Here is a 70041-nt window from a genome sequence, read left to right on the forward strand (position 1 = left end):
GAGTCTTTTTTTAATGTTGAGCTGTTTACAGCCTGAAAACAAAAGATTCACAAATGCTGAGCAGGAAAACATAATAACAGAGAGTGTGCAGCAGGCATCACTTCACAAAAACAGCTCTAAATATATGTGTTGGGTTCAGAATTGGCACATGCCTTCAGAAGACTTCAGACAGCTTTCAGCAAATTTTTGAGCCAGGTGATGATGCAGTTCTCTATTTTCGAAACACTGAAATGGTTACGAGACCACATCGTTAGAATCATTTCAGGTAATTGTGCACAAGCAGATGATCACCTGTGCTTGGGATGATGCAGTTCTGCTCCTGTTTGTGCTTGAATGACTTGCTTCTAATAGAAAATTTTGATGATGGTGGATTTTTTTTTTTAAGGCAGCGATTAACAATAAATTTTATTAATAACTGATGTGCCAACTGTTTTATCAATTAATCATTTGGTCTATGAAATATGTGAGAACTGTCTACTACATTTTTCTGGAAATAAAATAATTTAATATAATAATAATAATAATTTTACCAACAATCCAAAAGCCAAATATTTTCAGTTCATGTAATGCCAAAAAAGCCGAAAATTGCCACAGCTGAAAAGCGGGAACCAAAAATAAAAACAAAAATTCAACAATCAATCAATTATCAAAATAGTTGCTGATGAATATTCTGTTAACCAATCAGATTAATTCAGATTGCTGACTGAAAGCACAGCATAAAGTTCCGGGGAAAAAAACAATAAAAAAAACATAACTTTTCACATGTTGTAGAAGAAAAAAAACTTAAAATTGAGCAGAAGTGTCAGAGCTCTTACAGATGTCAGTAAAAAACAAAAACAAACAAAAAAATTTAACTTAATGTTCAGTTGATGTTTGGTACCCAGACTAGTAGAGTTGTAAAAAAAAAACAATCTGATAAAAAACTCTGCGTTGCTTTCGAGTTGATATGATTTCTACGCCATTTCAATCCCCCTCTCCTGAAGAGGTGAGCTGGACTGGGGGACTTCACTTTTTCCTGCTCCTTTCTTCTTGGGGTTCTTCTTCCTACAGAAGTACAATAAACATTAAGATAATTACACAGTAATAATTAACCGCGAGAAATGCCTTTTTAGTTGTGCTCTGTCATTCTTTATGTAAAAATAAAGACAAAAAAATCGTCTTACTTTGACTGAACGGTCAGGACAATCACAGTTATTATGACAGCGAAAATAATGACACCAAGCAGAACTCCACAGATGATTGCTGTTGATGAGGATTAATGTAAATAGATTAAATATGAGCACCAAAAGCACCATAAAACTTCAACTAAAAGCCTATAGTCCCTATTAAACGCCCAGTCCCTTTTACTAGCGAGTGTGGCGACACATTTTGACAAATAAAGGCCTGTTTCACTTGGAGGCCCATCTGGTTGCCATGCAGTTAATTTTTATAGAAGTTCTTTGGATACATAAATCCGAGTTGTTGGCTTCCAGCTAGAGATAACCTTAATTAGCTGCTTAAATCACGCATACAAATATGTATATATGTTTAAATTTTTGTCAATATGGACATGATACTCACCGTTAGCTTGGTAAGATTCTCTACAATTCAGTCATTCAGTTAATTTTTGAGCCAATCCGTGAGCACCAAAGAAGACAATATTATCAGCATAGTAAACAAAAAATATGCAAAAAGAGATGAGCAGATGTAGTAGACTATTAAAAAAAAGCTCAGGAAAAATGTCCAGTGAATTATATTCATAATCATCCTAATTATATATTCAAAATTATTCTACAGAATTATTGTAATTTTTTAAGAATGATTTCAGGTCATTTCTCTTTTTGTATTTTTTTGTTGTTGTTTAACCTTCTCTTTTTTTTCTTTTTACTTTTTTACTTTTTTTTTTTAATTTTCAAGCAATTTTCTTGTACTTTTCACAGACGTCTTGCAAACCTTTTTTTCCTTTGTTGATCATTACCTTCTTCCCATGTTTTTGAAAAAAATTATATTGCATTTCCATCTTTGCTGAGCAAGTTTTGTGTGAAAGGAGTTAAAAGCCTGTCCCATATAGACGCCTGTCCCAAATCTAACTCTTTTGAGTTCAGTGATTTAAGCAAATAATATCCCAGGCTATTAATTGAAGTTTTACAGTATATAAAAGCATTTTTATACCAAATCAGGTCATTAAGTTAATTGTGTGTCTACTGACCAATAGGAGTGTCTGGTTCATCCTCTTCATCTTCCTCACCATCATCTTAAAACCAACAAAAACAGATATAATTGTACCACACTTTAATAGTGTATTATTAACATGCATTGACATAGAGATGTTAGAACATGTATAATCGTCAGCAAATGTGAACATAAGAGATAGAGATTGGTCCTCACCATGGATGCCATCACAGGTGACGTTGCAGCTGGCCTGGTCAAAAAATCTGTTTCCGTTTCCGATGCATCCAGACCAGAGGAACTTTTTGCATTTGTCATGAACAGAGTCGTAGTAGTATCTCAAAAACTGACCACTGCAATCACCTATGGCCTTTTTAAAGTGGCAAGCTTTGGACACTGCAGAGAGAAAACATCATCGTCAATAAAATGGCAGTGGTTGCAGTTTATTAATATGACTGATATTAAAAAATAACACAAATATCATTGGTTAAGTCTTATCTATTAAGTTATTAATGCAGCAGAGTATTAGATGATTTTACTTATTTGTAAAATTCTCAGATGCAAACTGTATAACTCCTCCCTCAGAGTGTTCTGAGTCAATAGACTGGCACTTAATACACACATCTGAAAATTCTATAATTTATTTATTATACTTCAAAATTAATGTCTTAACTGCAATAGTTGGTGCAATATTTCAACAGCAATCCTTTTTGCAGTTATTCAAATATGCAATGTTTCTCCAACTTTTGAATGTAGGCTATATTTAACATGTGAAACATATTGTATATATTCTTACTGTTATTCTTACTTATGTGTGTCTCTGTTCATTGTAGCATTGTACATTTTTTTATATTTTGGATTTACATAATAGTTTTATACATTATATTTTGGCATAAGGCACAGTTTCACCGTTTACATACTTTCACACTAAACTTAAATACCCAGCACATTATACATACTTTAAAATAACTGTTACTTTATTTCTTTACATTAATAATAATATAATAATAATTATTATTATTATTATTTTTTCATTATTATATAAATTTTTATTATATTATATTTTTATACACTTGTGCTTGTACGTATTCCTACTTGCTTTAACTCTATAATATATGTTGCTATACTTGGCAACAGAGCACATGTGATAAACCACAATTTCTGATTCTGATTCTGATTTTTTGGTGAATTCATTCACTTTTATATCTGTCCTAAGTAGTTGTGATTTTTCACCACTTGGTGGCGTGTTGCTAACACTCACACTGACACGTGTCTCTCCTGCTGCTGCTGAAGAAATCAAGTAATGATATGGAAAAAAAAGTTCAACTTATTTAGGTCTATTAAATTGACATGCAAAATAGCATTGGCACTGATATGTGGATTTTGCGGCCATATAATGAGCATGCTCCTCCTCAGACATAATTATAACCTCTCTCTCTTTCTCTGTCTCAGTTGAGGAGGCTTGATGATGATGTAGTGTTTCCTTTCATGGTCCTTTAGGTCATAAAACTCTACCTCATTAGCCAGTTCATGTTCCAAAGTCCTCAGACAACTGCCAGGAAGTAGGACAGTTTTTTAAATCTGGGTTCATCTTCTTTTAGACATTTCTAAATGTTATTTTAGACATTTTGGATTATTTAAAACAGAGTTGGTGGTGAATCAAGATGATGTGTTAAATGCTTTCACTATGAGTGTTTAAAGCCATCTTACCATCCATGGGGTAGATATCCTCTGCATTGATGGAACAGTTTCTTATGCACTCTCTCTCATTTTCAAAGCGGTTGGCGTTCCCTCCTTGGCCTTTGTACAGGAAAGGATTGCACTGATCTTTGATGGGATCATAATACAATGCAAAGGTGAAGCTTGAGCCTTCGCCTTCATCATGCGGCAACCGGCAGAAATCTAAGTGGATGATAAAAAATAAACTGTTCGATAAGTTTGATTTGCAAAAAATATGCTCTATTTACATTACAGTACTGCGGTTTAAATTGGCTAGAATAGAATAGAATAGAATAGAGTAGAATAGAAATACTTTATTAATCCCTTGATGCAAAAAATTACATAACATTACTTAACATAGAATAAAATAAAATAAAAAATAAAATAAAATAAAATAAAATAAAAAATAATAATAATAATAAATATGAACAGGATGTACAGAGAACAATAAAAAAAACAAAAATTTTTTAAAAGGCAATAAAAAAGAAAAAATGTGCAAATAAGTGTGCAATAGTAAGCTGGTAAGATGACCATTGTTAGAGGTGTTTCAGTGGAAATCATCTGCACATAATGTTTAACTAACTTCATCACCAGATACCCACTCCCTCCTTTTATGACAGCAATAAAAAAGTGTCATTTACGGTGCATTTTCAGTCCTCCCGCCCTTCACAGATATCATGAAAAGGAAGTGGTTTTAAGCGGTTCTTTAACAATTAGCCTTTTTCACCCAAAATACACTTTATTTCGAAGAGAAGCTACCTAGGTAAACAACTGGCTCTCCCTGGATGCTCAAAATGGGCCTCGCTGATCATTTGCACAACAGCTCTAAGGTGAGCTGAAGTTGAGTTTCGGCTTGTCGTGTTTAGACTCAGACAGAAATGATCTCAGTGTTTAAAAGTTAGGAATTATAGAGGAAGGAATTGTCCAGACAGCTTAGCGCAATCATTAGCAGCGTGTAAATAACATTTCCAGGAGAGTAAACGTGCAGTAAATACCATCCGATCTTTTTTTTGGTCACAGCTAAAGACAATCATTGTTGGCTTCATTCACAAGTTGAAACATGAAGTCAGTTTAAAAAAAATGGTATATACAATTATATTCTGCTGAGAGATGCAGTATAGACTCATGTAATGCACTGAAACAGTTTTTTTCCCCTTCAGACCTATTGATTACTGAATAAGCTGCAGTATTTTGCAGGCATTAGTTATACAGTTTATGTAGTCTTCTGACGCCATATTTGCTCGCCATATTGCTCTGAAGGTGAAACTTTATCTCATTCAGTGAGTTTCAGTCAAATTGAAACATTATGAATAAGTGAAAAACTTTTCTGAACATGTACAAGATATATAAAACATATTTTTTAGTTTAAACAAAAAAAGCAGCAATACACAAAGCTTACACTTCATATTTTTCCACTAAAGATGAGTCTGTGTGCTAGTACACAGGCTCCAAAAAGTAAACATGTTCATATGGTTTAAAAAAAAAAAAAAAAAAAAAGAGTTTAATGTACCTGGAGGATTCGAATGGCTGATGTGGAACGCAGCAAAAGCAAACCCCACAAACAACAGGTGCTTCATCTTGCTGCTCGTCTTTGTGCTGTCTCTCCTGAAGTGACTGATGGTTGTAAACTACAGTGGGAGTGGGGCTGTCATCGCTGACCTTTGGACAGCTGCAATCGAAACAAAAGTTAATGGCAGGGAGAGACATCTTCCTCTTTTTTATGGTTTTTATTAGGCTGTACAGAAGGTAAAAGGGTTTTTATATATTAAAGTGTAACAAGGTATAAGCAGCTGCATGTGAAGATCAATATGCAATATCATGCCTCATTCAGGGAACATTCAGGCCCCAGTTTAACATAATACCTGCTACATATCAGCAACATGCACACATTAGCACAGATTAGCATATGTTGACTAACAGTAACACTGTAGATAGGTTATATTATGGAACACATCAAGACCTTGTGCTTCAAAACTGAGATTACTTGAAGCAGTATAAATGACTGCGAATGCAACCTCACTTCTTGCAAAGGAGTTCATTAGAGAGCATTTTAATCAGTTCCGATCCCCCGTCATATGAGTGAGTTACTCTACATCCTCTTATTTTGTCACTTTGACTGAAAGACTCACGCCTGCTTTCCATTCTGATGCCATAAAGCTTTCATCTTTAATGTGTGATCATGCTCATCTTGTTCCAAGGAAAAAGAGTAAATTGATGAACATGTCACATAATTATTAACCCTTAGGGCCCGCTTTAATATCACTCATATTGTGCTGTGCACAAAATGCAGCTTTAAAAAAATATTTTACATTAATATGATATTTGATATGATATTTGATTTTATACATTGATTTGATATTTATCAAATATTCCTTAATTTTAACCCTTTAAATACCAGGTTTTTGTCATGATGCCACGATGTTTTAAGATGGTAAAAAAAAATTACTCTCAACAGACTACATGCAAAGCACATTTCTATTTTATTTTATTTTATTTTATCTGCCAATGATTTGCAACGACATGGACTGTGACAGTGCACCTAGTGGAAATAGTATGTATTTTCTCCAATTGCCAAAAATGTTTTTGAAAAAATATCAGACTGACACAGAATGACACCCAGAAATAATACAATGCTATATTTTATGCTTTCATGGCTGTGGGATCAGAACTTAAAGTTTGAATGGGTTTAACAGTATGAATTGATGACGTGTATTTTAGACTTATTGTGGGAGCTGAGCTGGAAATTTCAGATTAAACAAAAATACACAATCTTACCAAAATGTACGCCATATGCATGAACACAGCCGAAATGATAAAAAAATAAAGAATGAAAAGCACATAAAAGGTGCCAAACAGACCTTGTAATGTTGCAGGAAAACAGACTCCCTCCTGATGCATTTTAAGACATAAAGACAGTTGTTTTCTATTTTAAATTGCATGTTAGACCACGACTGGGTTCCAAACTGAAGCTGTAATGTACACATCACACTTGTATATTAGAATAAGATTATTGTGAACTCAGAGAAAAGTTTGACCCCTAACCAATGAATGTGAATTCTACACAGTGAGCTCGAAGTGAAATAACAATATGCAAATCTGAGTGGAGGGTGGCTTTAAAACATGACTGTAAGTGCACCAGGAGATAGGGATAGACATCTTCCTCTTTTTTATTACCTTTATTATAGAGGTAAGGAGTTTTTATTATTATTATTATGTTGGCTTGATATCAGATATTATCAGCTTAACAGATCAGTATACTATAGTGAGGCGGAGCAGGGACCCCTACGTGCTGCAAAGTGATTTGGCATTAGCTATCTCAAAGGATTGCACAAGGAATCATGACTAACATTTAGCTTATTATAGATGGTGTGTACTGTAAATAAACTGTATTTTGGTTTGTTTGTGTGTTTTTAATAAATTGGCCAGTTGATATGATTCTGCACATTGAGCTCTGAGTGAAAAAATTGTATGCACACAAGACATATTTGTGTTTAAAAGTAACTCTAAACATGACTGTAAATGTATCATGAGTCTGTGAAGTTTAATTAGTTATATATGGGGAATAATAACATTTTTTGTGGTAGGCATTTATGTAGACCTACTTTGCCTCATTATATTAACTTTGACCTGTGACCTTATGTTGCCTTGACAGTGGGCATCATAACAATCAAACAACCCAGCTTTTTGACTTGCAGAAAGATGGGGCACAAGGGAAAAGTAATTTAACACGCTTTCACAGTATCTGAGTGGGTACATTTTGGTTGCAGTTTTCCCAACTTCATATTGTAATTGACAGTAATTTTAATAGAGTTACAGATCTGGCAATTCCAGCAAACAGGTTGTTTTATAGCAGTGGTTCCCAGCTGGTGGGTCCAGGTCCAAAAGTGGGTTTGGGTCCACTCTGTAACAATAATTGCTGTCTTTTACTGTATCTGGCTGTGATAAATATTGTGTAATTTTGGTCACTTTTATTTTGGCAGGCCCACAGGCATGTTTTCTTTTTTTAAGGAAAACAAACCCAAAGTGTCTTAAAGAGGGAAAAATAATTATTGCCAAAGTTTTTAAAGAAAAAAAAAATCACAAAAATATTTAAACATAAAAACAAATCATCAAACATTTTAAAAGGAAAAAAAATGCCTTTTTGTTTTCTTTGAAAAAAATAAAATAAATAATATAAAACAAATCTAATGACTTTTTTCCATAGTGGTGCAGGCTAAGACCCCCAATGTGCTCAAATCCTAGAAATGCCCCTGTTTTTAATCTATACCTGTATTCTTGCAACATGTTTTAATTCGTTCTTTTTTGAAGCCCATGTGTTATTTTCATTTTGTTGAATCAAACTGAATATGTGATAATTTCTCTTATGTTTGGACCTTTAACTAAGGCGAAATCTGGACCAGTTGGGACCCACTGTTTTACGGAACCTTCACACCTCACCTGTCAACATTTAATGAACCCATTTATCTTTTTTTTTACCTCCATTGTCAAGAGTTTCCAAACACGGGCGCACGTGCTCAGCATTTCCCGCATCTTTGGTCCGCCGGCGGCTCGAGCCCCTAAATGAGTGACTTGGCCTGGATGCGGTCGCTGTCGTCGAGCTGTCACTCTCCGGTGACTCTGGAGGCTGGTTTTTGTTGTTGCTGTGACGTCAGCGCGAGCTACAATGGAGCTGACAACATGAGTATAAAAGCCGGTTTGAAGGCTCGCGCTCCGGTGCTCCAAACCTCCTGCTCTGCACCGGGTTAACAACTGACGACCGCACGAGGGAGGGCTGAGGGGATCAAGATGCACTTTCTGAGTTACACACCCATCGTTTTACTCCAGCTGACTTTCCTCGGTGCGCTGCATGGTAAGATATTTCATGAGTGGAAAAAAAGGGGGGAAAAAGCATGCAGATACTTTGGATGCACTTTTCTTTCTTTTTTCTTTTCTTTTCTGTTTTTTCTACTAAATAGAAACAATAAAATATTTGGTCCAATTAGCATTTTGCAAAGTCTTACGCAGAAATGATGCTTCAGACAGGTGTCTCCATCACTTGCACTTTATAAGGTTGGAACTTGTCTTTGAGATTAATCTTTCTTATAGATTTACTATTAGTTTTAGGTTTGAAATGATTATTGTTCTGCATCCTTTATATTTGAATATATTTTATTGTTAAATTGAAATCAAATTATTATTATTTTGTCTGTTTTAGGTGCCAAATGGACATACAGTGGTAAGTTTGATCATCTTTTCTTCACATACAGACCAGAAAAGTGACTTCTTTTTTTCCCATATCATCAGTTTTTTTTTTTTTTAACCCAGTCTATGTGTGCTTGCATGTGTTGATCACTCACAGTAAATTCTACCCTTAAACCAGCATTCACCAGTTGAGTGTTATAATTAAATTTGATGCAGCCTTATCTGATAGGCGATGACTGAGGCAGAGAAGATGTTACTGTTTTTTTGGCCCCACAGCAGTGCTGTGAGCTAAAAAATGATAAGACGAAAATGAGAACAGTATCGAATGCTTTTTGATCAAGAGGGAAAAAGTGTTCGGTGACCCTTCATTGACCTCCAGAGACAACCAGCATCAGAGCTGTAGGGTTCATTACAGACTCTGCAATTACAACATTTCCTAAGTGGCTGACTGCCTTTGTCTCATGCCTTAAGGTTTATGTATGACTGTCTCTTACATAAACTGGACCCGCAGCATGACCTCTTGTCATTGTGTCACAGCTACTCGAAAGTCCGTTGCATTCAGGGACTACATGTGTGAACCAAGTAGCAGGCAGGTGAAGCAATTCAGTACATTTTTCCTCTTTTGACAAAGATTGAAAGACTGACTTTTGATGATTTTGTCCTCTTTTTTTGGTTAACTTTACAATGTGCAAATTCTTTCACAGGGATGAATAAGAGAAGAAGTTACTTCTCTGCACAGTAATTTATGGTCAAATGATTATAGTTAGAGAAAATTACTTGTTTGATTCGGACCTCCGAGAAGGCTGATCCACTTCTTTTAAATTAGAGCACTGACTTGGCATTAATAGGAGGAAATGGGCCTTTGTGGACTAACACAGCTGTTCACCTTCTGTCTGTGGGAATTTGGAAAATCAGGGGGAAAATATTTAATTTAAAAAAGGGGAAAAAAATTGGAAAAAAATCAAATGCATGTGTAAGTGCATGGGAATATCTTAACAATGTTGCAAAATTAATAATACATAATAATAATAATGATAATAAAGTTTATTTTTTAAAGCTTGTATCAAAACCAGTGTTTCACGTTACAAAGTGCTTTACACTTAAAATCAGAAAAAAACACACACAGGAAAATTTCTTAAAAAGCAAAAAAAAAAAAAAAAAAAAAAACACAAAACACTAAGAAAAAAGATAACTAAGAACAAAATAAATGATGATTCACCCTATGTCTGACTTGGGTGTTGTTATATAGGCATGAACTTGTTAACACTACAAAAAAAATGCAAAAAGTGCATTATACTTAATCAAATACAATAATCAAACTATAAAACCTGTGCTATTTTAAGGATCATAAGTGAACTGAGAGGCAAAGTTGAAAGGCTTGTGATGACTACTGATTGTAGATATAATGTACTTAAAGAATAAAAAAAACCTCTTGTCTCATTTGAAGTGCAGCTTGGTGGATTTCATCCTCGGTTACAGTCAAAGCCTCAAGAGGCCTTGTCATAGTCATAGTAGTCTCCAGGGCTGGTGGCACTTTCTGTTGACGGGGGCATGGCTGAGTCATACCATTTATCTCCACCTCAACACTTCACCCTCTGGCAGAGGACACAACAGTGAACCTTGACATGGGAGTAAAATAAATGGCTGCTTTTCTCACCCTGCTTTACCATTGTTTTTTTTTTCCCTTCTGACCATTGATGCCATTTACTCATATAAGTCTTTCTCATATAGAACAAAAGAAAAGTCCTGTCATTTCTCTTAAATTACCCACAGTCTTGTATGTTCTGCCAAGGACTGCCAAGGGGCCACCAAAGGCCACTGAAGGCCATTATTAAAGGGCAGACTGGGTCTAATTAAAACAGCAAATGAAGTGGACACTGAGTAATTATAGCCATAGGAGTAACTTTCTTCCTTATTACAGGGAGGCTTTGCCTGGGTTGAACTTTGCTTCAAACAAGTAATTCAGCGATTTCACAGCTTCACATGATGCCTTTTGGCATGTCTTCTGCAATCAATCCATTTGTGTGGAAGTGACAGTCAGGGTGGGGGCATGCTTCATGGTGCATCATTCATATTTAACCACGGTCAGCTGGCATATTGTGAATGGTGATTTTTTTTTATTAAGTCTGGATAGATAATGAGGCAAATATGCAGAAATGATGGGAGCGCTGCTACATTCAGGGCTTTTCTCACAATCATGGTGTTTCAGATTTGATGGGGTCCATTCATAGTAAATTATAAGCCTCACTTTATATCGAGCACCATGTTTTAAAAGCTCAACATGGATCCAATACAATGAATAATAATATCGGATATTAAGAGTTTCCCAGTTTTATTTTCCTCTCCATCTTTTCTCACTGATGTCTTTTTCTCTCTGGTGTTCTCGCCAAGGCCACAGTGCTTCTGCAGACATGCCACTAACATACACCCTCATGCAGCTGAGGTCACTTTGTATGCTGCACGACTTAATCTACAAATGTGGCCATTTCTGGTGTCCTGTGCTTTATAGAAACCTCTCATTTGGAGAGAGACAGCGTTCTCACTGGCTTTTCCCGCAAACAACAGACTGGTTCTCACTCCCGCTGCTTTAGAGAGGGCCAAGAGCGAAGCCACTGGCCTCTCCCTCTTTGATTACAGATAAAATTTTCAGTGGGCCTAGGACAAGCCCTGGCCCTCTTTAGAGCCATCCCCTCTTCAGCTTTACTCTCGGGCACGCTTTGTTCATCTGCCCTTTCAAATGGAGCAGTTTAACATTCATAAAGACTTGCAATGTATCCCTACTGGAGTCCTGAGGTTATACACTTTTTAGATTAAGGATTAGAATATGTACCCCCTTACAGCATATTGAAAAGTAAAAATTGCTTTTCTTGTAAAAAGTTTACTAAGTATACTTTTTTCACTGATGTATCTTGATTTGCACTTCCAATGCAAATTCTGCTGTTGGACTAGTAAAGGATTATCTTATCTTGCAGGACCAGAGGGAGAGCACCACTGGCCCAAGCATTATCCATATTGTGGAGGAACTTTCCAGTCTCCAATAGACATCAAGTCAGAGCTGCTACGGTTTGACCCGACTTTACGTCCAATTGAGATTCAAAACTACAACCTGTCGCCCAATGAGCAGCTTACACTTGGAAATAATGGACATTCCGGTGAGTATAAATCATCAGTGTTATCAAATGTATTAACTAGGGCTCTCAAACAAGTGATTTTTTAAATCAAGATTAATCACAAAATATCAGTAGTTAATCACAATGTTTTCATTTCCATTATTTTGCATTACAAAACAGTTATGATGTTCATATTGACAAGGCATGGCTATGGTAGTGGCTGTACAGACCTTAATCTCATTGCTGTTAACACGTTAACACTAACAGCCCTAGTACTGACTAAGCAAATATTTATGTTCAAGTGCACAATGTGTTGTCTTGGGAATCTAGAAATGCTTCAAATCAAAATGACACTCTGGCCAATGTATTCATTGGAAATGGTCCTACATAAACATGAAGGAGCCTGTTCTCACTGTGGAGACCTAATTTCTAGGTCAACCTACAGAAAATGACAGGAGGATCTTCTCTCTACATCTGCCACAGCAATTTTCCATAATCACTCTCTTATTATCTTTGCTGCGCTTTCAGCCATAGAAAGAGCTCCATGTTTTGTCTGGAGAAAATATGAGCCGAGATTAGTCATCTGCTCTGCCTCCGCTGGGTCTGATGCTTCTTAACAAAAGACACCGGCTTCGGTTTAATGTCCGTCATCTATACCTGACAAGGTCTTAAATTTATTTGTTAAACATAGCAATCAGAACTTAGACAACTGTGCTCATGTGTCACAGAAAAAAAATATTTTGATGACTCAGGCGGGTGATTATTCCAGCAAATTATAGTTTGTTGGATGATTTTTTTTTAGACTGCAGATAAGAAACAGTCTTAGTCAGAGGAAAGTGAGGTTGTGTATGCAGTATGCTGCAGAACTGGTGTTATTTGTTTCTCATATGTCACTTTAGGCATAGATATTGCTGTTTATGTGACAAACTATACCGTTAAACATGCATGTAATGTCTGCAGGTGACAATTGCATTGCTGTAATGTTAGTGCAGGTAAACTGTCATGTGCAAAGACCACCAGACAAATGCGTATGTGTGCATGCCTAATGGGCCTCAACGCCACAAGCTGAGTGGGATCATCCATGTGACGTGTGTCTGAAATAGGCTGACAGAGGTTTTTCACTTGTAAACATACGTCACACACTGACGAGCATGTGCAAAGCACCCTACGTCACACCGCCATATAGTCAACGTGGTTACGCAGCATTTGCAAAAAGAGAGTACAGAGTGGGCCCCAGGTCGCTGACTTCCTCACTTAAGATAAAGTTGATGTTTCTCCATCCGCTGATGTCAACTGAAGCACCCTGCTCTGTTCTGTGTGTTGTGGCGTTGTGTCTCTCGATCCACAGTGCAAATATCACTGCCGTCGAAGATGCACATCTCTAGCCTGCCTCATCGTTACACTGCAGCTCAGCTCCATTTCCACTGGGGCTCCTCCAGCAGACCTGCAGGCTCTGAGCACATGGTCAACAGTAAGCAGTATGCAGCAGAGGTAAACAAAGCAAACAGAACCTCTTTCTACCCACTTCTGCTGTAGAAGATGCTGATGGAAAGTAACTAAGTACATTTACTCTAATACAATCTCAAGCTGCTTGTGTAGACCAAATAATTTCTTTGAGTGTGGAGTGTTACTATTTTCATTTATGATATCCCAATAAAATGGCAATGTGTGGTTAGTTAATAGTGATGAAACAAGCCTTTCACTTATCTCTGGCATCAGGTGACAGCATCTCTGGCACCAGACAAATGACTTTAATACTTGATGGCACAAACGAGTGAGATTTGATTGGCGGATGAATCAGAGACAGTGATCCTTTCAAGGCTCAGAGACGCCGCTCGAGCTCAAAAGCTCTGCATCTGCATATTACTGTGCCAGTTTCTTGACGCCGTGGAAGACATTTTGTTGACATCCACTTAACAGTCAGACACGTTCAGAAAATGCTTATTTTGCACCCTCCACTTTATTGTGTGATTGACTGCAGAGTTTATTTGAATGTGCGTATGTAAAACGCATTGTGATTAAAGAGACATCAAAGTTTTGTGGGTTTTTAAAATCTGGACTACTGACACTCTAGAGGTCAGTTAAGGTCATAGCTTGTATTTTTAAAATAAATCATGCTTATAAAATTAGCAGATTTTATCACTTGGTTGCACCCACTAAACTGCAAAGACACCACTCCAGTCAGCCTCAGGATGCTCAGTATGACAGCATGTCTTATTTCTGCAGGATTTAAGGGGATTAGAGTACCAGACTATTATATGCTTTGGTTTTCAACCACCTCTGAAGAGGAGTGGCTGTCTGTGCTATTTAATGTGTAAGCACTTTTCACACACCACTTTGCACCATTTACTTTTGGTATAGGCTAGTATAACTAAAGCAGACAGTAAAATTTAAGAGCAACAGTCTCTTTTTATGATACAGTATAAACAAAAATAGGAGACTTTTTTATTTTATTTAATTCGGTGTCATTTGAGTTACAGTGGCTAGCAGCTGAAATGGTTACAACCTGTGTGCTTTCATGTGACTATGCCGCAGCTGCAGCACGGCCACATGTGAGGTGCTGTGGTTTGACCTGAAGGTCTGAGTGGACACTTTGAGAGCTTGCATCTTTTAAAGTCTCTCCAGACTGCAGAACCACAGCTCCTTGATGACATGTTGTTTTGGAGGGATGGAATGATGGGAAATTGAACATTTCCCAGAAATAGTGCAAATGTCCACCTTTATTTCCAAAACGGATCACAGTTCGTGAATGCAATTTCGTCATATTTTGCCAGAATGACCAATATGCCTTTGTGTTACATCTCCGTCATTTCTCACTTTTGTCTTAGACTTTCCATCAATATTATATTCCTTGAACACTACATGCTGTTTCCAATCCATTGGACACCTATTGTGCATGGAACAGGTGTTAGAATTAGTGATAACATTTGGCAGCAAATTTGTGTTTATGAAAAGGAAAATCTAAAAGAGGTCAGATGGTATGGATATGTTATCTGTTAGCTCATAAACTGCAAAGAAAATGTATGTGAAAATGTAGTAAAATATTTTTATCAAGTAAATAATAATAATCTAATAATAAAAAACGTCGTATCGTTTAAACAATTGTTCTGCCTCAAATCTTTATTGGCAAAATATATACATTTCATTAGATAACAAAAGTAGCAAGAGATTACACTTAGGCGAATACATTCACATTTTTTAAAACATTTTTTTATTCATGCATGCATTTCTTTGCTCCATTGTTGCATGTTTTTGTCATGAATATGACTTTTTTTCCCATTCTCCTGATGCTCCTTGTTGTTTTAACATACTGTATGTGTCAGTTTTGCATCAGGAAAATTTCTTCAATAATTATGAGCCATTTGTTATGTGTCAGGGGCAGTATTAACATTAATTACTTCATCCTTTAACATTTTTTAAAATTGATTTTACCAGAGACAGTGTACAGTTAAAAGTAATTTGCATCGTTTGTACTTGGGCAGATAGATATGAAAACCATCAACAAACCGGCAAATGCAACACATCAGACAACAAAACACACAAAAGTCCATCAGTGTAAAATAATAAATACTTTACATACCATTTTTCAAAAAACATCCAAAAAATACATACAGTAAATTAACTACATAAGCTCACATTTGCTCTCGTCTTATTGCTGCTTACTTTTCATCATGGATGTAATAAAGACACAGTTTAGACACAGTTTAGGTTTTAGGTCAATCATCTTTAGGTTTTCACCACTTCCAACTACATGCTGATTTTGTTTCTTCCACAGGGTCTTGACTTATTTCTCTCTTCTTTCACAGATGCACGTCGTGCACTATAATTCAGACAGGTATCCCAATATGTCCATGGCTGTGGATAAATCTGACGGCCTCGCTGTGCTGGGCGTCCTGATTGAGGTAAGATGTTGTGGGAGGGGGGACGGCAAAGTGTGAATTTCTGTGTAGCAGAACCAGCTAACTGTGTTTTTCATACAGGTTGGAGAGTTCAATCCGGCCTTTGAGCAGTTTCTGAAGTTCATCAATGGTATCAAATACAGAGGTGAGTCTAAAATCTCTAAGTAATAAGTAGTGAACAGTTTCAGCTACTATTGTGACACAGTCTTCTTGGTTTTGGGGTCAGAATCTTCAAAGTCTTCAGCTCATTCATGTGGCCACTCTGGATTTCACTCTGACGTAAACAGCTGTTAAACGGTAACAAATGACTTCTGTTTTGGCAGATCAGAGAGTGCAGGTGCCTGGTTTCAACGTCAGAGCGCTGCTGCCTGCACGCTTGGATGAGTATTACCGCTACGACGGGTCGCTGACCACTCCTCCGTGCTATCCCAGTGTGCTGTGGACGTTGTTTAGAAATCACGTCACAATATCTCGAAAACAGGTGCTACACCAGTGTTTAATTCATCAGTTAACCCTTTAAAACCTGGAGCCACAACACTTTTCACCTGCTGCTTTTCAGATGCCTTTCACAAGTATTTAAATCTTTCAACCCTGAGCACAAATGAGCATCTTGGTAGTCAATGTTATACAAATTGTAAGATTTAGAAAATTATTTTCAAAAAGCTAGGGTAAGATATCTAAGGAAAAAAAAGAAAATATTTACAATTGTCACTTTTAAAATTATTTTACAAAATAATTAAGTAAGAACTTTTTTCAGCTAATTTTTGTTTATTTTTTTCTTTGTTTTCTTTTCTTTAAAAAAAATAATTTTAATGTAATTTTCTTGTATTTTTTACTCCTTTTTTTTTGCAAATTTGCAAAAAGGTTTCATGCAGCTTAAGGCAAGTAATATTACAGGCTTTTAAAGACTTTTTAATGCCTCTCAGATTGAAGTTTAAGACCAAATTTCTAATAATCAAAACTGAAGGACATTTTTTTGCCCAGATGTTTATTGCAACATAAATTATGATGTTTTCTGGAAATGATCTGTGTCAGATGTTCAACAAAAATACCCTATTTAGAGTAAAACACATGGAAGACAATGACTGTATTATATTAGCATAAACATATCGACTTGGTTTACCAACAGAAGTAGGAAATATCTGGCATTTCTGGCTGGTTTTCTTGACGATTTTATGTTTCTCACCCTGCATGCGAGATTCCACTGTTTGGATTTACATCAAGAAGACTTTAAGAAGAAAAATTTATTAAATTATTTCACAAAAAATAGATGCTACCAATTATTTTGAGACTTAACAATGCAAAATCAGAAAAACTGATTCATAAATCCTTCATGTCTGATGATTTTTAAGACTTTTGAAAGATTGATTGAAGTCATTTTAATTCTGATTAAGGCCTTATTTTTACATTAATGAATTCAATGATTTTTAAGACTTTTTAAGGATCCACAGGAACCCTGTTTTGTTGCTCATTGATTTTTTCCCATGTTTTTGAAAAAAAAAATCAAGTCAACTTGCTCAGATTTCAAAGGGTTAAATAGAAATTTTAATGGATTTTTCAGTCATTTTATATGGAATACCTCCTCAAATTTAACCTTAATTGATGTTGAAAACTGTCAGTGTATGACATGCTTTTATTTGTTTATTTGTTATTAGTTTCTGGCACTGGCGACTGCCCTTTACTCCTCCCATGCCCAGGACTCAGCCCCCGTGCCTCTGAATGGCAACTTCAGAAAACCGCAGCTCCCAGACAGCCGAGTTGTGCTGGTATCTTTTAAGGAGCGTAAGTATGGGCTCCAAATGGGCTTTATCTTTTAAGCATGAATGCAAAAGATGGCGTAATTGACATAGCATAAAAAAAAATGGCAGAAGGATGACGTATGGATGAATGACGTGTGGTGCATTTTTTCTAGGCTGTCACACTTGTGTGCTATCACTTGCTTTTGGTTGAGCTTTTTGCGCTGATGTCTGTCTTAATTATCCTCAAAGCTGATTGATGGGCTTGTTGGAAAGTAGGGCATCTTTTAAGAGACAACAAATTAAGCGTCCTCTCTGACACACTGACATAGACTGCAGCCCTTAAATTAGTCTTTAAAGGCTTATTTTGATGTGGTTGGCTGGTTTACCACACTGTATGGTATTTAGCTCTATATGGTGTGGTATGACTGTGCATGTTTTCCTCATTTTCAAAGCTTTCCTCTCAGAGCTTTGCTTTTCTTATGGCACATACTCAGAATGCTCTGCTATTAGCTTTCGCGAGTGGCATTTAGCAGGTGATGGCTTTTAGTGTATCACTGCTGGCAGTGGTGCTGCATGCTGGCCGTGATAATTAAGTCGTCCCGAAGAGTATCCCACGGGCTGGGATGTTTAACAAGCTGTGATTGGCTGTGTGTCCGATGCAGGCAGAGGAATGCAAGGTACTCTTACAGTCACATCTCCATCAACGAGGAAGCAAATCGTTCAGCAACTGCTGGTTGGTGACCTAGCCGACCTGGCTGACGAAGGGCTCTATAAGCTCCTACCAAGCGGCTCAGAGAAGCTCTATGCTGGCAAGAAGAAAGACCTCAAGAACCAGCAGACTCTGGCCAAATCCAAACAACAAACGCTGAATGCATCCCCGTGGAAGAAGAGCCAGACCAACCGCTCTGTGGGAAAGTTAGGGCTGGCTGAAGACGCGTTGTGCTACGTCTCCCTGGAGCAGAGAGTTTTCCATCAGCTCAAACACTCTCACACTGAGAACCAGTTAGTCAAAGCTCTCAGAGATGAATCTTTCCCTGAGCTCAATCTCAGGAGCTACCTGGACTGTAAGTCAGACCTAGCCCTCCCCACTATCAGACACATCCTCCGCAGACGGCCAACGGACGAGGCTTTCGAGTTAGATCGCTCCTTGACAAGAGCCCTCAAAAATAAGGGAAAGACTTCAACAGCAATCAAGCAAAGTGTGCCAACGACAAAATATAGCGGTTTCTCCCCTGCTGTTGTTCCAAGGAAACCACACAGCCAGGGTTATCCACATCCTTGGCTTTTGCCGATGGAATGGGAAGACTAGAGAGATTCTTGACATAATTGCGACTCAAATTATGTCACTTTATGTAGCAGACATCATTGTGTGTCCCACAATGAATTTCTAAGCCATGCCCTGCATTCCTTTGACCAATCTTTATCACGGATGTATTTAACGTTAAATTATTTTTGCCAGTACGTGCACATAATTATCATGTCTAACAGATCAAGTCAAATGACTGTAGTTATTGTCTTTGCAAACACATGCCTGTGCAGAACCACGCATTGCCAGTGACTGTGCTCAGTGCTGCTTCTGAAACATTAATCAACATCAATATGAATATAAAACATTTACTTTAGTCTGTTTGCATAGCGTCGCCGTAAGATGCTTTAAAATAAACTGTCATAACGCACATGCTCTATGCTGTTACATCTACATATATGCATCACGCTACATATAGTACAAAAAATGTTGGCCAACGAATATTTATAGTGTTATGTTACTGTACGCCAAGTTCTGTTCTATAATATGGTAATTGCGGAGCTATAATTGCTGTCTTGCACAATATAGAGATGCAGCTAAACCAAAAGCACTTGCAAGAGCTTAAGCGATTTACGTCATATCTCTGTCCTCTGTTACAGTTTGTTCCTCTGTTCAAAATGCCGTTTACCACAAGATACAGCTACTGTACATAGGGAACTATTTTCAATAAAAGCATTTTACATGAAGCATATCTGCTAAATGTCTTCCCTGCTGCACTGGCACCCTTTACCATTACATTTTAATTTGTGTATGAAATTGAGTCTTTTTCAGGAACACATGTGGCTGGAGTGTCTGCCAACACACACTGGACAAAGCTTGAAACCTGGAAATAGATTCACTGTCTCATCTATGCATTATAATCTACACATGTTCAGTAATGTATGTACAGGTCGTCCTGTCCCCTACAAATTTTATATACATTTGTATACAACGTATTTAAAATATCGAATATGTTTTGAGGGAAACATAATGCTGAGTACATTGCGTTTTGTATTAATTTAATCTATTAATATTGGCAACTTGCAAAAATGTCGGTATTGTAAAGTATCAATAAAATGTTTATTGACGATGTATTTTATTTGTTTTCTGCCAAAATAGGCAATCTTGCAATACAGTATCCATTCATTCTGACCACAGCATTATTTTATTATTACCGTTTTTATTAACATTTAACTGAAATGATGATATTTCCCCAATCTTAACCTAAGTGCTTTTGTTGCCTAAACAAAAGACAGGAGTCTTGATGCAAAACCAAAGTTCTGGTGTCAAGTTCCTGCACTTTGTACGCCCGCCATCCTTCCCAACCACCCACTTCAGAAGCTTACACGGTACATAATTACAGTGTTTCGTTATCTGACAGTTGTCTCTGAACAAAATCCAAGCCGCGATTACGTGGCCACAACAGGGTTAGTTAAGACTCAAAAGAGTTTGAATTTCCTTTAACCAAGTTTTAAACAACGGATGTACATTCTGCCCTGTGTAGCCAAGAGAAAGTTAGGGAAATATACTTTGTAGTGTCACATACTGTTGCTGTCCAGATCGGAGAAAATACTCAATTTTAGCAATCTGAGGGATAAAGCAAATCAAAATGATGGGAAGACAATGACAAATTTTGCTTTAGTTAATAGGACAACTGATCAACAGGAAAGGCAGGAGAGAAAGGGGGAATAACATGCAGCAAAGGGCCACAGGTTGGAGTCGAACCTGGCTCACTGCAAAGACTACACTATATGGGGCGCAAACAGAGGGTTTGACCAGGGGATGCTGAGGTGGAGCAAAAAATACTGGTGCAGCAAACACTTCTGTTTATTTGTGAAGTAGTGTGGCACAACTGAGCTGAGGTGTAAAGAAGTCATTGGACCTAACAGTGCTAACAAAACAGAATCAAATTAGCAGTCCACCATTGTTCTTATTGTTTTCGACGCATATCCATTTCACAGAGCAATAATGACATGCACAAACTGAGGAGATGGCGTCATTGTTTCCCAAATGCTCCTTTTTACATCCACACGCATAAATAGTAAGCGAGTAATGAGTAAGGAGTTCTGCACCTCAAGTGCATCCTGTCTGAATCTGAATGAGTCCATACTGTCTGCTTGTGTCATGAAAAGACCTGTTTCTTATTTAAGACATTCAAGTCATTTATTTGTTTCATCTTTAACGCTGATTGTACCAAATCTCAGATATCTGTTCCATCTGTGAATATCATTTCACCTTCTTTTCTCTCTTGTTCTCTGTCACTCAGCTGACCTTTCTTGGATAAACACTGGTATGTTGCTTTTGGATATTTTGTATTTCTCTCCTTTTTGTATGTTGTCTTCACAATGTCATATATAGCATCAAGGGACCTTTTCTCTGTAGGACACTAACAAATAAGACAACAGAAGACTTAAAATGAGCTTCTCTCTGTGTGAAATAAATATAATAATAAATATCAAACTAAACCACTGATGAAAATAAATTCATAAAAAGTAGCCAATGATTTATTAATGTAGAATTTAACATAACAAATATTTCTTCTTCCACTAAAACACTTTGCTTTAACAAGTAATTGATTTTAATAATTCAAAGTTTCATTGATTGTTTTAATTTACAATAATTTATTTCCATGATTAAATTCAACCAAACATATATGCACACATGCTAGCAACTACACAAAATCAAAACATGGAGAAAAAAGGGTGTGGCTCTTTAAAAATCACATAATCCCTTTTGCTTGTGTTGCTCCATGCTCTGCAGGTTTACTGGTTCCTATACTGGTGGGCTCTGCACTGGGACTTGTTCTCATTGTCTCTTTATTGTGCTGTCTAGTAAGGCTGAACAGGTAAGCCGAGAGCAAAAACAACAAAACAAGACCATGGTTATGTTTGTAGACCACGCTTTGCACATAATACTGTAATAAAAGTGCTGTCTTTGAACTAGACAGTTGGTCACCATCATCATATACATTTCCATAATTAAAACTTGAGTGTTTTTTTTAAAGAACTGTTTGTCAGGGGGATCAAGCCTGGTGTACGTCACACTGTTTACGGACTTTTTTCTTCTTTTTTTTCCTGCCTGAATCCAAGTAAACAAATTCAGTGCTTCCCATGATTTATTTTAGGTGGAGACATATATATTTTTTATATATAAAATGGACAGTTAACCTTAACTGACTCTAACAGGGAGGATCCTGTAAAAAGGGCTTTATAATGGTGGTGTCCTCATTAGCTGAGATTTTTGGGAATGTATACTCACTTGTGCCGCTCTTAGTCATCCTTGACAGTGGGATGTTGCATAAATTATATGCTCATTTTGTATAATTGTGGTTTTCTGTAAAAGACTACTGCAGTAGTTCCCCAGAGAATATTTTCTTGGGTTTGCTTTATTGTGTGACTTGCAGAATTCATTTTTGTTTTTCTTTAATACATAATTGAAATGCATTTGAGAATTCAGTTTTATATTGGGGATAACACACTTATATTGGGGGAGACACTTTGGATTATTTATTTATTTATTCACATAAAATTGACAGTTGCAAAGGGTATTCCAAGAGGATAACCTAAATGACCATATAACACCCTGTTTTGTTTTTTTAGAAGACTTGACAGTGGCGGTATCCTCATTAGTTGAGATTTTTTGGGAGTGTACTTGTGTCTCTTAGTCATCCTCAACAGTATGATGTCGCATAAATCATGAGCCCATTCTATATAATTGTCTCTTTGCAAAATTTAGTTAAGAATGCAGTTTAGAATTCACTTTTATATTGGGGACAACTAACTTTGGATGATTGATTTATTTATTCATATAAAGTGGAAAATTGCAAATCCTATTCCAACAGTATAGTTAACCTAAATTGACCCTTAAACATTTAGATTTTTGGGAATGTACTCGTGCTGCTCTGAGTCATCCTCGACAGTGTGATGTCTCTAAAATTATAAGCTAATTTCGTATAATTGTGGTTTTCTATAAAAGACTACTGCAGTAGTTCCCTGGAGAATATTGTCTATGGTTTGCGTTACTGTGTGACTTGCAGACATTTTTTATTTTGTGGTTAGAATGCATTTGAGAATTCATTTTTGAATTGGAGAAAACAAACATTGGAAGAAAGCGTGATGGTTACAGTAACTGGAGCTGTTCATAGCAGCAAACATGATGAATGACAATGTCTGCTTTTTCCCAGACTGTTAAAAAACAACTGAACAAACACAATTATACACCCGCTGACCTTTTAGTGTTAAGTATGAGTGTGTAGGAAACTGAATCCTGTTACGTTTCCCCAGAAAACAAAACCTAAAGGACATGGGTCACGGTTCGGGAAACTAACAAAACACATGTACAGGAGGGTGAAGGCAAAATCAGGCCCTTTGGTTTCTAAAAGTTGGCGTGGGAATAAAACTCCCCATAGCTACCCACTGATTCTATCAAACAGGTCCCAAAACTCAAGTGGGAGTCACTGAGAAGGGGGGGTGCGGGGGAGCTAAATGAAAGGCCAAATGAAGTATCACACTTCCAACACACTCAACTCAGAGTTCCACTCAAAAACAAAAAACACAGACAGCCAACTGAAGTTGTTGACTCTCTGGAGATGCATAAGCAACCAAGTGAAAACCTCCCTGTAAAACCTCCCAGTCACGCTGATTACTGCAGCTGAAGAAAAATCACAGCTGCACCCGATAGCTCATGATTAGCAAGGCCCCCCATGACTAGATTCTGGATCCTCTGATGATCTCTAACCAGAACAATCCACAGAGGAACCATTGGTGTTAAGATAAAATAACCATAAACTTACTTCTGCATTTAAGAGGAAATAAATGTGAGGAGGCTGAAAATATAAAGATATATGTTCTGTAAAACCAGAATGACTTAACTGCTGATTTGAAAATATAAAAGAAAAAGCTTAGAAATCTGCTAAATTTAGGTTTTAAGAAAGACATGATTGACTTTGGGGAAATGTGAAAAATAATAATATAGTACTTCAAAGAGACTGGCGAATTGAAAATTTAACAAGGACTTTTTTAATTGTTTTAAGGTCTCTAGGATTAACTTTAACACCTGGATTGTCATCAGTTTTGTTGTGCTGTGTTTTAATGTCTTTCACAAGCATATAATCCTTTGTAACCTTACAAAATTGTTTTGTTTTTTTTTTTAAATATGAAGAAATGGGAAATAAGCAAAAATAATTAGTGAAAGCTGATAAGAAAAAAACCCGAAAATTAACCAGGGGTGAATATTAGATATTATCAACAACAACAAAAAATAGAAAAATTACCAGAAAACCATATTTATCATTCTTGCAATTATGTATTTAAAGTATTTTTATATATAGTATTTTCAGCACTTTCCTAAGATCATTTTCTTGTCAATTTTTTTTTAAATATTCACATTTGTTTGGATTTTAATGGGAAAATAGCCAAATGTCATTCATATTATGTACAATGCATGCTTAGATACATAAGTATGAAGACATCATATTTCTGCTTTCACAAATATATCTTGGGAGAAGGAAAATGTCTTGGAGACAGAATATATAAATAAGAAGCTCTCAAGAGGTAAAATGTGCTTTGAAGCTGTCAACTCATCAGCAGACATCACTTCTGCTCTTACATTTCTTTATGCTAATGTTGCAAAATCCCCCGTTGGAGGTGTAAGGCTGAGTGACAGTCTCATCACAAATGGGTCTGTGGCAGGCTGTCGGCATTTAACAGTGTCAAATGTTCCTGTCTTCAAATGTTCCCTCAACATCTCTTTATTCCAGCTTCTGAAATAATAAGTTTATGTTCAGCAGCAATTCTCTTCAGTTTCTTGTTAAGTTGCTCATTGCCTTAATCTTGTGTTTTAGAAAGAAATCAAGACAGAATGCTCAGGTTTCAAAGGGTTAAATAGCAAACATGACATCAATACAAACCCTGGGAAGAGCAATTAGAGATATATCCATTTAGCAGGGAATATTCCCACAGCATTACCTACAAGTTGCAATAATGTTTGAAAGAAAACATTTCAATCAGATGTTCAAAGAACTTTTCAAAGATGTTTATCCTTTCAAACAATGTTCCTACAAGGTTAAATGCTAACTAAGACGTAACATTATAACCGCAACATTCTGAGGATGTTTTGGTGATGTTGAGAGGTGACAGATCATAGAATCATGTTCTTTTTAATAAAACGTTACCACAATGTTATATGAGAACGAAAGAAAAATTTCAAAGTAACATTCAGAACATGTTATTGAGGACTGAGAATGTTATGTAATGTGATATGTTAACAATGAAAAAAAACATTTTTAACATTTTTTGATGTTCATAGAGAATCTAAACCTAACTTTCTGAAAATTCTGAATGCAGTATGATTCTTTTCCTCCTTAGATCTGGAGCTGAACAGGACAAAAACAAAGGCGTTGGATATAACATTGGAGAGAGAGACGAGTACGGCTCCAGAGTATAGCCAATCGTTCTGGACCTCACACTTCAACTCCACCATAACACTGTTGTCCTATTGCATCACTCTTTCTGTATTTGTGTCCCATATGGGTTGCGGAAGCATGAAAGGTTTAAGTAAGTTTGCATGCAGCTCTGGGGTTTTTGGGAAGCACTCTTTTTTTTAAAAAACCCACAGTCTGGACCCTTATTGCTGTGTTGTGGCAGGCAGAACACGGTAGGCCTCCATGCTGGGTGTTTTTATGCTGTATGTCCTCAGAGCAAGAGAAACAGCTGTCCTCTCTTATCCCCCTATTATTTCTCTGACATGATGTGGCGAGTTTCCTCAAGGAGAGCTCCAGGCAAAAGACAGTAAGGCCAGAACTAGTGAGACTCTCAGGTCAAGTTTGACTGTGGCACCCATTCCCTTGGACGTGGTGGAAAGCCCAGCCACACTCCAAACAATAGGGGGATAGGAGTTGACAGGCATCCCTGATGGTAGGGTGGCCTGAGAGGGATGGGCTACACCACATTTTTCCACTAACCCTGTACTTAGAGCTGCTCTATGGATTTTATAATAAAAGGGCGCTTAGCTCCATACAAACACAGAGACACACAGCCCTTTCCCTGCGAATAATGCTGAGAAAAAAAAGGCTTTTGTCTTTTCTGGCTGCACGTGGGATGACCTCTAACCCCTGCCCGCCTGTCCGATCACAAGACTAACTCCCCCAGCCCTCCTGAGAGTTTCTCAGCGAGCCTGCAGAATTAGAATGAACCAAAAGACTGCTGTGGAGTTATTGCATCATCACATCATCATCACAGGGTTTCCCTTTACCATCCTTTCTGCCTTTATTCATGCCTTTCTTCTGGTCATTTTAGCTTTCAGAGTTTGTCAGTGTAAAGTTTTTGCATGCGTATTGCAACCTAAACCTAACTGTAGACTGATTAAACAAGATGTTTGGTAAAATGGGGAAATTGCAGGTTAAAGAGAAGCACAAAGAGACTGTTACTTCACAATAAAATGTTACAGTAGTGCACATGATCCTCCATGTCGTTAGTCAGTCCTCTAGCAGGGGATTATTTTGCCAGATCATTGCTGCTTGTGGCCTCATTTCACTGTTGATATCCTGTTGCCATATTTCAAAGAAATGTGCCACTCCATGTGTTAAGCTGCTGTTTTGTGTATCTTATTGTGTTTTTTCAGTTGCCCTTTGTGTATAATAAGTGTAAGTTGCTATCTAGAAAATAAATGTTTTTTGAGTAAAATGTTATTTTCAGTGCATTTTATATTACTCAGTGGCACGTCCCAGTTCGAGCAGGGTTACTTTAAAGCGATTTGTTGACCTGTAGAGTCATATTTTGACCTTGAACGCCTGCACAAATCCTAGGCGGTGGGGGAGCATCCCAACTCCAAATGCTCTTTGAAAGGACTACCGTAAAAAAGGCTGGGAGAATTGTTGCAGACCCCTTCCATGTCCATGGAGACTAAGATCTGCTCCCATCATCCCCCACAGGGCTCCAATTAAATTCAGGTGGAGTTACCTGAACTGGGGCGACTTCTAGCTCACCTGGTAGAGTGTGTGCCCCATATGGGTGAGGCTTCTGCAGCAGCCTGGGTTTGGGTGCAGCCTTGTGGCCCTTTGCTGCATGTCATTCCCCCTTTTTGTCCCACCTTTCCTATCAATAAAGGAAAAAAATGCTCCCAAAAATAATATTCTTGAAATGAGGGGCAGTGCAATTGATTGCACTTTATGTATGTTTCTGTACTATGCATGTGTTTTTTATTTCAGCCTCCCAAATGTCACAAGGGACGAAACTGTCATATTGAATCTTCTTAAAAATATATATAAACGATCTGCTTCAAAAATGTTCACTTTAACCCTTTAAAACTTAGTGAGAAGTAAGTTTTCTGTGCTGCCTTCAAACGCCTCATACGACCTATCTAAACTAAACTGAGCAAATTGGTTTGCTCAGAAGATGCCTACTGGTGACACTTTGCACAGATCACCTGTCCTTCCTGGCCCCCAGAGGGTTGCTGCCGGTTACTGAATAGCACCGCCATCTAGTGGCTGCTCATTTTGACTACAACAACAAAACCTTTTACTTCCGGGTCTCATGTAGATTTAGCGATAAAATCTTCCGCTGTGTCCATGTTCGCTGACTTCCGTATAATGCACCCATGGTTCACTGCTGTGAGAACCTGCAGGTGATTCTTGTATGTCGGTTTCATGATGAATCGTCAGCCTGTGCTGAAGAACAGGCGCACTCTTCTAGAGAGAGCAGAGAAATTTATTTCTGACATTTATTTCACTGACTGCAACCTGAGAGGACGGTAAGACACCAGTCACAGCTCACAGCTCTGACTTACTGCAAAGAAGTACTCGAGTACAATACTCAAAACATGTTTGTGGCCGTCTGCGATATTTTCTACTCATAATTCTTTTATTTGCATCTATTCATATTCTAAATGCACATTGTGTTGCTGTCTCTGTAGATGAGTACCAGTTTCACCAGTCTGCAAGCTAGTGAATAGAAATAACCTTAATCACACTAATATCTATAAGAAAATTAACCCTTTAACCCTAACAAATAAGACAGTTAGCAACTTAAGAGAAAAATGACACTTTACTTGCAAAAATATATATAAAAGCTGTGGGAAAATTACCTGGAAAATATGAAATTAAACTAAAAAATGGTAAATAAAAAGAAAGAAAAGTGATGTCAATCGAGGTCTCAAAGGGTTACGTTTCTTTATGATAAGTAATAGCAGAGGTGGGAACAAGTCATTAGATGCACAAGAAGAGCATTTATTTACCAAAAAGAAGGACAAAGGAAAGGGTCCAAACACAAAAAGCTGGGTCTTGCTGCTGGGAGTCAGAGAGTGTGTGAGCAGAGCATGAAGCCTCTGATAGACTGCTCTCAATTAGCCACTGATCACTATTGAGTTGCACCTGAAACAGAGAGCGTGCACGCACACGCACACGCGCGCACACACACACACACACACACACACACACACACACACACACACACAGAAGTGAAGCATGACAGAAAATGTACAACACATGTTGACATGTAAAAAGTTGATTCTATCATTAGAAAATCCAATCAGAGCATTACTTTTCTATTTAAACAGTATTTCCCCTATTAATGGTCACACTTAAATCCACTGTCCCTTCCAAAGGATGGATTTTAAAAAAAAATCTTACATAAAGGCTAAAGATCTTTTATATGATTTTTAATATGAATAAGTAATATAATATCTCATAATTACTTTAAAAGTTAAAACACAAACTATGTGCTTTAACAATCTGATTTATAGACTGAAACGTGCCCTGCGCTTCCCCCTTTCCCCACGGTCGGCCATGCTGCATTTCCCTTTACATGATGTGTAACTCTGTGATTGGCTCACTGACATCCCAACAAATAATGCTCCGTTCCATTTAAAGTCAGAGGTTGTAGTTTCCCAGTTGAAATTTCTGATTTCCAAGCGTTCCAGGTGCACAACACCAAACGTAAAGAAAAAACATAGACAGTGTTTTAATTGAATTAATTAAATGCATGCAAATATATTTTACATTGCCTTTTAGTTGATTTCTTACCATTTACAGTGTGTGCCTCCGTGGCTTCCACCGATGCTGTGTTGCTGTGTGACATCAGACCGCTGAAGTTGGGGTGCATGGATTTGCCCCGAGTTCACAACTAGGAACTCAGAGTGGCGTTCCATTGTACTTTTTCTAGTAGGAGGACAGAATATCTCAACTTTCATGTTATCTGGAATACAGCATCAGTGTGTGCATTTGTGTGAGGTCAGATGACAGTAATCATCTAGACAAGCATTGGAATGGGTTAAGCAAATATTTACATGTATAAATGTGTATATGTATCTTATATAAGTAGTATAAGTAGTTTGTTTGAACAGGTGCAACTGAACCCATCCTCAAAAAAGGAGTGCTGACTGTGCACTTTTATACAGCACTATTAATCAGTACCACAACATCGTAGGACATAGATATAGACAGAAAAGGAAGTGCAGTTGCTCTGGGGCCCATGAGATGGGGGGCCCAACAATGTGTTGACTGGAAAGAGGATGCTGGTGAATTTTCTTTTTTATGTTATGTTTTTGAGAGAAATCAGTACAGTTTGCTCAGGTTTCAAAGGGTTAATACTGACCTCATAACACTTCATGCAGTTATTGATTATGGGCTATATACATAAGTTTGACTCTTTGAATGATTATTCTCTGCAGACTCTATGGAGACTCTTTCCCGCTGGAGTCCCTTTCGTCTTTCTTGTCGCCTAAACGGATCCAGTTCACAGACGCCTCCAGGCAGACCTTTGCACCGTATAAAGTTGGTGATACCTTTGGACCCACGTAAGTAATAAAGCCAGATTTCATCAGGTCTCAGATTGTTTATTCCCTCAAATCTTGGCAATAACCCAAGCTTGATGTTTGTTGCAGATGGTGGACTTGCTGGTTTAAAGTGACCTTGAAAATCCCTGAGTCCTGGAGAGGCAAAGAGGTTCATCTTCTGTGGGAAAGTGATGGAGAAGCGATGGTATGGAGAAATGAACAGCCAGTGCAGGTAACACAGCAGCACTTCTTCTTTTTTCTTTTTTTTCAAGTAATGCATATATTCATGAAATTGTCATTTATTTGCTGTTGATTACAGGAAGTCATATTAATACACTCTTGGTATGACTGAAGCTGTTTCAAACTAGCATTACATATATACTGCTCTTTTTGTTGTTTATTTTTTTCCTTTTCAAATCAGAAAATATATTTTAAAATGTAAATAAAATGATATAAAGTAATATAGAATTAATTAACTAATTAATAAAATATTTATATACATATATATGCATACATACATTCATATACACATACATCCACATTTTAAAGAAAATGAGTGAGTTGAAAAATAAAAAATGCAAAGTAAATAAGATAATAAAAAATAAATTAAATAACTATGCATTTGTAAATGAAGTTTGGTTGGGGGGCAGCCAATATCTAGTTATGTTTTTCTTAGCTGCAGTTATCATTATCCAAAATAAGTATTTCCCATTCAAAAAGTCTTCTCCTGTGTAGTGGATTTTTAGCTTTGGCATAATAATAAACCATCAATCCAGAAAAAGTACCTTTGTTAGATTTATAGCAGCACTTTTAATTTTGTTAAGGTTGCATCAAAGTGCCAAAATCTATACTTAACACATGACTAGATTTCATTGGGACGTGTCGATTCTTAGGGCCTGACGAAGGAGGGCGAGAAGACGAGTTACATCCTGTCCGACTGTCTGACAGACGAGGAGCCGCACAGGTCAGTTTGCTAAACCACGAGCTCATTGCTGCCTCTGATTGGGCTTGGCTCATGGAATATTAACATGTTCTTTAGTGTCACTCTTTTTGTAGAGGTGGCCTGTAACGGGCTCTTCGGCGCTGGTCAGGGGTCCATGATTGCAGCTCCAGATCCAAACAGGAAGTTCTCTGTACAGAAGGCCGAGCTGGTGGTATTTAACCGAGACGTACGGGAGCTGATGACTGATTTTGAGATGCTGATCGACATCGTAAAGGTGAATTCACGTAAAACAATCCATGCTGGTCAAAAAGTTACTTGATTTGACTTTAAGTGAAAGCAAACATTTTTCTTCCCTCACAGGAGCTCGGAGAGGGAGAGCAGCGAGGCTACCAGGCGCTCTTCACCGTCAACGAGATGGTGAACCTGTGCGACCCCTCTGATCCCAGCTCTTTCCCCAGAGCTCACAGTCTGGCTCACAGCTTCTTCAGCCAGCGGAACGGAGACAGCCAGCACACTGTCCATGCCATGGGTCACTGCCACATAGACTCAGGTCTCACTTTAATGTCTTAAGCTGGTGTTAAATTCCCGCTCAGATCTGCAGTTCTGTTCACTCATTAGTGATATTTAGCGATTTACAGTGCAAAAGTGCACCTTGAACTTTTAGTAAGGTTATAATGATGGAACATACTTATTTCTCAGTCTCTTTAGTAAAATACAACCAGAACAAACAGAAAATAGTGTGACATCCCTCTCCACTTAGCATGTCTTGAACTCTCTTGAGCAGATAATACAAATGATCTGGTGTATTAACGGCAGGTTGCATTCAAGACAAGTCCAAAACTCAATACTGATTGTTTTAGAGCCTTATGTTATGGTTTTACGATTTCATATTTCATATTATATACTGACTTCAGTCTGGAGAAGCCATTTTATGTGACATTTTTTGCGTTTTAATGCATTGTTCTCTGTATTAATTGTTTGAACGTTAACCCTTTTAGGCCTGAGCAAAATGGCTTGATTTTTTTTCTAAAACATGGGAAGACATTAATGAAAGACTTAAAAAAGAAATGACCCAAACATTAGCAAGAAATTAGTAAAAAAAAAAAAAAAAATTACAAGAAAAATATTTAGAAAATGAAAAAAAAGGTTAAAAAAAGGGCAAACACAACTTGGAAGACATGCTTAAAATTGCAATAATTCTGTAACATTATTTTTAAAATGTAATTACAATAATTCTAAATGTTTATTTTTTAGCTTTTTTTCTTTTTTATCCCAAACATTTTCTATAGCTTTTTAAAAATATTTTCTAAATTTACTAATTTCCTGCAATTTGTGGTATCCTACATGCATATCCATTGTACTGTTTTTCTACACCATATATATATATATGGTGTAGAAAAACAGTACAATGGATATGCATGTAGGATATGAATAGATACCTATATTTGAAATAAAAACAGACAGAGCATGCACATACAATCTTGCAATATATTAAATCAAATTATTTAACATTTCTGCCTCATTATGTGCAGCTTGGCTGTGGCCCTACGAAGAGACCATTCGTAAATGTGGACGAAGCTGGGTAACAGTGATCCGTTTAATGGAGAAGAACCCGCAGTTTGTTTTTACCTGCTCTCAGGTGATTCCTCACTAACGCTGTTTTGTATGAACCTTTAAGTTTCTATAAATCTGAGTGCTTCTCTTCAGTTTTGACTTTTATTTTTACTCTTTGTGCAGGCGCAGCAGTTCCAGTGGGTAAAGAGCTGGTACCCGGGTCTCTTCTCCCAGATTCAACATTATGTCAAGAAAGGACAGTTCATTCCAGTTGGAGGAACGTGGGTGGAAATGGTGAACCTGATTCTGCAAATAAATCATGTCATGAAAATTTCGTGAATGAATTTATCCATATTATTTTGAGCTGTTAATGAAATCAAAAGTTAACATGTTCTAATAACACGTTTGCCTGTCAGGATGGCAATCTGCCGTCAGGTGAGTCCATGGTGCGGCAGTTTCTGGAAGGCCAGCGCTTTTTTAAGAGTGAGTTTGGGATCCATTGCAAAGAGGTAGGTATATATTTTTTTTAAAATGTGAAATGTACCCTGAATTGACCTGCGTGTGAAATATCAACTGCCTTTGTGGTCATGTTTTCATTACAAATGCATGATATCAGAATCTTTTCTTTTTAGTTCTGGCTTCCGGACACATTTGGCTACTCTGCTCAGCTTCCTCAAATCATGCAGGGCTCTGGCATTTCCAATTTCTTGACACAGAAGCTCAGCTGGAACCTGGTCAACACCTTTCCTGTAAGTAGTTAATATGCACTGATTTAACCTCAAGGGACTATATGACGCATTTTACGCACTTTTCATTTTTCATTTTTTGATAATTTTGGCTTTGTTCATCCATTTTGTCAAGATTTTACAGCTGAGCTCTTACAATAAGTCTAAAATACAGTGTGTAAACAAAACTGTTCATTCATACTGTTGAGTGCAAAAAATGTTCCATTGAAACACATTCAAACTGCAATTTTTGATCGCACATCCATCAAAGCATAAAATCATGCATTGTACTATTTCTTTATGTCATTCTTGCTTTTGCCTTGGAATTTGTTTTTTTTTTTTTTTTTTTTTTTACTATTTTCCACCTGAACATCATTTTTTTCCAACCATAGTTGGCATATGGAGAAAATACATGCTAATTCGACTTGGTGAACTGTCACAATCAATGTTGCTGCAAATCATTGACAAATCCCCGGCTATGATAATCAAAATAATATACTTTGCATGTAGTATATTGAAAGTAATTAATTCTATGTGTTTTGCGTTTTCCAACTAAAAACATAGTGGCATCATCACAAAACCTGAAATTTAAAGGGTTACAATTCTGAAAATTAATAAATATTTGATATTTATGATTAGGGCTGAAGTTGGTTAAAAAATAAACTTGATGGAAATAGAAAATCATATTAATGTAAAATATTTTTATAGCCTTATTTCAAAAATCGTAGTTTGTGTGCAGAGCAGTATGAGTGTGATTATTTGATGCTGCAGAAAAAATAATAATAATGTAAAAAAGAAACAAATATCAGTGTTGCTCCTAATCGTTGACATACCCAATTAAAAAAATTAGCATGTAGTATATTGAAAATAATTAATTTTTTGGTTTTTTTTCCATCTAATAACATATAGTGGCATCATGACAAAAACCTGGTATTTAAAGGGTTAAAATTCTGAAAATTAGAGTGTGTAATATTAAAGCGAAGCCTAAGGGTTAAAAACAAAAAATGAAAAATTTTCAGTTTTGATTTCTTCTTCTTTAAGCACAACACCTTCTTCTGGGAAGGTCTGGACGGCTCCAAGGTTCTTACTCACTTCCCGCCAGGAAATTCCTATGAAATGAAGGGCAAGGTTGAAGACGTGAGTTCTGTTTCTGGCCCACATGTACACATAACCAATGCTGAGTCTGGGGAAAAGAACATGAGGACAATATTTACAATCCTCTTTACTCTGCCCACAGCTGATTAAAACAGTGAGGAACAACAAAGACAAAGGCAGAGCTAACCATAGTGCGGCGCTGTTTGGCTTTGGCGACGGTGGCGGCGGACCCACGCAGCTGATGCTGGACCGACTGCAACGCGTCCAGGACACAGATGGACTTCCCAAGTCAGTTCCTGTCCCACACTCAAAATTCATCACTTGTCAGCATCAAAAGCCAAACCCAAACTATGACACCCTGAATAAATTAGTCAGTGATATACTCATGTTTCCTGCTCTGTGGGATCCCTGTCATTGGGTGTTTCAGCACACAGCCCGTAATCTCCACCAAGCTTGTTAAATGCAAAAGGATATGAGTGATGTCTTCTGATGTCATTTTGGTGTGACTTTACAATAATAGTTATTACAGTCATTTTACAGTCAGAATGAATAACAAAGGTGTAACCAGAGACGTCATTGTTCACTTCCGTCTCTGTGTTTCTCAGGGTCCGGACGTCCAGTCCTGACGAGCTTTTCTCGCAGCTTCAGGCCGACTCAGCTCTGCTTTGTACTTGGACCGGAGAGCTCTTCCTTGAGCTGCACAACGGCACGTACACCACACAGGCTCAGGTAGAAGACACTCTGTTCAGAGTCCTCGGTATTTGGAGGAGATGAGGTTTTGCAGTAGGATTTCTGTGAGGAAACAGAAAAAATCAAATGAAATAAAACTTTTTTATATACCACCTTTCCATCGAGCAGGGTTGAAAGAGCAGGACCTTCACTTGGAAATACACGTATACCAAGAACTATCATAGCCTTAAGGAGTAGCCATTTACTACACATGCCTTTGAAAAGGCAAACCCATCTCTGTCATGTTTTTTGTTTATTTTTTGGAAAATAATCAGTAGAAACCTATGATAAAATATGATGCTTATTTTACATACACAATTAAAACATTTTTTTTTATTTACCTTTTTGTTATTTTTGTCATACAAATATGCAGTGATGACTGCTGGGTAATATACATGTTGATGCTGCAATGACAAGTCTCTATTGGATGACATGATGAAACAATATGTGCATGATTGCGTGCACAGGGGCCCATCATATTAGTATGCACAGGGGCCCACCATAATAGTGTGCAAAGGGGCCCATCATAACTACTTTACACCACTGGCGGATACACAAGCATATAGGCAGCAGCATAATTAATTCCTTACAAAATAATGAAGTCCCACAGGAGACACCACTACAGGAGAGTTGTACTTAAGAAAATAGAAATGAAATGTGTGAAGTGTAAAACACTTTTTAAAAAATGTTAAAAATGTTTGTACTGTTTGATTAAGTGCTCTTACTGTTTGCAGATTAAACGAGGGAACCGTCAGTGTGAGACACTGCTTCATGACATTGAGATAGCCAGCAGCTTGGCGCTGTGTCGCGACAGCACTTTTCAGTATCCTGTGGAAAAGCTGCAGGAGCTCTGGAGGTCCGGATACAGCCGTTAATGTTTGGCAAAGAATAAATAAATAGCCTTTGTCATTACAGTATGAAAACGATTTCTTTGATTTTTCCCTTCCAGGCTGCTTCTTCTAAACCAGTTCCATGACGTGATTCCCGGCAGCTGCATAGAGATGGTTGTGGAGGATGCACTAAGATATTATGAAGGTGAAGTCTTAATTAGCTGTCCATTTAAAAACAAAGTCATATCGATGTATTGTTGTCTGCAATAAAAAGTGTATCATGCCATGATGTAGATATCCGCAGTGATGGTGCTACGCTGCTGCAGGCTGCCTGCAGAGCTCTGGGCTCAAAAGGCAACTCTGCTGGTGTGTTCAACTCTCTGCCATGGGAGCGCCAAGAGGTCATCCAGGTTCCAGATGGTGCTGGTAAACATGCTCTAGGTATGTTAGATATTTACAGTATTTATAATGTTGTCTTCTAAACTATAACTGCATAATGTGTCTTTTGTTCTGTGCTCTCGGTTGCAGCTCTGGTGAGAGTACCCAGCATCGGTTTGTCTCCTGTCAGAGAAACACTACAGCCAGCGACTCCAGTCTTTGTCACTGTGCAAGTACGGACTATTTCCATGTCATTTATTTAGATGGACAACACAAATTAATCAGCATTTCTGTAAATGTGCCAGTCTTAGTCATCAGGCTAATTTTCAACTGTAGTCCTTCAGCAAAATGTTTTGAAAACTGTAAAATGATAAAAACTCACATAACAAGCAGCAGGAAAACAGTGACACCAAAAGCTACATTAAACAGGAACTCCCGAGACAGAACACAAGTCATGCGAAGAAACAAGAAACAGCAGAACACCAGTACAAAACAAGAGCACAGCAACAACATATAGCATTTTGGCACAAATAGTCATGCATGCAACATGAAGCAACAACATACAACTAAGCATAACATGCAGAGCAGCAACAGCAACAAGAAACGGATTCTGTTTCGACAGAAGCAGAGATAAAAATAAGTCATAACATAGATCTTAATAAAATGTTAAAAGACACAGTAATGGGTTAACAGTATGTTTGTTTGCACTAAAACACAAGCAGGCCATGCAACACTAAGTTAGGCAGGTTTTCAATAAAATAAATAATTCATACATTTCCATGCAAAGTTGGGCGCCTGGCAATGGACAGAAGACATAAGGCGAGTTAGCAGCAGGTTAGCTGATATAACAACAGTAGAGTTTTAGACAACAATTCACAGTGTTGATTACAAATGTTCACGTCTCATTTTTCAAAAGCCAGGCCTTGAGCTATGCTGTAATTTAATGTGGATAACCGCGAAGCTGTCTGACGTTACAGGAGGATGGCACCGTCCTCATGGAGAACGGGATTTTAAAGACTGTCGTAAACAAAGATGGCACTTTGGCGTCACTCTGTTTGATCAATGCAAGCAGGTACTGCAGGACCACATGTGACCCGCTGTGTTTTGTCTCTTTCAGTATTAACATAAATGAATTCTCATCTGTGTGTTGGTTTCAGAGAAGCCATCTCTGACAGCTGTCTCGGGAACCAGTTTGTTATCTTTGATGATGTCCCTCTGTACTGGGATGCTTGGGATGTAATGGACTACCATCTGCAGACAAGGTGTCAATCATAAGTTACATCTGTATTTTGCGTCTCTGACACACATCAAAGTATTTGCAGATACTGCGGTTGCGAATATTAAAACCTAAGTGTTGAATTGACTCCATAGGAAGCCGGTGCAGGAGGTTGTGCAGCCTGTACATGTAGTGTCCTCAGGTGGGCTCAGAGGCAGCGTCAGCTTCACCCTCAGGATCAGCGACAAGAGCACCATCACACAGGAGATTGTTATAGACGCCATGTGTCCTTACCTCAAATTCAACACAGAGGTAATTTATAATGTGATCTAACAGACACTTTTTTTAACACGCCAGAAGTACTAAATATTTTATCCTCCAATTTCAGGTAAAGTGGACTGAGTCACATAAGTTTCTTAAAGTGGAATTCCCAGTACGAGTACGCAGCCTCAATGCTACATATGAGATCCAGTTTGGCCATCTGCAGAGACCCACACACAGGAACACTTCATGGGACTGGGCCAGATTTGAGGTACAACACTGTGTATTAGTAAGCTCAATGAATACACATCTCCAGCAACGCCTGGTGTCCTGTTTTGGCCCTGCACACCTTACCTGCAGGACAACAGTGATGAGATTCTTTGTATTGTCTTTGCTGTTTTTCATCATGGTTTCCTTCTCAGGTTTGGGGTCACAAGTGGGCCGATTTGTCGGAGCACAACTTTGGCGTTGCACTGCTGAATGACTGCAAATACGGCTACTCGGTCCACAAGAACACCATGACGCTGTCACTGTGAGGTTTCCCTCTCTTACTCAACCATTCTAACACAGGGCCCTTATAGGCTCTTGAAATCAATTAGTTGATTTAAGGAAAAAAATCAAGGTATTGAAAATTTTTGAAAACAGACATGGGTCATTAAAAGTGCTTGAATTTATTAATTTGTGCAAAAATAGATGTTTCTGAAATTGTCTGCCAAAAAATATATATAAAATTCTCAATGTTTTAACTGTAATTAACCTTGATTTGTGTCAAACAGTACTGTTGGGTTCTTGAATTTGAGAGAATTAGCTTCAGAAAGGCTTTGAATTTTAGAGGGTTTGGGAACCCTGCTAGCAGTATGAGTAAGTTTCACCAAATTTAAATAACCCATGCATCTAACAGTCAATGACTTTATCTTAGACTGAGAGCACCTAAAGCACCTGATGCTAATGCGGACATGGGGACACATCATTTCACCTATGCAGTCATGCCACACACAGGTAGGATTGAATTGTGCTCATTAACTCTTAAGAATCTGCTTGAACCCCTTTCTTTCTCTATATTGACTCTCTAACCTCGATGGCCATTTAATCTTATCACTGCCTCTCTTTATACCCATATTTCTTTATTTTTTGTTTTGCCTTGTTTCTTTTAATTTTTTTTTTTGAATCTTTTTTTCATTTGCCACTTTGTGTAAATTGTGTTGCTTGTTGTGTTTATGGGTGGGGAAAATATACCATTTAAAAAAAAAAATGTCTTTAACAACTTCAGTTTTACAAAACTGTCCATAACATGCTTTGAACTCTTTAATAAACTTTTTTTTTTAAAACCAAAAACTCAGACTGTGGAACTTGTAATATAATATTTTCTGTGTTGTAATCTAGGATCTTTCCAAAATGCCTCCGTCATCCAGAGTGCGTACAACCTCAACTTCCCTCTGAGGTCAGTCCAGTGCAGTCCTGACACCGAGCCCTGGAGTGCCTTTTCTGTCAGCTCTGCTGCAGTCATCCTTGAGACCATTAAACAGGTATCCCATTAGATGCTAGGCTCAGCTGCTAATCCACTCAGCCCACTAATGGCCATTTACTCTACTTGACAGGCTGAGGACAGGAAGGGGGCCCTTGTAGTCCGACTCCACGAGTCCCTTGGGAGCAGCGTGACTGCAACTCTCTGCACCACCCTTCCGCTCAGGGAAGCCTGGCAGTGCGTGTTTTTCTATTTTTATACAGCATTGCTAATGTTGTATTGTCTTCTAAGAACAAAACTTTTTTCTCTCCCTTTCAGTTGTGATCTCTTGGAGAGACTTGACTCCACCCGGCCAGCACACATTACATCAGAGGGAATTACTCTGAACTTCAGCCCCTTCCAAATTGTGTCACTGCTCCTCATCTTGCCATAAATACAGCATTTGACCAAACCTCAGGGGCGACTCAACTGGAATATTAATCAACACTAAGGGCAGAAACTAGTAAAACCCTTTCAAATGTATCATCTGGTGCTGCAGTTTTTTTTAGGAGGCTTATGATGGAGGGCATCTTTCCCGGCCACTCCTCGATGACAATCTGTCAGAAACAATGTAATTCATTTTCATCAAAACAATAAACAGTTGCAGATCTTTTGTAGAAATGTGTTTATTAAAAACAGTATAAAAGAAATGTTAGCAGATATATCCACCATGATGTCATCATTCGTTTGTTAAAAACTGCTTTGAAGCCTTAAATGTGGCACTGTGGCCGACGCTAAACTGGATTTTTGAAGTGAGAAGTGACCATATTTGAACAAAGGGTAGATCTGTGAAGGGGTTAGGATAGATCTGACTGAGAATGCGAGGGCACAGCTGTGGTAGCAACTTATCAATCACAAGGTAGCCACGCCCTAAAGCATATCCTGCTTTATGGTCTATTTAACTCTAGATAGGATCCTAATGTACAGATGAACATCATGCTGTGTTGAGGAAGACTTAAAAATAGAGATGGATATGATAACTCATAAGGATAATGTTTCCTGAGATAGTAAATGAAGTGAGAAGCTGGCTGGTTTTAGACTTGTATACAGTCATTGGTGTCGCCCCCTGCTGGCCATTAGCAAGAATGCAGGTTTGCAGCCCTGCCACATAGTCTTCACTGCTCAGGTACCAAAAAGAACACCTTTATGAAAACATAAAGACAGTCCCATACTGTGATGTCTCCCTCTCTTTTCATTTGCCGCTCTGTCTGGTCCCTCTGCTGCTCCGCCTCTGTGGCACTGCAACAAAGACAACCATGAGATAAGATTTTGTTTTTTTCCCCAACAGGCTGTTTGCACCTGATGTCAAATGCCAACGTTTTGCGCTGTTTACAGCTTTACTAACAGGTCAAATCAGAAAAAAGGACCTACTTTTAAGTCCCACAAGCAGTGACACATTAAGGCGAGAAGTTTAAAAAAACTAATGGAGAAACTTCGGCAGACATTTGGAGTGGAGTCAGACTAAATTGTGTTTTGTATGTCACGTTTTCAGCTGTGTTTCTGAACACCTCAATGTTTGATTTAACAAAACAAGGTAGAAGATACTAGACACAGTTAGCCAGATAGCTCATGGCCCGATGCTTGTGCTGCATCTATCCATGTGAAGTAACTTCAGAGCTGAAACAGCAATATAAAAAGATAGTAATTCTCAAGCAAACATACTAATCCTGGAAAAAACAAGATGGCAGTCAGTCAACGCTGCTTTCTATCCGATGTCGTAGACACAGCCACAGTAGAAATGGTTATAAGTTTCAAGACTCTTGTGCGCCTTCATTTGGCTCTCTATGCCTGCCCCCCCCCATGTTTCATTTTGGGAGAATATTATTAACTCACCTGCAGTTGGCTCTGCACTGCTGCTTTTCCTCCTCGTCAATCTCTTTTCCTCCAGTTGAGGTGTGTTTTCTTTTCGGGACTTTTCGGCTTTTTCTCTCTTGGATCTGGTTTCCTTTGAACGTGCATTCTTCTCTTTCTTTGGTGTTTTGGTCTTGGTTTCCTCTTTGACCACTTTCTTCTTTGATGTGCTGGCTGAGCGACTCCTGGCCACCTAATGAAACAAACTTTTGTTAACAGCAACATCTGCAGAGATCATCACTTATCCAGCTAAAAAATAAGTGACTGTAAATACCTTTTTCTTGTCTGTGTAATCATGGTCGTCTTCTTTCTTTACTCTCTTTTTTGCCTTGGGTGATTTTGAATCTGCTTGGTGAAAACAGACTGATCAGTTTATGCATTTTCAGGTGCATTCAGCTCTCAGTTTTGTGAATTTTAAAAGTACCTTTAGGCACCATGGGGCCTGCATCTCCCTGAAATTAGAAAAGCAAATTAGTATCAGTGATATAAATGATACTGTGGAGATTGAAATATATGATTTTGCTTTTTTTACTCACTTTAAACCACATAGTTCTGCCATTGTGGTCCCGTATAGATTTCATTCCATCCACGTAGTAACACTGCAGCCACGCCTCAAAGTCAGAGTAGTCTTTTTTCTGGGGGTCATAGCCCTTTCCACCTAAGTCACAAAGCACGACAGAAATAACAATAATGATAATGGTGATAATAATAATAATAATAGTTTACAGGTGCTTTGACAAACAATCCATACCAATAAGAGTAAATGCTGTTTGAACAATATTAGCAGTAAACACAGAAAAAAATAGTACTAATAGTAGAATAAAACACGATCGGGGCAGTGTCAAAGAGTAAATTAAAAAATAAAATACAAACTACAATAGATGAATTAAAACAAACAAATTAAAATAGACATAAAAGGAAGTCTATAAAAATGGGTTTCAAGAAGTGATTTTACAGAAGTCACTGATGGAGGTATTTCACAGGAAAATCTAATTAACGGAGTGAAAATTTTATGAATCACGACTGTCTTTTGCTGGATTACATCGTAACTGACCGAGGTTAACCACCTCCAGAGGCACTGTGTGACACAATCTGAGCAAGTCACCCGTCTCCCCTTTCGCCCGCTTCTGTTTGGGCCCCTTTGAGCTCTAGTGCGTGGGGGAAAAAAAGAAAGGCATTGTTAGAAAATGTAAAGCGGCGATTGTTGAGTGTCTGATGATCTGAAAACCTCGAGTCTCTGTCTGGGCTCTTTCACCTTTGTGTCTGTGATCCCATTTTTCACAGGCTTCTTATTTTCACATAAATCTTCTGAGTCAAGGCCTTCCAGTACGCTTCTGGCAGGCACAAAGGGGGGGATGTTTAACCTAGAGAAGATAAACTACTTTAGTGCCATTCTTTAGTAAAAACAAAAAGGCTCTTTTGTTTTTTAAAGTGCATCTGAATCATTACGCCTCCCCGCTGCAGGAAAGACAGCAAGAAGTAAAGGAAAGCCTTTCTTTATATATCCAGGAAGAAACAGACCTTCAGACTCTTGAAACCTGGTTCTGATTTTCAGTCCAGCAAACACAGCACGTTAATGGTCTTGCGTTTTACAGGGATAAAATCAAAGTTCATTAAGTCTTTCTGTTATGACACTGATTGGTGAATCACTGTAATAATAACGCACGGAAACAAAGCTTCTCCCTGTTGCATTGTTGCTAATCTAGTTGTGTTTCTTTCTAAACTGCGTATCAGCCTGCTGTCAGTCAAGGCTGTCTGCTCTGTGCAAGTGCCTGTTTTCTCTCACATTTTTGTCATTTTGTGGCCACCAGTTAAATCTAGAGAGGTTCCACAGCCACAAAATGGCAATATGGGCACAACTACAAAAATACTTGTGTTCTCTAAATGAGTAAATAGTAATACTGTAATAATCATTAGGGATGCAGCTTTTCAGTCTCAGTACCGATACCTCTCATCAGTCTATCCTGGTTTCATTTTTCTGAAAGGTGACACAAGGCCGTGGACTGTTGTGACGCTAAAACAATGAGCCAGCGGCCTGCTGTAACTAAATAAATGTGGCTGTTAGAGGAAACACTGAATATTTAATGACATTGACAAAGACCTTGTATTTGACTAGAACTGAAATAATTAGTTGATTAGTTAATTAGTAGGAGAGAAAATAAATCTGCAACCACTTTGATAACTGACAAACGCTCGTGAATCATCTATTCAAATAACAGAATAGAGTAGCAATAACTTGTGTGAAGATTTGATGCTTTTCTAAATTATTTGTCTGTAAACAGAGTATTGAGTGGTTTTGAACTGTTTGACGGACAAACAAATAATTTGAGGATGTCATGCAAGCATGGGAAAGTTACATTTTCCCAGTTTTCTGACATTTTACAGACAGACAGATGTAGATATAAGTTGTTAATCCATCATGTACCATACAGCAATCGTCAGTCAACTATCATAAAAAAACAATCATCAGATTATTCCAGAGTTAAAATACCTGTTAGTTACAGGCCTATATTTAAAGTGGATTGTCATGTCATGGCTGATAACTGATCAAAAGGTCCACTTAAGGGGCAGAATTTAGGGGCAGCTATTGGCAAAATAGAATATGATATTCATGAGCATATTTTCTCTAGTGTATAATCACCTGAAAAAAACAAACTTGTGTTACCTTAGAATGAGCCATTATACCTACATATATCTACATATAGAGTGTAACAGAGTCTCCCATGTTGTCCTACAGTAGCCCAGAATGGACAAACCGAACACTGGCACTAGATAAGGCCACTTGAGTTTTTTGGTGGCTACCAAAGTTTTTCCTTCATGACCCCAAATCCTACACACTACACCTTAAAAAAACTCAGTACAGGTGCATTTCCAACACGTGGTTGTTCATTTTTATTACCTGAAAAGGATTTCGGCCCTGAGGTAGTTCCCAATACCATTGAAGTACTTCTGATTGAGCAGAACCTCACAGATGGGCCGGTCGAAGGCTCTGTCAGACAGGTGCGACACCACGTTCTCCCTGCAAAATAACGGACTGGTCAGTGTGAACGTGATTATTTGCAGCTGAACTCAAGTGACACGATCAGCGTTACTAACCTGAAGCTTTCATACTCAAACATGATGCAAGGCCCTCGGTCAGGCTGCCACGTCCCATTAGGCTGCCAGCTGCCAAACCTGCGTGCGTCCACAAAGCTCAGCACTCTGCGGGGCATCTCTTTGGAATAAAAGCGCAGATGGGCATGTTTGGGCAGCTCATGCTCTGTGGTGAAGCGGAAATACCCTGACATCCCAAAGCGAAAGACTACATCCATGGGGTGGTCTGCCTGCTCTGTTTTCACTCTCTGTTTGGAGTCATCACTCTTCATGGGCGTCAGCGTGAGCTTCACTTCCTTCCCTCTGGAAGTGGCAGTGATGCGATAGGACTCGCAGGTGAAGGGCACATCGGGACTCTTGCTGACCTCAGATTTTTGGACCGGTCCAGTGAACACTACTCCTGCGCACATTTTGTTCACATACAGGCTGGCCAGGTGGAGCTCTGGTCCCTCGGGCATTTTTGTTGGAACAAAAGGAAGCTGTGCTGCAACTGCAGAGAATAAAAAGATGACATAACTAAATCTAACATCCAGGGCAGCAGACACAACGGAGCAGAGGGGGTGGGGGTTATGGACACCTAATCATGAGTGGAGATTATCAGACAGTGGGCCCCTGGGCCCTGACATGCAGGAGGCCCCACCACATCGCCTACATTTTGCAGCTTTTTGTAGTTGTTATGCACCTCTCTGTGGTTTAGGTCATTTTTTGTCTCTTTGCAGCTGTTTTGCATCTCTTCGTAATCATTTACGTTTCTTTGAGGTAATTTTTAGTCTCCTTTTTTTTGGTACGTGTTAATTTGAGTAACATTTTGCAGGTGAAGGCCAAGAGGGCCACTGGGTCTGTGCACAGATAGGCTCGTTCATTAAGCCATCCATGCACTTAATGCTCACATATGACTACTTTTAGGCCAACAAATGAGAAATGCAGGCAAATTCAACTTTTGGCTAAAATCTCTGATCTTCTCTGTCTGTCTCAGCCATTGTCTTCTCCTCTACATGCACGGATCCCTCCTCCCTTTAAGCTCCCTCACTATAATGATCAGCTGATTGGATTCAGCAGGGCAGGATAAAGTGTCCTGGCTGCCTGCCCACTGGCTTATTGTAGGCTTTGTAGTCTTTTACTAAATGCCATGATGGTTTGTAGTCCTTGCTCTAAGTGTAGGGCAAATGAACAGTTAACTGAACAAATAATAAAAGCATTTTAAATCCAATTACTTGTTAAACCAAAATATTAGTTTATGTTAATATTTCATACTAATACGATGTATGTTGAGTAGACCTGTGACCTTAAGATTTCTAAAATTTTGGCCTTTATGCCACATACGCATAACAGGATAGGGGCCAAGTGTGACTTCATCCAGGCAAAAATACTTAAGTGCAAGACAAAAATAGGCCTCTCGCTGCAAAAAAGAGGAAGAAGAAGGTCTGTACACTCTAGCTGCAAATATAGGCCTACCGGATATTTTACAAGTAAGAGACTTCAGTGTGCAGACACACAACAACGCATGCACATCCTGCCTCAGACCAAAAACATGACTCACAAACGACCACACGTGATGATTAATCAATGCTCTGACTGCACAACATGGCTACACTGGCTACAAAGTCTTACCACACATCTTGCAAATCCTGATTGCATTTTGTCAAACCTCCTTTTGCAGATCTTCGTGTTTGTGCACTGCACGTCGACTAACAATGAACCAAAACACTGAGCACGCTATGAAAGTAGGCGTTTTCACTGAGTTGCAAGGAGCATCAAGTGGTTAACAACTTACCCAAACCAGGAAGTAGATTGCACCGATGATGAAAAATAGCCACTAAAACAGTCTTTTACTGTAATGACATAACCTGTGGAGTCTGCCGGGCCGCTGTCCTCTCTGCAGGGCTGCACAATGTGCAGGTAAAACCCGCAATGCTTTCACAACATGCCTGTTACCAAACATGTTATATCACCGTGGCTCATTCATTCACCTGAAAATGTCGCGAGATTTCGATTCTTTCCACGCTCGGTATTCATAATTTGGTATTTCTCTTGCGTTTCTCATCTCAGTGGGTGTTATCGTCATGTTTTCCAATAATTCACTGAAAACGGCGGGGGAAAAGATAATCGTAGTTTTTGATACGCAACAAAGAAACACAACAGACGCAGTCAGTCAGTCCCCAGATGCATGATGGGATACGTAGGCGCTACGGAAGACGACAAGGATGCAAATATCTCCGTTTTATTTTATTTATAAGCATAAGAAGGTTAAACACATTATCAACATAATTCAAATCATGTGTAAATTAATATACAATCATGTGTGGATTCATATAATTAATATACAATATAATACAAAAATGCACCATTCTGTATTTTTGAAAAGTCTGGAAACATTTCCACCAGTTATTACTAATGTGGTAGAAAAGCACAACTAAATATCTGTCAGTACAAATAAGGAATAAGACATTCACATGACCTCTGAAAGGACAACGTTCATACGTAAAATTATAGTGTACAAGATGTAAGAATGGCACTTTTGGCAGCCTATCAGCATCATTCGTGTCCAGCTCTTGGTCAGATGTTGAGGTCTAATTTTATCGTCCTCTCTTCATTGTAGTGCATTCATCCTTGCCTGGGCTTGTTTGAGCTCTGTTGAAACACACATAGGGAAAAAAAGAATTATTAAAACATAAAACTGGTTTGTAAAATTGCTTGAAATGGAAGCGCTGGTAAATAAAGAACTGCAATTTGATGAGATGAAGAACTGACCTGCAAGCAATACTCTGAACTTGTTGGCAGAAATGGAAACAACAGTCGTCTCTGAGCAGCCTGACTCTGCTCCTTGTGCCTGCAGTTTCAGCTGAATCATAGGTTCATTGACCTCCCTCAGTTCACTGGAGCTCAGAGTGTAATCAATGCGCCATGACACAGCCTCCAGTTGGCCCACTGAAATTCATTATGGGGCAGAATTGATGGCAACGCTCAGTCAGAAACCTCGCAGAGGACAGCTCTCATCATCAGTTATTTTTGTCTTCCTCTTTAAAAAAGACAAGACAGAGAAGTACTTACACCTCAGGCTTGTCTCTCTTAATTTGCACTGCAGTGCAGAGTGCTTGTCTTCATATGACTTGCAGAGACCAGTTGTGTGTTCTAAAAAAAATGGAGATTAGTGTGTAATTAAAAGCAAAGTCAAGATTTATTTTTAGTGCATGATCAAATAAAAGTCTTTCAGCTCACTATTAGCAGAAGTACTTTGCCAGTTCATTAATACAAAAGTAAGGGGTCGATGAGAGAAAAATGTGACCGCCACAGTTTTCAAGTACTTGAAAAGACAAGAATAAAGTGGATGTCTTAACAACATTTGAAAAGGAGAATCTCAAACTGGCAAGGAGTCAACAATGCACCAAAGTCGCAATGCACCACACCACTCTTCCCACCAATCAGCACAAAGTGATAAATTGTGCATGTAGCAAGTCACATTCAAGTACCAGATGAGTATAGACAGGAGGGAAATCCAGGCACTCCAAAAGTGTGAAAAAACTAGGAGGAATTACATTTAAAAGCCTTTATTATAGTGGCTAAATCATTAAAAAAGCCAACATGTTTCGACCACTACCGGTCTTCATTAGGGCTTTAAAAACATATGCATTATAACTATGGCCCCACCTATATAGCTTCGGGAACCTATAGGAAGTCATTATGTAACCCAGATGATGAGATGACAGGTAAAAACAGAATGAATGATGCCAAATGAGTAGTTTTTTATCATTCTACACAAAAGACTGTCATACAGTGCAGCAAGCTCCAATTATAATTGGGGTGTGAATTCAGTCCTGCATGTAACAACCAGTCTGTCCTCACTTTTGGCACAAAATAATAGGAGAAGGTCTGTGCACGTGTGACTACAGATTATGTAACATAATCATCATTTTTATACCAAAGATGGGAAACCCCAGTGGACTCACCTTTAGGCAGGCCGAGCTGCTGCAGCTCGCTGGACAGAGATTCACTGTCAACATCGTGCTTCGCTGCACTGGACAGAATGAAGCTGAGCACCGCTACACTGGCTTTGATGTCCCCGCTCTCTGCAAGTCAAAATGATGTCATGGATGAATCTTTTACAACAAAGGAATGCAATGCAAGAATTATATTTAATTTTCCAGTGGTGGAAAATAACTAAGCACATTTACTTAAGCAGTATCCTACTTAGAGGTCCAGTGTGTAGGACGTAGGGGCATCTGTTAGTGGAAACTATGTGTATATAATTTATAATCACCTGAAAACAAGATTGGCTGTGGCATTGTTGCCTTGGAATTTACTGTTCAATCAGTATTTTAATGTGACCATCTACAATAATAACATGCTGCTTATAAAGATAATTTTTGGTTTATGATAATATGACACTCACGGGAGGCATTTTTTTCATAAGCAGAAGTTTTACTTTTGATACTTTCAGTAAATTTTCAACATATATGGCTGAACTTTTGATTCAGATATACAGTATGTTGTGGTGACGCTACTTTAACCCTTAGGGACTGTTTGTTGGATTTTACACGCTTTTCATTCTTCATTTTATGATAACTTTGGCTGTGTTCATGCATATGGCATACATTTTAGCAAGATTTTGGATTTTTATTTAATCCTGGAATGCCCAGTTCAGCTCCTATGATAAGTCTCAAAAGCACTGTGTAAACAAATGACATTTATACTGTCAGGTGCAAAATCACAATCAGTGTTGATGTTAATCATTGACATATCCCAGGCTGTGATAATTTAAAAAAAAATCTATTTAGCATGTAGTATATTGAAAATAATTCATTTTTTGTTTTGTTTTGTTTTATCCAAAAAAAAAAATAATGGCATGATGAAAAAAAAATGGCATTTCAATGGTTAAAATTCTGAAAATTAATGAATATTTTTTATTTAATACTAGGACTGATATTGATAATGATGAACTCAATGAAGGCAGAAAATAATATTAATGTACAATATTTTTTAAAGCTTGATTTTGAAAAGCACATTTAGTACAAAGAGCGATATGAACAAAGAGAATAAAGAGCGAACAATATTAATAGAATATGCAGGAATATGCTTAAAAAAACTAAAAACTAAGAGACTGTACATATATACATATATACAAGTGTGAAGTGCGGAACAGTATCTGAATAAATAAAAATAAAGTCAGCAGTGTAGAGTGACATGGAGCTAAGACCAGAGTTTAAAGAGCAGACAGAGGTGAGTTATTGTACAGATGAAACTAAGTTCAAGTAAGAAGGAGGCTTACCAAACTTTGCATCTGCAGTAAGCTTTGTGACCTTGTCATACTAAAAAAAGAAAGACGACTGATCAGTGTTAGATATCTGTGTAAATATATGACAAGAAATAAGTATATTGTGTGAATTTATGATAAGCTCTTACATCGATGCCGTCCCCGAGCAAATCCCTCAGCACTTGAGCACAGAGGAGTTTCATTTTGATACTCGACTGTTAAATTAATAACGCAGAAGAAACAGTTATTAATATCAAAATACACAATAAAACGTCACAGAAAATAAGTCATATTCACCCATTTTTTAAAGTGATGGACATATACTCACAAGCTTCGCTAATGTGCTAATTTCAGCGAGTACCCAGTCTGGGCAGTCCAGATCTCCACAGAAACGGAACCGCTAAAACAGACAAAACATCCCATAAATGTTCTTCAGTGTACTTTCACAAAAGTACGTGGTTTAACACTTTAACGCCAGCATTAACACTAGCTTTCCATCGGTGAAAGCTGCTAACTAGCTTAGCCTGCTAACTACTGACAAGCCGCACAAAGCACCGGTAGCGTTAAAGTAAACAGTAACGTCATTATAAATCATGCAACTCATTACACTAACAAACTTAAATGTCCTATACATGAAATAGCATCTAAATCTTGAAACTAATGCTGAATAATAAGATTATTAAATGTGTTTACCATGGCTGTCAGCTGAGTAGATGTACAGGAAGTAGCTAGACAGGAAGTAGTCACTGCCTTCTGGCTTCTGATTGGACGAAAAGTGTGCCCCTCATGGTGGTCCTGATGTTGAGGGCATTTTTGAAAACAAACATAATCAATATAAAATAAATATCTTTATTGTGGGAAATGGGAAGACAGTGATATTGTTTTGGTTAAACAACTTGTTAATGGTTGGTAACTGGTTCACTTTGGCTATATATTGCTCTCTAAATGGCTTTGTAAATGTATGCATGGACATACACGCGTGTGCGATGGTGTGTGTAAGTATAAATGTATTAGGGCATGTGTGTACTTAGATATGTACAGTTTTGATATATGATTTTTGACTTTTATATTATCTTCTGGCTAACGTCAGGTCGCAGGAGAGTGGAGTGGATGAGATGTGATTAAGGCTCACTCAGCAGCAGGGGATCAGAGACTGCTCTGCGCTCATCTTCACAGAGACATGGTTGTACCCCTAACATCCCAGATCAAGCTGTTGCACTGGATGGACTGACCCTGTGGGAGCCATTTGGACACAAAACTGATGCAAATTTAAAAAAAATGCACTGCAGGAATTGAATGATGGCACCAGCAGCAACATGTCCAAGGAATTATATGGAATTTTCATAGTAGCTGCAGATTTTAATCAACTCATGCATCAACTCCAAATATGTAGCAGGAGCAAGGACAAAGGCAAAGCAATCTTTTTTAAAACTTGGTTTAAAAATGACCAATAAATCTACCTTCTATCTGTCATTTGCTTTATCACTGTATGCACACCAGCATGTTTTTGGGTGGATGTTCAATATTATATAAGACGGAAAACACAATGGGATTCAGTTACAAAATTAAGATATTCTTTTTTTGTGTGTTTGCAAAGTAATGAGGAGGTAAAATATTGTATTGGCTTTTTCCCCCTTTTTATGTACACTTAATGATATTATTGAAAAAATTTCACATTCACAAGAACAAATCGGTGAACTCCAAACCAGATATTGGGGGTGCTGTGCACAGTGGAAATGAAAACACAAAAGTCATTTAGGAAATGTTGTTTCAGATCAGAATGAGTCAGTAGATCCAGTAAAAAATGTCTGGTTCCCAAGCCCGGGGCCCCATTTGTGCGATAAATTTGGAAAATAAGTAGCCTACTTAAGGTAATGCCACTTTTTGCATTAGAGTTAATGCCTTCTTACTGTAGGCTTTTTGTAGGATCGAACAGGCACAATCAACATTTCTCAGACTGCAACAGTACCTTGTCTCTTAATGTCAAGGGAGCTATTAGATATGATTTCACTCAAATTAATGAGTCTCATCAGGATGATTTATCTCTGTGGTTCTAATAGCTGTAAATTTACATCTAAATTGTTTTCTTTGTCCGTTCAATTATATTAATTACCGTAGTTTCTCCCTCCATGTAGCAAACAGCATTCTTTTGTTTTTAACTGCTATTACAATAGTCTATTTGAAATAAAGCATGTCTGTCTGCACAAACTGTATCTGTGTGCATTTAGCCTTCATGATGGCATTTTTAAAAACTTTTGGTCCTTTTTAGGACCACCTTTTGCCTATTCCTAAAGCTTTAAAGTATATTTAAGCCTGTGATTCTTTTATTTATTAGCTTCTATTTGTAGTTCTATTTAATGCAGCTACAGAGGCATCACTGTTTATCTCATCTTGTCATAATTTCACAACTAAAAATTATAAACTTAATTTACCCAACAAACTTCTTACTTAAAAGACATGGAAATTATATGTCTGTATCCTGTGTATTCTGTACTATACTAATACTGGCACGTAAACTATTCTACACTTATTCTATGAATGCATTTATGTATTATGTTTTTTATTTTTTGGATTGATGTTGAAAATGTTTTTTTAAATGCTATGTGGGACCCAGATTAACTTGAAGAAAGAGTGTATAATGTTCTTTTATGAAGAAAACGATCTTGACAGAAGTCATGCATTTATTTTAAATATTTTAATTTTATATATGTTTATATTCATAAATGCAAGTGGAGTAGGCCTAAGAGGCCTCCAGATATTTTGATGTAAATATCTTTATTCTTGTTTATTTTTTCTCTCTTTTTTCTGTGTTCTCTTCTTTTTCTGTGTTCCCTTTATCTCTTGATGTAAGATAATAGTTGTTTTCTTTGTTATTATTATTATTATTATTATTGTTATTTTTGTTAGAATTATATGATATATCTATAACGGAAATTTAAAAAAAAAAAAAAAAAAAGGAAAAAGCGCCACCCACAATCAATGCGGCTCAGACTCGAAGCCTATTGGCTGGTGGGGAACACACACACACACACACACACAGCATTAAAATGTGCTCTGGAGGTTGGACGTCATTTGTTACCTCGCCGGTGAGAAGAAGGCACCTGGCTGCTCTTTTTCCTGCTCGTTATTCTGCGATCAGAGAGAGAAATTACAAACTGCTCACACATGCAGATGTAACAGAAATGTTCACCCGCTGAGGCGCAAAATGAGGCGATATGTTGTACTGTGTCTTTTGCTTGCTGGTGATCTTCAACTTGTCCTTAACTCGCCAATTCTTGGATCTAAAAACAGTCCCAGACTTTTTAAAAAAGGTAAGTTGTCTTTTCTTCTGACGGCTGCAGTGTTTTAGATGTGTTCATGTCTAAACTTTTAGAGGTCAGTTACGACGTTAATCCTGTCTTCAAATCCTGTGTAAGCCCGCTAAAATCTAGTTCAGTTTAGGTGACCTAACTTTGCTGTCCAGAGGGAAAACCAGATCACACTGATAGACTCTGTAATGTTTTATGCACGATACAGTCATCCATATGGTTCAGTCTGACCACCATATCTCTCAAGGTCAGAGTGTAAATTCAGGTAAAATGAGACATTTTTTGGTAGATTACCAGTAAAACCACATACAACTCTGATTACTACCTTAAGTATTGCTTTTTTGTACTTATTATGGTCCTCTGTTACAGTTCTACAAAGAAAATATAAGTAAAATAATTGAGAAACTTTGGATCCTCAAACACGTTTAGTACCCCTACCTCACTTTCATGAAAGGTAAAATGGTACAGCTGGTATGGTAACACTGGACAACAGTAAAATCCATTTCACAGTTCAGTCATTATGTAACCTGTGAATTTTTTTTAATTGTCCAATTTTTATGCCTTGCTTTCCTTGTTGTATTTCTAACTGTTTCCTTGGTGCCACATTGTCTGCATTTGACATGTTTTTAGTCTTGCATGTGAGTAACAATTAAGGCTTATTCTAGACTGCTGTGGCTGAGGTGGACTCAAGGTGTAATTAAAAAAACAATGTGTGAAATGTGTGAAAATATGTGACAAGTGTCTTAAATGTGACTGGGTGGGACACCATGGAAGCCCAAAAACATGCTGGTTTCACTGCAGAAAATGTATTATTTTACCTGATATTATTTGTCCCTCTTTACCACAATAAATGAAGTACTCATTAAAATCCTGTTTTTCATAATAAGTAAAGTGTATTGTAAAAATTTTTAGACTAGAAGCCAAATAATGTCTGATACTGGCTGGATTCTGGAATATTTACAGTATTTTTTAGCTGTAGGAGAAAATTATATGACTTTCTTTGGAAGTTTTGTGACTAGTGGATTTTTGAATCTATGGTGTGCCCATACGAGCTATCTCAGATCAATTGTTTTCATAAAAAGCACATTTGTAAAAACAACTCAATCACATATATGGTAACTGCATGCTAAAATTTAAAGAGCCCAAGATGTAAAACCTTATTTGTCCCATTTTATCTGATGTCCCACATTACCTGACTTCACCCCATATGAAATATAATAATGTGATTCTTCTCTGCTCCTTAGATATACTCAGTGGTGGATTTAAATACCAAGTCCATCAAAACCACAGCGTGCTTTTCTATCATGAGGACTCTGACGAGATGTACGTTGGAGGGACTGATTTTGTCTTTAAACTTGATGCGGGTGACTATCATGTTATAGAGGTGGGTGCGTTCAAACTATTTCCATAGATTCTTTTATTTAGTTTATTTTATCATGTGCAGTCCATGCAGTTGCCTGTTTACTCTTCCTCCTATATTTAATTGATGGGCTCTCAGCTGGATTTCTGGTTCATGACAGTGGCAGTGGAGTTTATGACGCAGCTGGGGTCATAATTAGATGCTATACTGCAGCAGATGGCTGTCGCAGAGCCATTGTTACAGGAGTCTGGTCTGGCAGCGCCCGCTGACAGTTCTGCTCTTTCAAAGCCAACAAAGCTAACATATAGTTTCACGTCTGAAGGAGCTGCTTATTAACTGCTTATGGTGAGCACATGTCACAGACAGACCCTGGTGACAGTGGCGCCCAGTGCTGAGCACAAACATTTTGGTGGGCGGGCACTCAAGCAAGAAGAAAAAAAGGGCATAGTTCTTATAATTATTACAACTAAAAACAAAAACAAACATTTTTATTCAAATACTTATATCTTGAGAAGAGTTCAAGAAACCCATATAAAAAAATGGCCACGCCTTCTGTTCCCTTGAAAAAATGTAGCCTAATTTTGGAGCAGTATTTAGCCCCCTCCTTGACAAGCTATGCTGACATGGCACCAACATGGTCCAATGGATGTATCAGGTTGTCTAGTTTCGCAAGATACTAGAAGATTCATGCTAGCTTAAAAATGAGCGTGTGACAGCCTCTTAAAAGACAGTAATGTCGACATCCAATTATTTTCTCCAATCGGGCAAAGCAGCCCCCCCCAGTCCACCCTTGTGGCTGCCACTGTCTCGTAGCATTTGAAAGTTTTTATAATGTGATAATCCAGAAAAGTCAGAAAATGCGACCTCTGTTTCAAAGTCCACAAGAATGAATGATTAATGAGCAGATGATTGTTGATTGTTTTCCAAGAAATTAATGCACATGTGGCCTTGGTTGTGACCATAAGACAGACATATAGATCTTCATTGCTTTAATGGATACTCTGTCTGTGTCAGGAGCAGCTGAAGCTACTTAAGAAGAAGTTATTATGTTGAGTGGAGTTGTTTTTGCCAGAGAAAGCACCAGAGAAAGAAAATCTCTCAGATTTTTTCGTTTTTATCTATCATTCAACTATTTCAAATAGTTATCACTAAAAACACCTGGTGTTTTTGGCAGAGCTTTAGGTACGACATTCTTTATTGGTTAGTTATATGTCTTTATTAGTTAACTAAAGTGATATAGTGGGGTTTGAAATATTCCATCTTTTAACATTTTATTTCAAACTGTCCTCAAGTGAAAACTTTGTTAATTTGTCTGCTAATTGATGTGCCCCCTGCAGAGATTTCCTCTGAAAGCCCTGGGGTACCGACAGTGCCAGGAGGTTAGTAACTGCACAGTGATGATTTATGAGTTTAGCAATGACATGAGAACGATTAAATGAATCAGTTCTGTGCAATAACTGCCTCTGTATTTGTAGGGCCGATGTGAAAATGTCATCACCGTGATTGAGAAGTTTCAGGACAGCATGTTTGTCTGCGGCACCAATGGACACAAACCGCAGTGTTGGAAGCTGGTGAGTGTTTGCATACGTCACTGAATATTTGGGGTTGACTGATATTGGGCTAATGTTGCAAAAAGTACTTTCTTTGCTTTTTTGCAAGCGAAAATTTAGGTAGGGCGAGGCAGCTTTATTTGTAAAGCAAATTTCATACACCAAGGCAATTCAAAGTGCTTTACAGAGCAATAAAATACATAAACATAATAAAAGATACAGATTTAGAATAAAAGAGGCTCCCTGAGGATTTACAAAATAAAAGTTCCTCTCATGCTGACACGTTCTTTGCACTTTTTAATTAATTAATTTTATTGATAATCTGTCGATCCCTCATGAACATGTGTCACATCTGTCTGACACACTGCATTTACTGGAGCAGCGGGGCAAAGCTGATTAAAGCATGCAGCTTTTGGGTGTAATGGCTGTGGCTCTGATTAAACTTTAATTAGCACCATGTCTGGAATTTCAGCAGGCTGTTGGGTGGCTGGTGTTTCCATATTCTTCCATCACATCTAATCATCTTAATGCTCTGTTGACTCTCTGTGGTTCTGCAGTTTTCTTCAGTGAACAACCAGTCAAACGAAATAGTGGAGAGCTACGAGGGGACGGGCATCTCTCCATTTGTTTATACACATAACTCCATCTCCCTCACGGTCGGTATGTTAACACACCCTCTTCTTGCACCACCGTGCACCAGTCCGTGTTTTTGAAGATTTAAAAATGTGACTCAGAGCTGCAGAATTATGTAACCCCATCAAGTCATGTGTGATAGTAGAGTTCGCAAAGCACTTTCACAGAAATATACTCAATAATTGAACATCTTGCGCTTGTGTTAATGTGATGCATCTTTGCTATTTTTAGAGGGGGATCTATATTCAGCAGCACCTTTGGATGTGGATGGAAGCTCATTACAGTTCAGAAGGAAAGCTGGCAGCAGAACTAATGTCTGGATGTATGACAACTGGGTCTCAGGTGGGTCTGTTTATAATGTAGGATGAATTCAAAAAGAAATCGCAAGACTTAACAGTATATGATGCACCTGATTAGTATCAGTTTGTCTTGAAATTGTTCAGTCCTTGTTGTTCCGTCCACTCCTGAGTGCACTTTAATTATCTCCTGTTTTGGTCTCATGTCCAAGTGCTGTCATAGCACTTGCCTGCTGCTGACATGGCACTGCACTGTAAACGGTGAGCCAGTTTGGTAAACATGTCCTCCTCTCTCTCACAGAGCCCACATTCATCTCTGCGTCCTGGGTGAGGCGGAGGGAAGACCCCGACAACGAGAAAATCTACATCTTTTTCCGTGAAAAGAACTCGGATCACAACCCGGAGGCCGACCCCTGGATATCGAGGGTTGCCAGAGTTTGTAAGGTACGCTGCTCAGTGAAGTATTTTATATCAGTGAAACTCCCCTCTTACTAGACTGCTATATTAAATCCCCCGCAAACCTCTTTAATCTTAATTATGCCAGTATTAATATTCAAAAAAGACATTGTATTAAAGAAGAGAGGCAGCAGGAGCACTTCTGGTGTCCCTCAAACCACTGGTGCTCATGGAAGGGAACACTTAAAAAGAACACATGTTATGCTCCAAGAGGCCAGAAAAAAAGATGTTTTGTTGCTTTCACCAGTGCACACCCAAGGCCACTGCAACTATAATCAGTCTCTTTGTCTCTGTTCGTCACAACACCCTGAGGAAGGTGCAAAGCCATACACGTTGGTGTATTTTTAAAGTTTCTATGAATTAAAGGCCTTTTATGCTTTTTAAACCACTCCGGGTGCCTGGATCTGTAATACCTCTGTTTTCTGGTTATAAATTCCTCCTTTTTAAGATAGTGTTAGTATTAATTTGGAGTGTAACGTCACATCGAAATGGATTGATAAATCTTTTCAATGATCAACGGTTCAATATTTCTCAATGTGAAGTCAACCATTGATACGTATCTTCATCTTAAAGATAGACCTTTATTTTGAAATCCCCATGCCACGCCTGTTTCATAATTTCTGTCCAAGCCACCTCCTTCCAAAAGACTCAAACAGTTCCAGCAGCCTAGTGCCATGCAGATATGGTGAGCAGTCAAGAAAAAGACAAAAAAGATATTAACTTATATTGTCTCCTATCAATTGCAGGCTTTTTATGGAATTAAATAAAAATCATGTAAGGCTGCCTTTTTTCAGCCTCAAATTCATAAGCTGAATGCTTGAATGCTGAATGCTGAACACACAGCAAGGTGAACTGTCACTTCACATCTCTCATATCACTCTGCGATCTAAACCATCCTCTACCTCAGAGAGAAGGTGCACCACTTTATGTAGTTCCTAATTTTAACTTAAAGGCAAGCATACAATATAATATATGCACTGACTACTGATGAAATCATCTTTTTTTATCTGAATAAATCAGAGAGTAGAATAATGTTATCTACCAAATGAAATAAATCTTTACAAAAATAAATCTTCATCTTACAATTATATTATTGCAGACTTTGTGATCTCAGCAAATATTGTATCATTGTCCAAAAAAAATACAATATTGTATTGTGTTGAAACTTGAATGTACCCTACTAGTATTAATAATATCAATAGTTATCCCTCGCCTCTGCTTTGGTCTGGTTGTATGAAGGCACCAGCAGGGCCCTCAGTGGGAGTTAAGAGTGTAAACTATTGATGAAGGTCATGTAATATGATCAAAAGCACTGGCAGACCTTCTACATGGACCTTGAGGCAAGATTATTTTGTCAGCTGATTTTCCCAAGGTCAAGAATGAACTTTGAAACTATGACTTTACACATGAATGAAAACATTGTTTTTTTTAATATTTCGCCTTAAACTAGGTTTTTCTCCGTGAGATCAAAGATCTCTTTTGTAAAGGAGATGCAGCCAAGAATAACAGCAACACAAATCAGCCAAACAGAACAAAGTCTGTCATCCATGTTTTTATTAGATTAATAATGCAGGACATAAATGAATACATTTTTCCATGATGTGCTCACACACGATGACTTCCTACTTCCAGTTTCCATTAGAATAAAGCAGACACTGGCTTGTGGGACACTAAAGCAGAGATTAATGTGAATGTTTTATGAAAGTGTCTCCTGCAGTGACCCCTCCTTAATTTTCCAGACAAAGGAAATGAAAGGCCACCGCCATTTAAACAGTTCTCTTTGATGCAAGATCCTGGTTAACTTCTACAGAGGAGCAATAGGAAGCATACTGACTGGAAACATCACAAACTGGCATGGTTAGTGCACGGCCCAGGACAGGAAGGCTCTACAGCGGGTATTAAAACTGCCCAGAAAATCACTGGTTCCCATCTGCAAGTGCAAGTATCCGCTGCCGAACCACCTGACTACAGAGCAGCTTCTTTCCCAGGCTGTGAGACTCCTCAGCTCCTTCGACGGCAAAAAGATGTAGCAGGATTTAGGGTGAACTTTAATTTAATCTTTTCTTAAACCATGTTTAAGAAAATGATAATAAATCTACCTTGTAACTTAAATAAATAATTATGATAATAAAAGTTTTTCCCTAGCGTTTCAATTTGTAGTATGTGGAAGATTTCTCATCATGTTGATAATTGCCTTTTTACCATGTTTTTGAACAAAAAACGCACCTGTTTGCTCAGGATTCAAAGGTTTAAATACTTATGAAAGGCAGCACAAGAAAACAGATGTTGCTCCAGGTTTAAAAAAAAACTACTTTGGTAAAAGTAATTAGTATTGTTAGTATCTTGTAGTTAAAGTATCAAAAGTAAATAAGCCTGTTTTGCAGTAAAAGGCCTCATGTGACTGCTATAATATTAACTAACCTGGCGTGCTATTTTTGTGGTGAAATAGAATCTTTTCAACACTCTTGACATCAAGACTTGCCCTAAATGTGGTTAGGTGTTTAGTTTCAGATGTTGTGGTTCATGTAATGACAGTCCTATCAAATTACCCTGATGAATTTCAGTTTGCAAACAAAAGTGAAAGAGTGTCTCCCTGGTTTGATTTATCGGTTTGATTTTGCAGGTAGATGAAGGCGGGTCAAAAAGATTCTTCCAGAACATTTGGACATCCTTCCTCAAGGCTCGGCTCGTCTGCGGGTTCCCAGAAGAGTCGCTGTATTTCAACCGTCTTCAGGACATCTATGTGATGCATGCTGAGGACTGGCAAAAGACAAGAGTCTATGCCCTTTTCACCAGCAGCTGGTTAGACATGTTTCCTTCCTTTATTATCAGCACCTACGCAACCACCCCCAGCTACATGCTGACAGGGACACAAACAGTGGCCCCCACTTCAAAGTGAAAGATCAGCATTTTGAAAGGTTTTCTTTTCCATGGAGACAAAACTAACAATGGCCCATCTGTTTTCACCTACACAGTATATTTATATATCCATCTTTATGTAATATAATAACAAACACCAAGAAGAATAGATTGGCCACATGACAACCATGTTTTAGAAAAAAATATATATCAAAAGTAACATTGTCTGTGTTAATGTACACAACTTTTTTTAAAAATCATGTTAATCGACGGCCAATATTACTGTCTTTAACCATCTGAAACTGGTGCAAATTGGTTAGATTTCTTTCAAAAAAACATGGAAAGAAGGCAATAAGAAAATTAAGAAATGACCCAAAAATGAACACAAAGTAAATTAAAAAAAAGAAAGCTTCTCTGGTGTTTGTTGTGTTGGACAGTGCTACTTCACATGCACGTGTCCCTTTGAGTGTGTCCCACTGGCTAACTAGTCACTGTCGCTCTTCACTGTACTCATGTAGTTGACACTGATAAGGCCGTCCCGACCCACAGTGGCGAAATGGAGTCATCACTGAAGCGTACTGTTCACCCTCTGACTCCCCAGGTTAACACCATTAGCTCTGTCAGCAGTTGTTAGCACTGTTAGCTGCTGGCGCCAGCTCAGCCATGTTGAGAGCTGTTTGCTGGCAATTCTGGCCAATCCGATCAGACAATCAGCCAGTCAGCCAATCCCATCAGACTCTGGATCATAGATATGCTCTGTCACATGCATCTCCTTTAAAGCACCACTGTGTAGGATTTAGGGGGTTATATTGCCAGAAATGGAATGTTATCCAGTAAGTTGGTTCTTTCTGCAGTAGCCAAGAGGACAGACTAAAAACTGGCTCTAGATGGGGCCAGGCCAATAATTTATCGGTCCCAAATGAGTAGTATGAGCAGCCCTTCTAGCACTCGACTGCTCCTCTGTAACACTGGCAGGGTTGTTATGTCTAATCTGGTAATGGTGTAATTTATAAGTGTAATGGAGGGTTTGTCAGATGCACAAAGTTTGATTGAAGGGTTGCATCAATGTTCCATTTTGTGAGTACCACACCCACTTTGGCCAAACTTTCAGAGGTTACTCAGTTCTCCAGGGTCATATGCCAAAAATTACAATCATTAAAATCTTTAGCCAACAGAAAACAGAATGAAGCAATGGGACAACATCATAATCTTAACCTCTGTAAAAACAGTATTTTTTATGCTAACTTCAGTTATCTATTTCTCTTCTAGGAATGCCACCGCAGTCTGCATCTACTCAATAGAAAAGATAGAAGAAGTATTTGAGAACTCAGCTTTCAAGGGCTATGATAAAGACATTCCCACACCGAGGCCTGGAACGGTAACCATGTGTTTTATTGCTATTCTCTACAGGGACACCACTTCCCCTAAGGGTTTTATTTTTGATTCCAGCCCTCTTACATATTTTGGCATCACTTTATTTTTATTGTGGGCTGTCTACTGTACATCACATGTCACTGAGTAAGGGTGTGGGCTAAAAACAACACAGGCACGTTACATAAATGGGCAGAAATGTGGAAAATGTGTCTGTATTCCCATCAAATGTGCTTCAGTGTTTCCATCTGTAGATAACCATCGTAAGTTTAGTGAGGTCTATTTGAGTCTTGTAGTTAAGGAACTAAAGGGGCCCTGCATACGTAGATTTGCTCAATTTTCTCTCGTTATAGTAAACAGTTTAGTGACTCATAAGTTGTGGTTCCTTAAAAGAGGCTGTTTCTACGTCTTGGAAAGGAAGTTCTGCCTCTCCAAACTATTCAGTTTATAGCTTACGCAAATGTTTCACTGGTTTGTTTTTATACAACTTCACATGCCTTCAGTTTCATGTACCTGAAGACGTCCACTCAACCTGAGTGTCCTACAAACATTCAGTTTATGTTCCCATTTCCTGCAGTATACAAACTACTTTTAAAGGACCAATGTGAGGAATTTAGGTGAATATTTTTGCAGAAATGGAATGTAATCATTGTTTTGTTTTTTCACTAGTGTATAATCTAAGAAAACTGATTTCATAAGCTTAGAGTGAGCCCCTCATATCTACATAGGGAGAGAATGCTTCTCCTCGGAGTCCGCCATGTTGCACCGCCACGTTTCTACAGTAGCCCAGAAATAGACAGACTAAACAGTGGCTCCAGAGAGGGTCTTTTAGATTTTTATAGCACCTGAGGGCCAACATAGGGAGGGGTAAGGGCTCATCTATACTCTCTTTATTTACAAAAATAGATGCATCCATTTTAAACATTAAAAACGTCACTGACCTCATACTTCCATGCATCTTTTTCGCATCCTAGAGGGCAGAGACAAACACAAATACAGAATATTTAAATAAAATGAAAAAATATAACTCAATAATGAAGTGCCTTTTTAACTCTTTTACATCTCCATGTACATATCTAATGTTGAGCATAAATAAACCTTAAGGAAAGCAGTCTTTAGTTTGTTGCAGTCTGCAACTTCACTACTACATGCCACTAAATCCTACACACTGGTCCTTTTTATAAAAAAAAAAAACTGTATTTGCACATATTTTTCAGTGTGTAAAAAACAGCAGGATGCTGCCGCTGGCCACTATCAACATGGTGAAGGATTACCCAGAGATGACTGACTGGGTGCACTCTGAGCATTATGCAGCTCCATTCTATGTAAGCAGCCACAACTACACCAAAATAGTTGTGGACCAGATTGAAGCTGCAGACCAGCACATGTATAACATCCTGCTTCTGGCCACTGGTATGTTCTGGGTAGGAGGAAATACCCTGCTATACTTCCGTACTTTGTTTAACTGTGTGTATCTTTTGTTCTTCCCTGTTGATCTGGCGTGTAATCGTGCATTGTTTGTAACCTCTGCGTGGGACAATGGGCTAAAAATACAGCGTCACTCCAAAAATAACAACACTCACTATGCTAATGGTGCTGTTCCAACAGACTCTGGGATGATCCATAAAGTCTTAGAGGCCGGGTCAGAACCTTTCATCATCTCTGAAACCCAACTCTCCAGCCGCTCCCCCCTTCAATCAATGACGCTCGACTCCAAAAAGGTATTTAAAATTAATGTCATGCATTATAGATTGCAGTGTTGTTTTTACATCAGTGCAATCTGATTCCTCACAATTTCATATTTTAAAGCTGCACTGATCAATATTTGGATATTAACGTGCTCAAATAACTGTTGTGTGAAAGGAGTTGCTCACAGTATCAATGCCATGGGAAATTATTACCCGACTTTGCAGATTCTCTCAGCTCTACAGAGCGTTTTAAAATTTTTTGATCAGTCTTATGGCCCCCATCAACCTAATTTCCAGCCACAACAGGCAACAAGTTTCAGAAGGCAGAAGAAGTCAGCAACTTGACCAGCATTTAACAGCAGACTAATTTCTCTTGTGAGCTAAAGGAAGGAAATATGGGACTTGCATACAACAGAAACTCCGAATGCAAATTTTGCTTCATGTGTTCAGTGTACTAATAGACATAAAAAAATGCTAGCATGTTCCCCTTACCAACTTTATATGTTGTGTTTACAGCTTCTTGTATTGCACCAAAGGGGCAAATAATCTTTTAATGCAGATTTAAAGTAATATTATGTTACATTCTCCTTTAACTCAGAAAAAGTTAGTGTTGGGATTTTCGGAGAAGATTTCTGTCGTAGACCTCCAGAGGTGTCAGGAGATCAAGTCTTGTGAAGATTGTGTCCTGGCCCGGGACCCGTACTGTGCCTGGACCAACTCCGGATGCACCCCAACTCTCCCGTAAGTGTGAACAACAGACCCTACAGTAGACTTTTGACATACTGTGCAAAGCCTTATCATATTACAACATATTACAGTCAACATTGTTTAAACAGCTGCTCTCTGCATGTTATTTAGTCTTTATACCTAAAATGAATGAAATGTTGATGCAAAGATGGGGAAAAACATTTAGAAATTCAACCTTTCTTTCAGTATTACACAGATAATCCTCAAAGTCTTTCATCTCTTTGGAGGAAATGCACCTGTTGGAACTTTTGCTTTTGTTCACAGTGGGAGCATTCAGAATGTCACTGATGGGAACAAAAGTGTGTGTCCTTCAGCAGTTGAAGGTAACTAATGATGAGGCTGTTATTCAGACACACTAAAGGCTGAAAAACACTACTCTAATCTATCTACTTTTCTGTTATAGAACAAAAACAGGTAAACCGGACCAGACGAGAGACAGTGTCACCATTACCACTGGATTTGGGGACGACTCACTCGGTCCCCCTGGGTGTCCCTTTCTATCTGTCCTGTCCTATAGACTCTTACCACGCTGAGTACACCTGGGAGCATGGAGGCCAGAGCAGCCCTTGTTTGCAAATGCAGTCCAACTGCCTGCACCTCATCCCCAATATGGAGCAGGTGCACTACGGCGGCTACCAGTGTGTTTCCAAAGAGAAAGACTACACCAAAGTGGTGAAAACTTATCATCTTACAGAGCAAAGGATCACAGAGACAAATGAAAACACTGACAGAAGCAGTACCCCTTTCCCTCGAAATGGTGTGTTAGCTGCTGGGCGGCAGACAGCATGGATCACACTGGGATTAGCTGTAACAGTTTTGGGGTGTGCACAAATGCCTGTTTAAACCTTTCGCTTTGGAAAGCTTTTCTGTTGGTCCAGAATGTAGCATCAACATCCTCTGGCCCTTTGTCCTTGCTTTAAGGCCAAGACGCAGGCAGAATAAAAGGAAATCCACTTTAACATCAATGAAGACTGCAGCAGCAGGAACACTCCCACTGAGAATTGTAAAGTTTATTTGTACAAGTGTTCATGTAGCTGTGTTTGGCAGAAAAGTCTGCAGGAACCCATTGTAGCCAAGTTTCGTTTTGAAAGAGAAGCCAGGAAGAGGTTGGTGGAGAGGGAAAGTAGCACGAGCAGTCAGCTGCAGCATGCAGCCTGAATGATCTGAGGGGTCTGGATGGTATTTGTTTGGATCAGCTGATGATCACTCAGTGACGTCAGCATCCTTAATGCATTAAGACAAGGTTTCATTGAGTGAGTAAGTCTCTTTTTTAAGATAAGAGAATAAAAAGGGAACGTTTAAGAAGTTAACAGGACAAATTCTTAGTCTAAATTAAAGCACACCTTTAAAATGTAATCATGAGTGCAAACGCTTCAAGTCAGGGAGCGACAGACAGAACAGAACACAGTAAGTAGGTGTGGTGTCGGGCTGTGCATTCTCACTGGACTCACCATTATTACGATTATCGTATAGTGTAAATTAATTATTAGATTCGATTCCATGCATTGCATCGTCAATTTTCTATATTAATGCACATGGCTACTTTTTCATCAATACATTCAAGCAGTCAGCTAGCTACGTTCTCTTACAGTTCAAAATGACGCTGCTACCATACAGCACATGTTGCTACCAGCAAGTTCTCTTCATCTGTAGAATTTTATTGTCCAGCCATGGCTGGAAAATCAAAATGCAATATTACGAGGCCATAATCAATAATGTGCTGTCACTGCATCGATGCAGAATCGTCCACTTCCACATAGTGATGCATCTCAGAAAAAAATAGTTTCAACACCTCTAGTGTGGTGTAGTAGAAGTAGCCGTGTGTACACATGTTGAGGCCAGCTCTGTGGTTTACTAGAGGTCAGAAAAATACAATGGTCCGGTGCACATTTCCTCTGTGCTCCCTCCAGTGCATCGCTCACAGATTTTATCAGATTTGTATCACAATGTTTAGGGAGGGGTGGAAGCAGCTGGGGGACCCTCACTGAATTTCCCTGTTTTGTTTAACCCTCCCACTGGGATTACAGTTGGTGGTGAGAGGGGCATTTCAAAAACGTGCAATGAAAAATGTTTTGTTGCAAAGTATGACTACTGAGAAAAAGTTGCTTCGAATTTTTGCATTTACACACAGGAAAGCATCAATATTAGCTGCAGTTTGAGCAATAGACCAGTCCCACATTTCCACTTGATGTAGAACAGATTTGAGCTGGTTGTTGAAGGAGATAGTTTTTGCACACATCTGTCACTTTACTGTCATATGAGCTACTTTTGTAGTCAGTTATTTATAGTAGAGCGAGACAATGTAACTTTTGCCTAATGGTGGCCACAAGTTCTAATTAAGGGATAAATGTTGAAACACTGTAACAGCAGCAATATAAGAGAAAAGTCACAGAACTGCCTTAGTAATGTCCATCGTATAATATAATATAATATCTGCCTAAAGTTTGCTTGCATGAGCTCACATCAGACCAAGTAATGCTGCAGCAGCAAATCCTGAGTGTGTTCAGTTAAGCAGCAATTTGTTTTATTCCTTATAAATTCAACTCTTCATTTGTGAAACCAAGACATTCCCCTTTCAGAGCTTTGATTTAAAGTGGACAGTTTTTTTCTTTAACTTGCACAATATAATGGCTGTCAAATAATGAAAAGGGATCTTATAGTTTTCTTTTTCCTCTTTAAACAAGAAATTTCACCTTAAAACCACTAAGCTAAAGATATTTATTATGTTCATTGTATTTTTGGTACAATCTTTTGTGTTTTCATACTTCATATTTTTACATGTACAAGTAATATGTGTCCTTATAATTTCTAAAAATAGTATATTTTTCATAATGATAGTGTGAAAAAGGCTACCTGAAGAATGTAAGTTATTGATTTCCTGTTTATTAAAAGGCAGAAAATCTGTTCATAAGGAGTTGCAGTTGTACATGTCCTTGATCCACTCATGAGTGGTTTTAGGAAAGTGGTTTATTTGTCATGAGTAGGTCATGCCGTCATTACATGTGGCACTCAGTGAACCACGTGCAGCCACATTAGAGTAAGGCAACAACTAAGGATCTTTAGCTTAATCTGTTTTATTCCTGGACCCTAAAGTCTCACCCCTGCTAATGACCACAGAGAGTGTACAGCTTGTTCACTTAGGGAGAAAACAAACACTGTATCTCTCTGGTCATCACTCCACAACCATCCACAAGGAAATCCTGTATTCTTGGCAGATTTTCTTTCAGATTAGGTAAATGTAGTTTACAAGCTTTCTTAGAATTCGCCTGCTGGTCATATTTACGTCATCTCAAGTTTGAGAACATCTTGATTACACGCGGACGTGGCGCAGATTTCCACTGAAAACATCTAAATTTCTGCAACCTGCGCTGTGGACTCATCACATAACTTGGATCACAAATTTGGTGACTTTTAGACTCAATTTCACAAAATCAATGACTTGCAACTTGACCTAGGCTGGCACGCCTCTGACTCGTGACTTCACTTGGACTTGAGCTTTTTGACTTGAAAAAACTTGATATCCAAGCCAGAAGATAAAATAATTTTATTTGAAAAGTGTGCCAAGAATGATTTAATTTCCCTTCATTTCCTAAATTGACTAATATTAACGCTATTCATTCCCATCAAGTCTACACTTATTTAACTACATCCGCTCGTTTTGAAGGAATCCAACAGTATCCAATTGAGTTGCAGGAGAGAACCATGAAGAACAAAAATAATTTTGCTTCTGCAGAAACTAGGCAGTGATTTTAAGAAAAAGGGGGAAAAACAATTGTAGTATGCAAACCATGCAGTACAAAAGCTGAAGACGAAAATGCAACAACTTCCAACAAACTTGTTTTTTAACCATTTGAAACCTGAACAAATTGGCTTGATGTTTTTCAGAAACATAGGTAAAAGACAACAAGGAATCTTGGAAGAAATGGCCCAAAAAAATAAGCAAAAAAATAATTAGAATAATAACAACTACAAGAAAATAACCTAAAATTTAGAAGAAAACCCAAACTGAAAAACAACATTCAAAAAACAAACAAGGGAATTACCTGAGAAAGTATTTAGTAGAAATAAAATATTTTTTTTACCATATAATTACAATAATTGTTTTTAATAGTTTTTTGGACATTTTTTCTAGCTTCTTTAAATATAATTTTCCAAATCTTGGAAACAGATCTTGCCAAGCAGCCCATTGTCTTTTTTTCCAATGTTTTCAAAAGAAAGCAAACTAATTTGCTTAGATTTTGAAGGTTTAAATACTTGCAAAGGTGTCTAAATGCAGCACGAAGAAAAGTGATATCGATCCAGGTTTCAAAGGGCTAAAAAGTTAATACACATTTTTAAACACTAATCACGAGTTTTGGAAGTGAAAATAACCTTTTGATAAAATGGCATAACGTTTGGTCAAGAGTACATTTTGACTTGTTTCAGACTCGAAACTCAAAGATTAGGACTTAGGACATCAGTGTTTAGACTTGAGACTTACTTGTGACTTGCTAAAAATCATCTCTGGTAAGAACCAAAATGAAGGAGTGCAGTAATCTGGGCGTGTCGGCTCTTGTTTGTGACCAAACCCTGCTGTTATTATGTTGGGTTTTTCTTTCAACACAACAATGACTTCACATTATATATACCAAGTGAAATAAAATCTGAGCTGTCTGTCTCCACCAACACCACTAACTATGTCAGATGTTTTTTTCTGCGGTTATGACACAGACTTTCGACAGCAGAGAACGCTTGTTTAGTTCTGGGTGTAAGGCTCAGCATGACTCCAGATGACCCACCCACAGTACATGTGTGCTGCTGTCAGGTCACTTTAATGAAGATCACTGAGTCTCTGGCTTAAGCCGGAAGTAACACGACACCTGACCCGACTGCTCAGAGTCTCCTGTGGTTAAGTGACTATGTGACCTGTCGACGGCCAGCTGCTGAGAGGGTTATACATAATTCAGGTGGAGATATGAAAAATGTTTTCATAGATGTGTGGTCATCATAATGTCTGTGGCGTCTACATAAGTCATTGTTTGGGCCACCCTGTTTACTTCCTTCCAGACTCTCTCTGCTCAAGCTGTAGACAACCTTTTACTTTCGTTTCAAACTACAGCTACTTCTCACTGGTATCACTTTCTTGAAGCCTACTTTAACCCTCTGAAAGCTGGATTGACATCAACTTACTTGTGCTGGGTTTTGATGCCTTTCATAAGTATTCAAGTCTTTCAGCCCTGAGCAAATTAGTATGATTTCTTTCAAAAACATGGAAATAAGGCAGCAACTTAACAAGAAATGCCGCTTATTTCAAGAAATTAATAGATTTAGAATTTAAAAGTGAAATTTAAAAACAATCCATTTTACCATATTTATGATTATGTATCCAAAATTATGTTGCAAAATTATTTTTTCTTAAGCAAAGGTCTTTTTTAAGGTAATTTCCTTTGCTTTTTTTTTTCTTTCATTTTTTAATTTTCTTTTATTTTTGCTCATTTCCATGTAATTTTCTTGGCTTTTATTAAAAGTTTTTTTTTGTTTTTGTTAATTTTCTTGGCTTTCTTTTATTTATATGCTAATTTTCTTGTATGTAAGTTGTTATTTTTATTATTTAATTATATTAATTATAAAAATATATATATATATTTTTTTTTACAATTTTTGCTTTTTTTGCAGTATTATTTCCTCCTTAGTTGCTCGTTGCCTTCTTTTTGATATTTTTTTAAGGATATAAAGATAATTTGCTCAGGTTTCAGAGGGTTGAGAAGCACACTGAGTTTCAACATCTCAACTGCCTGCAGCTGTGCGTGGATGGCGCCACACTGCAATCTAAACTGAGATACAGTGACCATGAGCCTCTGATGTCTCTGCTGTGCTCCGATATTGGTCCAAGTAGACCTTGATCCCCTGAGGACTTGAACTGCAGTTTAAAGCTCCATTTTTTCCTGTTGTGCCTCTTTAACAAGAAAGTCTAGTGGAAGATTGCCAAAGGGGAAGGAATTATTAAACAAAAACAAATATTTTTTTCTAAACAAGGAAACCACAGTTGTGGTTTGTGGCCAGAACCCCACCCTGTGCATTAAAAACAAAATGTGCTTGTACATAAGACAATTAACTTTAGAAAATATGTTTAGCATTTGGAAGAAAACACAGTGTAATTTACTACAAGAATGACAAAAAATCTGTCTTTGATGACTGCATTTTGACAGAAGAGGTCAGGTGAGGGGAATCAGGTGATGAAGCAGAAGAACAGGCAGGGAGCTGACTGGCTGGGAGAGACTGAGGAGCAGGAAGGACTAACCGGGCTGATGTAGGACAGGTTTGTAGATGTGCTGGAGGAGCAGGGAGGGACTAATGACACTGATGTATGTCAGGTGTAACGGAAAACAGGCAGGAAACAGATAAGGCAAGAAGTTAAACACAAGACACGACACATGAAGCGATAACCTACAAAATAACAGGAAACAGACTGACCATCATGAAAACGTGAAACAAAAACCCAGGATCATGACA

The 70041-nt window shown here is 38.1% G+C and overlaps 6 protein-coding genes across 7 annotated transcripts; 3 read left to right on the plus strand and 3 right to left on the minus strand.

Annotated features, from left to right (window-relative positions):
* Window positions 1-953: 953 nt before the first annotated feature.
* On the minus strand, window positions 954-5444 carry si:dkeyp-73b11.8 (BPTI/Kunitz domain-containing protein). The gene is made up of 6 exons (XM_042495995.1): window positions 5378-5444; window positions 3859-4050; window positions 2368-2544; window positions 2189-2233; window positions 1164-1242; window positions 954-1044 (listed from the first exon to the last, which is right to left on the minus strand). Exons 1-6 carry the CDS (start codon window positions 5442-5444, stop codon window positions 954-956), a joined length of 651 nt encoding a protein of 216 aa, XP_042351929.1.
* A 3091-nt stretch (window positions 5445-8535) lies between these two features.
* ca12 (carbonic anhydrase XII) lies at window positions 8536-19218 on the plus strand. Its single transcript, XM_042496752.1, has 9 exons — window positions 8536-8716; window positions 9062-9082; window positions 12021-12200; window positions 13507-13649; window positions 15965-16060; window positions 16139-16202; window positions 16381-16538; window positions 17713-17843; window positions 18463-19218. Exons 1-9 carry the CDS (start codon window positions 8653-8655, stop codon window positions 19103-19105), a joined length of 1500 nt encoding a protein of 499 aa, XP_042352686.1. The 5' UTR covers window positions 8536-8652; the 3' UTR covers window positions 19106-19218.
* An 8451-nt stretch (window positions 19219-27669) lies between these two features.
* man2c1 (mannosidase, alpha, class 2C, member 1) lies at window positions 27670-40278 on the plus strand. Its single transcript, XM_042496036.1, has 26 exons — window positions 27670-27829; window positions 29747-29872; window positions 29960-30083; window positions 30745-30815; window positions 30891-31068; window positions 31155-31344; window positions 32327-32433; window positions 32532-32642; window positions 32765-32857; window positions 32981-33097; window positions 34115-34210; window positions 34311-34456; window positions 34774-34897; window positions 35632-35753; window positions 35847-35932; window positions 36022-36168; window positions 36256-36338; window positions 37083-37177; window positions 37263-37367; window positions 37477-37633; window positions 37710-37853; window positions 38005-38114; window positions 38502-38581; window positions 38966-39108; window positions 39181-39284; window positions 39366-40278. Exons 1-26 carry the CDS (start codon window positions 27726-27728, stop codon window positions 39478-39480), a joined length of 3078 nt encoding a protein of 1025 aa, XP_042351970.1. The 5' UTR covers window positions 27670-27725; the 3' UTR covers window positions 39481-40278.
* On the minus strand, window positions 40235-45991 carry neil1 (nei-like DNA glycosylase 1). 2 transcript variants are annotated; one of them, XM_042496038.1, is made up of 10 exons: window positions 45805-45991; window positions 44034-44520; window positions 43837-43956; window positions 42193-42301; window positions 41992-42085; window positions 41474-41595; window positions 41362-41389; window positions 41212-41282; window positions 40920-41130; window positions 40235-40325 (listed from the first exon to the last, which is right to left on the minus strand). In XM_042496038.1, exons 2-10 carry the CDS (start codon window positions 44486-44488, stop codon window positions 40279-40281), a joined length of 1257 nt encoding a protein of 418 aa, XP_042351972.1. In that variant the 5' UTR covers window positions 44489-44520; window positions 45805-45991; the 3' UTR covers window positions 40235-40278. The 2 variants fall into 2 exon arrangements, with proteins under 2 accessions (XP_042351972.1, XP_042351971.1); XM_042496037.1 differs by lacking the exon at window positions 45805-45991 and adding an exon at window positions 45642-45734.
* Window positions 45992-46241: 250 nt separating this feature from the next.
* On the minus strand, window positions 46242-50016 carry commd4 (COMM domain containing 4). The gene is made up of 8 exons (XM_042496519.1): window positions 49975-50016; window positions 49610-49681; window positions 49431-49496; window positions 49297-49336; window positions 47978-48097; window positions 47082-47162; window positions 46782-46958; window positions 46242-46661 (listed from the first exon to the last, which is right to left on the minus strand). Exons 1-8 carry the CDS (start codon window positions 49975-49977, stop codon window positions 46621-46623), a joined length of 600 nt encoding a protein of 199 aa, XP_042352453.1. The 5' UTR covers window positions 49978-50016; the 3' UTR covers window positions 46242-46620.
* A 2338-nt stretch (window positions 50017-52354) lies between these two features.
* sema7a (semaphorin 7A) lies at window positions 52355-66463 on the plus strand. The gene is made up of 14 exons (XM_042496178.1): window positions 52355-52592; window positions 53834-53973; window positions 55287-55328; window positions 55425-55520; window positions 56057-56159; window positions 56364-56474; window positions 56730-56872; window positions 59508-59686; window positions 61013-61121; window positions 62332-62527; window positions 62723-62835; window positions 63401-63543; window positions 63814-63872; window positions 63953-66463. The coding sequence occupies exons 1-14, from the start codon at window positions 52487-52489 to the stop codon at window positions 64390-64392; spliced, it is 1980 nt and encodes a 659-aa protein (XP_042352112.1). The 5' UTR covers window positions 52355-52486; the 3' UTR covers window positions 64393-66463.
* The last annotated feature ends 3578 nt before the right edge of the window (window positions 66464-70041 follow it).

The sequence above is a fragment of the Plectropomus leopardus genome, chromosome 11 (genome assembly GCF_008729295.1).
Source record: "Plectropomus leopardus isolate mb chromosome 11, YSFRI_Pleo_2.0, whole genome shotgun sequence".
Classification (NCBI taxonomy): domain Eukaryota; kingdom Metazoa; phylum Chordata; class Actinopteri; order Perciformes; family Serranidae; genus Plectropomus; species Plectropomus leopardus.

What these genes read in the sequence shown, in the direction of transcription:
- si:dkeyp-73b11.8 (XM_042495995.1), bottom strand. Translation starts at nt 5,444, where the DNA reads ATGAAGCACCTGTTGTTTGTGGGGTTTGCTTTTGCTGCGTTCCACATC. An exon ending in CAGCCATTCGAATCCTCCAG is followed by an intron (nt 4,051 to 5,377) that starts GTACATTAAACT and finishes TCATCCACTTAG; the next exon opens with ATTTCTGCCGGTTGCCGCAT. An exon ending in GTCCTGACCGTTCAGTCAAA is followed by an intron (nt 1,045 to 1,163) that starts GTAAGACGATTT and finishes GTACTTCTGTAG; the next exon opens with GAAGAAGAACCCCAAGAAGA.
- ca12 (XM_042496752.1), top strand. Translation starts at nt 8,653, where the DNA reads ATGCACTTTCTGAGTTACACACCCATCGTTTTACTCCAGCTGACTTTC. An exon ending in TGCCAAATGGACATACAGTG is followed by an intron (nt 9,083 to 12,020) that starts GTAAGTTTGATC and finishes CTTATCTTGCAG; the next exon opens with GACCAGAGGGAGAGCACCAC. An exon ending in TGGAAATAATGGACATTCCG is followed by an intron (nt 12,201 to 13,506) that starts GTGAGTATAAAT and finishes CTCGATCCACAG; the next exon opens with TGCAAATATCACTGCCGTCG.
- man2c1 (XM_042496036.1), top strand. Translation starts at nt 27,726, where the DNA reads ATGATGAATCGTCAGCCTGTGCTGAAGAACAGGCGCACTCTTCTAGAG. An exon ending in TGCACTAAGATATTATGAAG is followed by an intron (nt 35,933 to 36,021) that starts GTGAAGTCTTAA and finishes GCCATGATGTAG; the next exon opens with ATATCCGCAGTGATGGTGCT. An exon ending in AACACCATGACGCTGTCACT is followed by an intron (nt 38,115 to 38,501) that starts GTGAGGTTTCCC and finishes ACTTTATCTTAG; the next exon opens with ACTGAGAGCACCTAAAGCAC.
- neil1 (XM_042496037.1), bottom strand. An exon ending in TCTGGAGGTGGTTAACCTCG is followed by an intron (nt 41,596 to 41,991) that starts GTCAGTTACGAT and finishes TTTGTGACTTAG; the next exon opens with GTGGAAAGGGCTATGACCCC. An exon ending in AGGCCCCATGGTGCCTAAAG is followed by an intron (nt 41,283 to 41,361) that starts GTACTTTTAAAA and finishes TTCACCAAGCAG; the next exon opens with ATTCAAAATCACCCAAGGCA.
- commd4 (XM_042496519.1), bottom strand. An exon ending in TTAGCACATTAGCGAAGCTT is followed by an intron (nt 49,497 to 49,609) that starts GTGAGTATATGT and finishes TTAATTTAACAG; the next exon opens with TCGAGTATCAAAATGAAACT. An exon ending in TACTGCAGATGCAAAGTTTG is followed by an intron (nt 48,098 to 49,296) that starts GTAAGCCTCCTT and finishes TTTGACTTGCAG; the next exon opens with AGAGCGGGGACATCAAAGCC.
- sema7a (XM_042496178.1), top strand. Translation starts at nt 52,487, where the DNA reads ATGAGGCGATATGTTGTACTGTGTCTTTTGCTTGCTGGTGATCTTCAA. An exon ending in AACCGCAGTGTTGGAAGCTG is followed by an intron (nt 55,521 to 56,056) that starts GTGAGTGTTTGC and finishes GTGGTTCTGCAG; the next exon opens with TTTTCTTCAGTGAACAACCA. An exon ending in TGACGCTCGACTCCAAAAAG is followed by an intron (nt 62,836 to 63,400) that starts GTATTTAAAATT and finishes CCTTTAACTCAG; the next exon opens with AAAAAGTTAGTGTTGGGATT.